The sequence below is a fragment of the Poromitra crassiceps genome (assembly GCF_964638095.1).
Source record: "Poromitra crassiceps genome assembly, chromosome: 6".
Lineage (NCBI taxonomy): Eukaryota > Metazoa > Chordata > Actinopteri > Beryciformes > Melamphaidae > Poromitra > Poromitra crassiceps.
The window spans coordinates 20,955,710-21,027,798 of record NC_139627.1 but is presented as its reverse complement, the minus strand read 5'-3'; the positions used below and the strand labels follow the sequence as shown (position 1 = coordinate 21,027,798).

The window sequence follows — 72,089 nt, the reverse complement described above, 5'->3', positions numbered from 1 at the left end:
TAAGTGTGAAGCATAAGATGCTATGGAAATATATGTCGGTAAGAAGTTAACTTGCTTTGTAGTACGGCTAAACCAGGTTTAAACCCAAACTTATCAGGATCAACCTAAATCTTGCTTTGTAGTACAGGCCCCCTATAGACGGTTTTCACCAGCTGCAACCCCACAGCATTTCCTTTTTCTCAGCTTCTTCTTCTGTGTTTTATGGCGGTTGGCATCCTTAAATGTTGCATTATTACCGCCACCTGAATTGTATCAGCTTCACAGTGCTAACTATTGACAGTGTCCACTTTCTCAGCTGTTCAGGGGAAACACTGACATAGCCTACTTCTATTTCTATTTTTTATTTTTTTTTAATGTAAAGATAGGCCTATGCGTGCAATAACGTACTGATAGTCAGCTTGCTCTGTAACATGTAGCTTTTATTAGCCTCTCAGGCTAGCTCCGTGGACCAGACAACAACACTTCCTACTACCCAGCATGTGCACGTCTTTCCGACAGGGGTGGTTGTTATGGCAACTATCAACAACAACAATAACAACTACTAACTACTACAATACATAAAGACCGAAATTGGCTACGTTGTTAATGTGTCTGTCAGAGACACGGCCTAACGTTAAGCGTCACATCATGGAGTCATACGCCATACTCAAACTGTCTATTCTGATTCAATAAAGATTGTTAAAATTGTATTACGAGTCTCTCATGATTGAAGTGTAGTCTTAGACTGAATTTCAATCATAGAAGACCAAATAAGGCATTGATAGAGCACCCCATGCTGTCATACCCCTCAGCCCAAATGACGTCACTAAATGACGTCACCATCTCCGAGCCGAATATCAGCCTGCGCTCAGCTATGTATGCAGGAAGTAAACCGGATATTCAGGTGGGTTGTGATGGTTGTTATATTGCTGTCAAGTTAAAACCGTCTATATTGTTTTGTTTTTTAAATATCACTATTCCTAATAATACATAGTGTGCCTATGAGACTCAGTAGTGCATTTACAGTGATCTTATTGTACAGTACATTGTGGTATTACTATCTCATTTGGTATTACTGGGCTATATGAGGAACGTAAAGTTTTGCTGTAACATTTTAGGCAGTGCCTTTTTAAAATATATTATAGGGTTGCTGTAGTTATTTAACATCAGAAATGACTTGTAAAGGACAGGGAGAAAGAGGAGAGGGATTACATGTTGTCACTCACTTTTACATGGCAGCATCCATCCCGTCCTGAGTGGAGTCCTCCATGATACACAATCTGTCTGACCAGGAGCCGCTCACAAAACCACTTTCACTCAGTGTAGGCTTTCCTCCAGACAACACTGCAGAGAGAAGACATACACAGCTCATTGGATGTGACTGAGCGTGTGTGTGTGTGTGTGTGTGTGTGTGTGTGTGTGTGTGTGTGTGTGTGTGTGTGTGTGTGTGTGTGTGTGTGTGTGTGTGTGTGTGTGTGTGTGTGTGTGTGTGAGAGAGAGAGAGAGAGAGAGAGAGAGAGAGAGAGAGAGAGAGAGAGAGACAGAGAGAGAGAGAGATGCGCCGTTTCTCAATGTTAAGGATCCTTCCTTTGCAAGATGGGTCTTCCTACAGAGGGCAGGCAAGAGTCCTTCCTCGCTGGCTAAGAGAAACCATGGAAGGACCCATCCTGCCGAGGAAGGAGCCTTAACATTGAGAAACGCCCAGTAAGTATCAGGACTGCTTCACCGTGTACCTGTCTGTCTGTCTCCACCTAGAGGCTAAGATTGAGACTTCACATATCTGTCAACTATGTCCATTCAAATAGTCACTCTATTCACTATGTTCAGACATGGGCTGTTTCTCAATACCAAGAATGCATTCTTGTTCTTGTGTTCTTGGGGAGAACGTTCTTGCTAGTCGTTCTTGGAAGAATGAACTTGCTAGGTCACAAGCACACATGATGCTGTTGGCAGTTTGAGACGATGCGTTCTTGAGGGTATTGCGCAATACCAGCGCAGAGGCCGCCTGCAGTACTACACAAATAAAAAGCTCAGCTGATGTAGATGCAGCCAATTGTGCTCTGGAACTTTTTGCCATTTTTCGCCATAAATGTTCGTAAAGTGGCACTTATTGAAACCTACTACCCTGCTTGTAGGCATCAAAAGTCATCAGAAATTAATTTAGTGATGAAATAAAACTTTAAATTGTAAAAAACTTTCCGGAGCTTATGGCGTCTTCTCTGCTGCGTTCTGCCTCTGCTTATGCCGAAATGCATGCTGGGATATCTGCCTTGCCAAGTTGACACAAGTCACCAACCAGAGCATCCTCGGTAAAGTGGGCGTGTCGAGAACATCCGGGAATTTTAAGCGTTCTTGGCGAAATGTGAACTTTGTATTGGAACAGTACTTGGGCTGCGACTGATCGACTGATGACGTTTCACAAGGACACAAGAACGCAAGAACACACAAGAACGCTTATTGAGAAACGGCCATGGTTCAGACCTTACAGTGGGCCAAATTCTTCCGGGTCCGTCTAACACTTCCGGCGGTCACGGCGCCAAATATGAAAGAACGTCATGAAGAAGAGAGTCGTTTTTGTAGTGGACAGCGCAGGGTGTAAAATAAAGAACGTAGCCTACTACTTTGAGCTCGGTACACAGCAAGCAAGCGGAGTATCCACTGTTAGCCAGGTCAGATAACGTTATCGTCGACAATGACGAGCACTTTCTTGTAAAACATACCTGGACTCCAACAAAGAACGTTTCGGATGGTTTTCTCTCCTCCGAGGCAGCGCGAGCCATTAACGTTAATAAAGATCCGCAGACGTTAACGTAATTCCCTGGAATGCGAGACTTAACTCATTCACCGCCAAAGACGTCTTTGACGTGTTATCAGAAATAGCCCTCCCCGCCAATGACGTGTTTGACGTGTTTTTGTTTTTATGAGTGCAGCGCATAGTTGAAACACTTACCCAGCCTGTGACATAGTTTCAGGTCCCTAACCTCATAGTCAAGCCAACAGCACGTTATCAAACACATACCGCAGCTGTTGTTTGAAATTAGGAAGAAGGTGGAAAGGAGGAGAAACGCGCTTCCTTGTTGCAGAGGAGAAACGCCATTGAAATGCCCCCTCGCCGCGCTGCAGAGCTGATCGACTTGCTGCAGAGCAGCGGACATCGAAACCGCGGTAGTCAAACCCGTGACCAACATGATCGATCCTGGTCCCTGGACCCCGTTCCTATGTGCCAGCACGAAAGAGACGAGACAAAGTCACAACTGTGTGGAGGAGGAGAACAGCTGCAGCCTCGCCACAGAAATGGCTTTCACACAGAGTCAAGCAGCAGAGCAGCACAGCCACTTTCCTGGCGAGGAAGACTGGACTGCCTAGTCAAACCCGTGACGAACATGATCGATCCGGTTCCAGCAGCGCCTGGTCCCAAAGCCAAGCCGGACCCGTTCCTGTGTCGTGTCCATGGACTGTATATAGTCGTGTCGCAGCATTCGTCCCAGCCCGAACGAGAGGAGGAAAACGAGCAGAGGAGGCAAAACGCTGATGGGGAAGGAGGGGGAAGGAGGTGGGGGGAAGGAGGTGCGATCTAGCAGCAGCTGTGGACAGAACTCTCTCTCTCTCTGTGTGTGTGTGTGTGTGTGTGTGTGTGTGTGTGTGTGTGTGTGTGTCTGTGTCTGTGTCTGTGTCTGTGTCTGTGTCTGTGTCTGTGTCTGTCTGTCTGTCTGTCTGTCTGTCTGTCTGTCTGCACACTCACTCACACTGAGCAAACTGTATTGTTGAATGTAAAAAAAGCACTTCATATATATATATATATATATATATATATATATATATATATATATATATATATATATATATATATATATATATATATTGTCATTTGTGTCATAATGAATAATATTTACATGTCTGATGTCAATACAGTTCAAAATAAAAGAATTGAGAGCGAGTTCTGCCTGAGATTGTGTGCTGTACATAAATGCCATTTTCTGCAATTTCTTTTCTCAGAGAGACCTTTTGGGTGAAAACAGGGTGTATATAAATGGCTATAAGTAGAGTACAGAACATGCTAAAAGCTCACTTTTTTTTTCCTGGTGAACCCAGAGACGTACATCTTCATTTTGAGGTATTGCAAATCACTCTGGTGCTAATAGATAATTTACTGTGGGTCTTGAAAGATGACCAACAATTATGAAAATCTTTGGCCTGTGCTAAATATTGGCAGTCCTAAACTGGCGGTGAATGAGTTTAACGAGCCAGTTACATGGCGTTGCATTCTTAGACATTGCCGTTTGCTTTTATTTGGTATGTTACATACAATTGGCTAAATTATTAGTTAATTCAGAGTTAGATGATATTGGAGCAGCGCAGCCATTTTTTATTTTATTTTATTATTATTTTTAGCCGGAAGTCGTAGGACGGCCACAGAACCGGGTCAAATGGGCGTGGCTACATAAGGTGAATACACACACATCAATAATAAATAATAGCAGAATAACCACTATACCAGCAACATAATATAACAACGTGATGTAGCAAGGGAATACATCATGCTGCAAAACTTTGTGTTTGGAGTAAAAACAACAACCAAATTAGTGTTTGCATTTATTCATGAACTATAGCAATATATTCAAGGGGGAAATGGAGACAAACGTAATGATCATGGACACACACTTCAGCAAAACCACAAAATGTCAAAAATGATGAACAGCAAAAAAAAAAAAAAAATCCTGATTTTTTTATCCGATTTTTATCCCCCATTAGTGCTAATTTAATTTATTTATCCTGGTTGCTACTCCACCCTCTGCCGATCTGGGGAGAGCCGAAACTGGCTCCATGCTTCCTCCGAGACATGGGCAGTTAGCCAGCCGCTTCTTTTCACCTGACAGAGGAAGCTTCACCGGTAGGACATAGCACGTGGGAGGTTCACGCTATTCCAACCAGTTCCCCTCCCTCTGAACAGGCGCCCTTAACCACCAGAGGAGGAACCACATTAGCAACCAGGATATTGCATGTTTTGGTGAAGGGGGTTCCTATATGAAGGAAACCCCCGGGAGGCACGGGGAGAACATGCAAACTCCACACAGAAAGGCCCTTTTGACAACCCCACCTGGGCGGTGGGCACTCGAGGACATGCGGACGGGCACGCATTCCTTCAGCGCTCACAGCGTCCCAGGTGGGAATCGAACCCAGGACCTTCAAGCTGTGAGGCGACTGCTTACCACTGCACCACCATACCATAAACAACAACGTTTTAAACATATTTCAGTCATCATGCATGATATATGTTTAGCTTTGTAATAAAGGGCCACCAGCCTGGCCACAGTCAATACAGCCAGTGCCCACTCAACCACCTCCTCTTTTCTTTAAAAGACTGGACTCCATAATTCTGTCTTACATCTGGAACTATAAAAACCATTGAAATTAGAAAAATTCATTTGCAAAAACCTAAGCCTGTAGGAGGGCTGGCCTTACCAGTATTTAGGCACTATTACTGGGCTGCCAATGTTAGGGCTCTTATGTTTTGGCTTCAGGGGACCCCTGGTAATCTAACCCCCGGGGCTCTCCTGTGGCTGAAAATGGAGACCAGCTCTATTGGCAACTCTTCACTGCCAGCTATGTTATTTGCTAGTTTGGAGAACCCTGGGACCTTGGGAAATCTAAGTTTTGTTGTGAAAAACTGTCAGAATTCCAAACCAAATTAGGAGTGTTTTGAGTCTACCAGATGTTTCTGTCTATACGCCAATTTGTTTCAATCACTCTTCTCTGCCTCCATGGTCAGACAGAAACTACCATGCTTGCAGTGAGAAGGGGCTAGTTTCCATCAAAGACCTATACATACTGTAGATGGTCATTTTGCATCCTTTGATCTACTAAAGAGGACGTTTGAGTTGCCCAGCATGAACTGGCTCAGATTCCTGCAACTATAGCCGTTTTCACACACAGATCGCGCAAAATTTCAGTTGAAAAGGCCCGCAAAACCGGCAGCCTCGCCACAGAAATTGCTTTCACACACAGCCAAGCAGCACCGCCACATTCCCGTCCTGGGGTGTGCTTTCAAGTGACATCCACCCCTCCTGGATTGAAAGGCGAGCGGAGGCATTTCCACCCAGCTCCTCCTAGCCCAAATTAATATTTTCATAGGTCAGTGTAGCCTAGGCTACTGTATGATGAACGAATTCATTCAACAACCAAACATCGCTGATGTATGCCAGCCAACGAGGTGTAGCTGCGGTTGTTAAGGATCAAGCTGATAAAGCTGCACTTGTTAAGGATCAAAACACGAAAGTGTTGTCCACATGCAGCATGGTAACAAGGCTTTCAATATTCTGATCGACTTTATGCATCACAGACGCACCATCATGTAGCCTATTAGGTAGGCTACAAGGCTAATTCTTATCTTTTGGTTCCAGTTTTTTGTAAAGCAAATGATTCCCATCAAGTAGCCTAGTTAGGGGCCGTTCTGAAAGACAACGCCCGCATATCAAACAGCTGCAGTCTGCATAACGTTCGTCGGGGGAATAGTATAGGCCAGGGGTAGGCAACTATTTTTCATCGGGGGCCACATGAGAAACCCAGATTGTTGCCGGGGGCCGGACAAATATTGTCATGCCGTAACCCATGGATGGGCAACTTTGATGATAGAGAGGGCCACAAAAAATGTCCTCGCTACCAGGTTTTGCTGAGGGGCCGAACGGCGCCAGCGCGGAAAATTTGGGGCATTTGAATAAGCCAGGTTTAGAGGAATATTAATTTTAAATTAACAGTTGTGATGTCATTATTCAGTCTCTTAACCACCAATATTTGATAATTTTCTCACTCACTCCCATGTCACCACCTGCTCTCAGGGCTTGAAATTAACTTTTTTGACCACCTGCCAATATGGCTGCTAGATTTTAAAGTTACCAGCCAATTAGAATATCCACTGGCCGAAATGTTTTTCTTGAAATAAACCAGAATATGAGTGGGTTAATTTAAACATAAGTATCAGTAAGTGGCCCGGGATTCTCAAAGCCTGTGTTGAGGGTCACACAAACTAAAATGCACTCTTGAAGCTAAATAAATCCAAAACCAATGAGTTTATTATTTAAATTTCTACTTCAATGTAGCCTTTTAGTCATAAAGATTATTGAAAGATATTCCATATTCCAGACTGAAATGCTATAACAGAAGTGGAGTATTGGCCAGAATGACGTGAACTTATTCACTTATTCAGTGGGTATCTTGCATGTTGCGTTCAGGTGCACTGTAAAAAAAAATTATTATTTTTTGCAAAATCATCTGGCGGGCCAGATATTATCGGAGGCGGGCCAATTTTGGCCCGCGGGCCGCCTGTTGCCGACCCCTGGTATAGGCTATAAATGCACATGACTACTATAATGTTAGTAGTTTTTGTAAGGGAATGCACAAGTGGCTAGCTAGACAGATTGCAGTTCTGGAGCTGGTTTCCAGAGGGAATATCCTCAGACCAACTCGCCACAGACAGCTATAGTCCTCTGAAGCGTATTATTATATCCGTTAATTTGACCTAGGCTACTAATGTCAACATGGTTTGAGCATAAAGCCTAACCTACTTACAGGCACGGAGCATTCCTCCTGGCGCATGATTGTATAGGCTACTTTTTTACTTTCACTGTCTTTCTTGCTGCATGAGGTGATTTCCCCTGTAATTTTTTTATGAATGAGCTGAGCATTCGCACTGTTCCGGCTTGCTGCTCCTACGCTTTCAAGTGGAGGCGGGTTACCTGCTAACCCGGCGCTGTGACTAGGTCGGCTGGCGGGACAAAGCATCTCATTTCTAGATTTGTATGTCTGGTTGACAACTGTACCACAGCCTCTATTGAGAAGATTAGAGAAGCATGGCAGGCGGAACTTGGCATTATATGGAATAGGAGTCTGTCTGTGATACAACTTTGCTCAGTCACTCAGTTAGACACCAACTGATTCAATTTAAAGTCAGTCACCGTCTTCACTATTCTAACCATAAGTTTACACAGGATTTACCCGTCTGTCTCACCACTGTGTGACATGTGTTGTGTATCGGAGGGCACTATGTCTCATGCTTTTTGGTTCTGCCCTTCGCTGACTGAGTTCTGGGCCAAAGTATTTGACTGGTACTCTAAGGCCTACAAAATAACCCTTCAGCCAGAGGCAGAACTCGCCATCTTCGGCTGCTCGGACTCCTCTTTGAACTTGCCTACAGCTGTGCAGCAATCTTTGACACAGGGGACAATCGTTGCTAAGAAACTCATTCTACAGGAATGAAAGCCCCCCTCTCCACCCTCTTTTGAGCTGTGGTTGGCGGACATGATCTCTGTCATACGGAGACTCAGTTTCCTGAGAACCAAATCACTTAGGAGATTTTCAGTTGTTTGGGACCCGTTTCTGGCCTACCTTGATGAGGTTAGGGGTGACGGGTGATTCGTGTGGGACCCCATGCATAACTTTTACAAGCACTTTCATTGTTGTAATATTGGAGTGTGTGTGTGTGTGTGTGTGTGTGTGTGTGTGTGTGTGTGTGTGTGTGTGTGTGTGTGTGTGTGTGTGTGTGTGTGTGTGTGTGTGTGTGTGTGTGTGTGTGTGTGTGTGTGTGTGTGTGTGTGTGTGTGGGTGTGTGTGTGTGTGTGTTGTGTGTGTGTAGAGATGGGCAGTATTTTAAATACATGTATTTGAAATACATTTGTGTATTTTGTAATTTGTATTTGGCTGGACAGAGAAAAATAAGATGTAATTTGTATCAAAATACTTTCAGACCTTGTATTTTGTGTATTTTAAATACATAAAATACATTTTATTCTCAAATTGACACATTTTAAACATTGATGCAGGTTTAAACCAAACCGTGGAATAAAAAAAACGCAATGTGAGATGTCACTTCTACTCCGCCTCTGATTGGCTGATTGGCTCAGAACAAACTCAACCACAAATCAGAGGCAGAGTAGGGTGAGTCTTGAGTCGGTCTTCACATCACTTCTTCGTCTAAACTAGTACTAGCCACAGGATTAGCAAGTTCCGCTCACCATGAAAGCCATACTGCGGCAACTTCAAGTACCATGGTTACATGCTACTGAAAAGTAACCTTTTGTGGTGGAATAAATAATGTTGCTGTATTTCTATATTGTTAAATAAAGACTATATACTGTATGTGACAATTTACTGACACTATAGCGCACTTGATTGGCTGGCTCGCTACGTGGGCTCGGTAGCTCGGCCGCTGTGCGGCCTCACCCGCCCTGCAGCTCGCATACGCAGCTCGGCTGCTGCATGGCCTCGCCTGCTGTATTGGCATACGCAGTAGGGCTGTGAATCTTCACTGGCCTCACGATTCGATTAAATTACGATTCATCTGTCAACGATTTGATTCAATTCGATTCCACGATGCATCTCGATACAGCTCAAAGTATTGCAGCTCCAACATTTTACATTTGAGATGCTGGAATAAGAGCATTAGGACATTTTTCCTTAAAGAAATGGCTCAAAATGATTAATAGATTATCAAAATAGGCAATTAATGTAATATTTGGCAATGAATCGATGAATTGACTAATCGTTGCAGCTCTTTATCAGTTTTTATAAAATGTATTTTTATGTATTTTCAAAATACAAAATATGTATTTGTATTTCAAATACATTTTTCAGACCAGTATTTTGTATTTGTATTGTTTTTTTGAGCAAGTATTTGTAATTTGTATCAAAATACTTTTTGATGTATTTTCGCCCATCTCTGTGTGTGTGTGTGTGCGCGTGTGCGTGTGTTTTTCTTTTCTTGTCTGATTTTTTGTTTTCTTTTGTTATATAAGAAAATAGAGGGAGAGTGTACATTCTAAGTTACATATTGTTTTATTGAAAAATATGATTGTCTGATTACTACCAATGTGGACTGTACCCTACCTTGCACTTCCTCTGTAGCTAACATTGTTGTTAGTCTCTCTCTCTCTCTCTCTCTCTCTCTCTCTCTCTCTCTCTCTCTCACACACACACACACACACACACACACACACACACACACACACACACACACACACACACACACACACACACACACACAATAATCCACTGACTTTGACATTCTGCAATGCTTATGTTTAAAACATAACATTTAATGACTTAGCATTTAATAGTTGCGGGTCTATCGACTCGCAAAGGGGGGATTTATAGAAGAAAATATCGTACCCCCCATAAAAAATATCCAAATATCCAAAAGTCTATTCGCTATTTGTGCAGAGTGGCTTAGCTATTTGAGGGTCATTGTCTGAGAGGAAGCAGGAAGCAAGATGCTTCCTCTCCTAGCTTCCCACGATGGGTGTGTGCCTTGTGTTTGTTCCAGAGTGTTGTCATGACGTATGCATGTACTGTAATGTAAGCACTGGCTTCTAAGTAAATGTCTAGTCTTTTCCCCAATAACCTGTGTCTGTGTTGTCATTGATTAAGTGTATTTTCATTGATTAACCACAACACCTGCAGCCACAGCCAACACAGCCAGTGCCCACTCAACCACCTCCTCTGTATTTAAAATTTAAAATGTCTGAACACGTCTAACGTATGCACAATGCCTAATGTTTAATTGTATGTTTAATAAGGTACATGCTATTTGCACTGTATGTCAAATACGTCGAATTTAAAATGTCTGAACACGTCTAACGTATGCACATGACATGTGCACCTATGTGCAATGAATATGCCACTGACTTGTCTTATCGCTATTCTGCCTTATTGCCTATTGCTGCTTAGTATTGCTTATTGATGCCTATTTCTTATTGCCTATTGCTCATTGCTTGTTGGCTATTTGTACTATGTCGTAAACGGAGTCCACAGCACAAGAATTTCACACGTGATACTTGTACCATGGAGTGACAATAAAAATCTTGAATCTTGAATCTTGAATCTGCCTGCTGGACAGAAACTGTTTTGGCCTGACCTGAGCTGAAAACATGCACCTTATCTAAACAGTTTGAAAGAAAAGTGTGATGCTCATGTTTACTTTGCCCACAACCTGTGAAGCACCTTGTGCTTTGTGTTCTGTCTGGAGATTCTTTTTTTCCCTTTTTTTCTATCAATACAAAATAATTTGAGAGAAGAAAAAAATGTAATGTTCATTTTTTCATTTGCACACATCCCATGAAGCTTGATATGCAGCATGATGTCATTATTCAGTCCCATTTGTCTCAGTCCAACATTTGGTGAACATAGAGTGACAGAACACAACAATGAAGATGTTTATTATACACCCCCCCCTCCCAAAAGAAAAACAACAACAACAACACAAAACATTGCTATATATACACCCTCTTATTATATTAATTCATATTAATACGATGGGGTCTCCAACCTGCACCATGCTCTTTAAGACCGTGGCATGTTTTTTCTTAAACTATTTGGGCTTAAATGTATGCTATTGTGTTGTAAGTGCAGGTATCTAGGAGTAGCCTGTAGGCTACTGTAGGAGTGTAGCCCATCTAAATTCTGTCATTATAAAAACCTTTCCCTATTGCAGGAGAGGAGGGAGTGAGAAATGGAGCAAGAGAGGAGTTTAATAAGACATGCTTAACTAATGTCCCAACAGTCCAAACAGTTCAACCTGTCATCTCCACTCCTGTGTTTTTTTTACGACACCTCAGCAAGGAAACTTTAGGAAAGTACAAAGTCTAGTTCAACAGGGAGTGGCCTGCGTCTGAGCTACACCAACTGCTGAGGGCCCGTTTTGCCACATTTCTGTGCTGCTTTGAATGATGACAGAGGCAGAGTTATACACCGTGTACAAGGGCGTCTATCTCCCTCTACATCTACACCCTGCACAGTGCCTGAAATACTACGAGGAGTTTTCTTTTCGTCCAGATGACATTCTCATCGTGACTTATCCCAAGTCAGGTAAGCAGTGTGCCATTCTCAGTATACAGCTATGTAGTTGTTAGGCCGGTGCCTGCACTGGCCTATATGTATGGGGCAGCGTAAGGGACTACTGAGAAGCCGTCGGAGGCTATATCTTTGCCGAAGCCAGCTATGGATCTGGCCAATGATGTGTCAGCACCGGCAACTGAGAGACCGTCAGTGAGAAATGAGAAGCCGACTATTGATTTGTCTTACCTAGCAGTCCACTGGATCATCTATTGACTAGGCTGGTCATTAGCTTGTCTAAGCTGGCTACTATAGCTTGGAGAGGCTAGCAACCTACTGGATCATCTATTGGCTAGGCTGGTCATTAGCTTGTCTAAGCTGGCTACTAGTTGGAGAGGCTAGCAACCCACTGGATCATCTATTGGCTAGGCTGGTCATTAGCTTGTCTAAGCTGGCTACTAGCTTGGAGAGGCTTCGAAATTTGTTTACTGTGTAGGCTACTGTATAAAGTAAACGGTTCGGTAGCCTATTGGAAGTTCCCAAAGTTCGGTAGCATCACTAACTGGTCATTGTTTTATTTAACGAATGTCCGGTTTCGGACTTTCTGTCTGCCCTGATCTGATGTTCAGCTTGACAGAGTCGCTCAGAGGGTCCGCGCAGAAAAATAGAAATCGAGGCTATCCTGGTTTTCCGGCCAATTGGGCTCGAAATATCGATTGTGTAAATTTTTCTAAATTTGTTTACTGTGTACTGTATAAACGGTTCGGTATTGGAAGTTCCCAAAGTTCGGTAGCATCACTCGTCTAATTAACATTACACGCAACGCAACAAATAAACAAACACACATTTCCCAGTGTCTCTGCATCACACTGGACATCAACACTAGCGGGAGACTTCTCCCCATCCAGCAAATATACGTAAGGAACATGAACATCTTACCGAGAGGCAGAGAGCTAAGCTAAGTAGCTAACAGCTGAGCTAAGTAGGCTATAACTAGCGTGTTAGCCGATCTGAAAAGCATGTAAACAGCGGTGAGATTAGTGAGAGAGTCGGTGAAAGGAGGAGAGACCCGTGAATGCTTGTGCAGAACTAGTGGATGTTGTGTACAGCGGGTAATGAGCCGCTGTTATGAAGATTAAAGCGATATTCACTGAGTTGAGAGCAGACAGACAAACTCGCAGCTGCAGCCTCTCTCCAGCCTCCTGCACATGGCGCGTTCAGGAGCCATATCGGGAAAGCGTGACATCTGTAATGTGTCACAACAAAATAAATAACCTGGGTTACCCTTAGGCGGCGTTCACACCCAAAGCGCTTTTTTCAGTCAGAACGCTATGAAAATCATGTTGAGAGCGCTTCCATTGTGCACAAAACACAGCGCAAGGAGCGTTTTTTTGTGCTCCGTTTGTTTTCCCCTGTAGTCGCGTGCAGTACAGATCAGAACACAACGACCACACGGATGGTACAGTAGCCAGCTAGTTTTGTCTGTTTGATGTTGTTCACTGTCAACATGAAACTTGGACAAGCTACCAACGGAGGCGGTCGCGCTGGTAATCCTGTACATTTACAACAAATGTATCTGTATTGTATAATATTGAAGTGTGCCTTTATTACTTTTCTAATTAGTAATAATGTGATTTCTGAGTTATTTCATTTATATGCTTTGTCCAATCCAAATTGCTGGCGCTGTTCAATGGCGACCCGGTTTTGCTCTCCGACTCTGAGACCGAAAACCAAGCAGAATTTCGCACGTGATACTTGTACCATGAAGTGACAATAAAGTACTGTTATGTTATGTTATGTTATGTTATGTTATGTTATGTTATGTTATGTTATGTTATGTTATGTTATGTTATGTTATGTTATGAAAGCCAGATTATTGCTAATTCTGGCAGCAGCAGAGATTAAAAATCCCTCCGGAGGAGAAAAGGTAGGAAGAGTGAAAAAGACGATCATGGCGCTTTTCCTCAATGTTCAACCTTTTTCAGCTTTAAAACGCCCACAGCGCTCCTCCAAAAACAACAGACGCCACCAGTGCTAACGCCAGGTGCGTTCATTAAAAGAGGACGTCTAGCGCGTCCTTACATAGAGAATGAATTGCAGAAAGACGCTGGAAGCTCCAAAAATGCGTTTCGACTGAATGTAGCCTTACTATGTTATCGTGTGTTACTGGACAGCAGCGTTGCCAGATGTACGATAATTATCGTATTTGTACGATAATTATCGTATTTGTACGATAATTTCGACATCTGTACTATGTACGATCAATAATCCCAAAATCCCCCAAATGTACGATAATTTCATCATTTTGTGACACTCAGTCGAATCCTACGTCTATCACTCTATCTGTTTATACATCTCTTCACACAACGTCTTTGCAGCCAATACGTGCTTGAACGTGAGGCACGTGATGTGAACGTGAGTCATGATTGGTTGGGAGGGAGAAGGAAATAGAACCCGGCACGGCCGCGCACAACCTGAAAACCATAAACACAGACAGTCACAGTCGGTGCGCGTCACAGAGCAGAATAGACCCCTTATACGACTACGTCACACTGACATCACGCAGCATCGATGACGGAGGCAGAAAGACAGACTCCGCGCAGCCCTGTCAAGTAGTTTTCCAATGGCTGGAAAACTAATTCGAGCAAGACATGTCTTCGTGTTGTGCAGTGCGATGCCAGAATCGGAAAGCTATTTTAGCAGAGTATTCGGGTCCGCCTATTCACACTTGGTTAATAAAATAATAAACGATAGAGCCAGGCTGTAACGTTATAACAAGCTTCTCCCCACATATCCTGTTCTACGCAACTCGAGGGAACATACACAGCCTCGCACACACGCAATAGAACACACCACAATAAAGTTTTACCGAATCCCGTCAACTCATACTGCTTGTAATGCTAACCGTAGGTGTCTTTGGTTGCAAGCCGAAAGAGGAAATCGTTAAAAATGCCCGACTTTGCAGTGCTCGCTCATTTCATATCAGGTAAGCTGTAGTAGGCTGCTAGTAACAGCCACATCGCTCGGTTAGTTAACAACCAAGTAACGTTAAATAATGTCATTATTGAGTTGAACTGATTGGAACGAGGACATCATTAAAAATGCCCGACTTTGTAGTGCTCTTCATAATCAGGTAAGCTGCCTGAAGCTGTAGGCTGCTCAGCCACATCGCTCGGTTAGTTAACGACCAAGTAACGTTACATAATGTCATTATTGAGTTGTGTGCATTATCAACATAACAATATATCTTTGCAAGTTACAGAATAATTATCTACGCTATCCCCAGTTATAAAGGAATGCACGATATGTATTGCTGGCCACTAGGCTTGGCCAATTGACAGCGCCAGTGCGTATGGGTCTGTAAGACATATCCCATTAACCAACGTTAATTTTGATGCATAACATTGCTTATCACTAGGCGATAAGCTGTGGTAGTAAGCCGAGAACTGCATTTTAAAACTAAAATCTAACTGTGTGTCGCAGATGGGCACAGAGCAGTCCTGACAGCGGGGCTTTTACACAGTTCTCTGTGTCTGTCAATGCTGGGCTCACGGCTTTTTGCCTACACGATGCGCGCGCAGCTCCAATGTTGACAGCTGTATAAGGGGTCTATGCGGGAAGATACGGGGCGAGTCTTGGAAAATATCAAATAAAACATAAAGAAAACGAGTGGTGCCGACCAGGAGGAACGTGACGACAGGGGAGAGCCGGGAGGGGAGCCGCCTGGACAGCCAAAAAGTAAGCACAGAAAACAAATGTACCCTGAATGAATGGGAAAGCAACACTTTATTCACTGGCTGGCTCAAAGCTGTTGCAGGGTGTGACTCTAAAGCTTTGTGTCGTTGTTGCAACGCAGGCTGAGATCACAGTGTTGAAAAATCATGCCAAGTCCAAAAAGTAGCCTGTGTCAGCCGCAGTCCCTCCCGACAGAGGCGTGCGTACGATAATTTCACTCCAAAAACGATAATTTTTACCCTCTGGTACGATAATTCAACATTTGCCATCTGGCAACACTGCTGGACAGACACACAAAAAGTGGTTAAAGCCACTTGCTTTGCAATCTGAAGTTCAGTGGTTCGAATCCACCGCTGGGTTTTAGCAATCTCTGTCCCAGCCCGGAGCTTCTTTACAGGTCCGGTACCATGTACGGTAACTACATATGAACTACAGTTAAATACTCACTCCACTTTACAGGTCCGTTACCATGTAACTACATATGAACTACAGTTGAATAGACTCACTCCACTTTACAGGTCCGGTACCATGTAACTCAGGGGTGCCCAAATTCTTTCCCATGAAGGGCCAAAACTCAATCTGGGTGGAGGGCCGAGGGCCAAAAATAAACGTTGTGGAATTACATTAAAATGTATTGTGTTTTAATAGAAAATTAACATTCTAAATCTAAAATAACATTTCAATATAATAATCTACTTTTTATCTGTTTGGTAATTGTAATAATTTGCAATTGGTTATATATATTAAAAAAAAAATGCATTTGTGGGGAGCTTAAACATTTAATCAGTTAGTTTGACTTAATTCACAACTTGAAAAATCCTCAAGGTACTTTGAAAATCAGCTTTATTGTCCATCTTTTGTAAACAATTTGCCATGACAATTTGCAGGGATGCAATCTCAGGAGTGAACACAGTATATCCGCAGCCACATTCAGACACTGTTTCACAAAGTCACCACATGAAAAAGTGTGTCCACCCTTTGCAATCAGTGCAGATATCTGATAACTTGCCCGAGTTGCATTCTGGATAAAAAAAATCGGGGGAGGGAATACTTTTTTTTTTTTTTTCCAAAATCCGTGGCGGGCCAAAACAAACAGAAATTTGGCCCGCGGGCCCCAAATTGGGCACCACTGATAACTACATATGAACTACAGTTAAATAGACTCACTCCACTTTACACGTCCGTTACCATGTAACTACATATGAACTACAGTTGAATAGACTCACTCCACTTTACAGGTCCATTACCATGTAACTACATATGAACTACAGTTGAACAGACTCACTCCATTTTACAAGGTCTGTTACAATGTAAGTACATATGAACTACAGTTGAATAGACTCACTCCATTTTACAGGTCTGTTACAATGTAACTACATATGAACTTCATTTATAACTATTGGTAATTACTGTGTAATTACATTTGGTGTTCATGTGTAATTACAAATAGTTCATATGTAACTAGGGTACCTGTAAAATAAAGGGTTACCAATAGATTACTCTAGGAATTAATTTGAAACTTTGCAAAATTACTACATCAAAGCAGCAACACACCCACTTTTTGTTTTAGGCTATTTGCAATTGCACTAATGCAAAATCCCAAGGCACACCATTTGGGAACCACTGGCCTACATTATGCCGTTGTTCTATCACAGAGAGACATTCAGTTAATATGGCGTTATTCTTCTAACACAGAAACATTCAGTTAGTTATTCTTCTAATACAGAAACATTCAGTTAATATGGTGGTCTTCTAACACCAGAGAGATACATTTCAAAAGGTGTCCTTCAATCCCACAGTGACTGTTAAGGGTGTTACTAAACCTTGAATTTGTGAATGTGATCAACCTTGTGGACATTCTGTTTCTTATCCATTAGGTATCGCGTATCGTATCTGTATCGAGTATCGAAGCAGATATTTATGGGTTATCGTATTGTTTAAAACAATCCATAATATCCTGCCCTCTAAACACAAACAGGGAAAAAAGGTGGAAAATCAGACGACGGCTTATATGTGTTCTGTTGATTGTTGGCCCCGGTGCGGTAATGCACCAGGGGCCTTACGTTCCCGCATGTCGCCAAGACATATTATGCACGGCTTTAGGAGAGACAATGGGCCGGCCACTAGAGGGCGCCGCCGCCCCACTAAGATTTGCCGTCATACCTTCCTCACGGTATCAGCTGTTTCCCCAAAACAACGTGCCCAGGTCGCTTTGCAGAGTGCAGCTTACGCGGCCCCTCCCCCTTGCTGCATGCCTACCTAGACGCAGAGTAGAGAGGAGCTGTGAGGAGCTGTCCCTGTGTGTTTACAACCGTGTGTGTGATAAAGCAGGAGAACGCAAGGACCCCCCTGAACTTTCCCCCATCTAAAAACGTCGGCTGTATGGGAATATTTCGGCTATTGTAAAAATACAGATGGCCATAGCCTCAACGCGAGACTCATCCGAATGACTGATGAGTCTCGCGTTGAGCCTAGGATGGCCAGGGCTTAGATCTGCGTGAGCACGACCCGTCGTAATTTGTCAAATTCAAGGTACATTAAAACGTTGTCTTGCTTCAACATACATCGCATCGCATAAACCATTTCCACCCGCAGGTTTGAGGAGTAGCTAACATAAACGTCAGATAAATACTCTCTATAGGCTAACGTTACCTACTGAGGCAGCTAACATGGCTAATTAGCTAGCTAACACCAGCTATCTTTCTCCTCTAACTAACGTTAACGACACGTTAGTTGACTGAGCGAACGTCACTGTACAGCAGGTCGTTATCAAAACGTATTGCACTGAAGAGAAGTAGCTAACATTAGAAAATGACGAAAGACTCCTCCAATCTGGCAGTGGAAATTTATGGACAAACTTTGTGTGTAACTTTGCGAGACTCATCCAAATAATGAATTTCGTTGTCGGAGATTGCTCCTAGCAGCCAGACTCCGAGGTGCTCTCGGTAACAAACCGTCATACAGGGGGACATTATTATCCTATGAACTGATCTTTGCAGCTCTGTTGGTTAGCTAATGTTTCCGTAGCATTTGGTTAACGTTATGATTTAATTCATTTTGTAATAAATGTTGGTTTAACAGGTGAAATCGAACTGAACCTTTGGCTACGTTGTAACGTTTACTGACTGGGCAGCCCAGTGCTGCTGTCTCTCAGTCGGGTCGTTTGTCTAACTAACGTTAATGTTATCCAGCTGCCTGTCTCTTCTGTATCCTAACAGCTACGAGGAGAGGAGCTTGCTAACATCCCGTAAAAGCACTTCCCAGAGATATATAGGCTAAATACTCTCCTCGTGGTTCACCCCAATAAAACCTCTAGTGTCTGTTTGCGACAGGCTGGCTAACCCGTTAGCTATTAGCTAATGGCTGGTATTGTGTAGGCTCATTTTAGACCCGGGAGTTGTAACGTTAGAAAACACATTTCCTGGCATACGCAGGCAGTTGGACAACCTGGTAAGTTCTGAAAATATGTGTCTGTTATTCCAGCTATCGTTATCGGTTGTTAGATTGTTGGTAATGTTATGCCGACATTAAAGAATGAAGCTAAGCCGGCTAATGCTAGCTCGACGACACCGTTAAAACCATTGATGTATTAAAATAACCAATAACGTAGCTGGAGTAACTACTAAAACACATATTTTCTGAACTTACTACTTCAGTCCCCAACCAACGTTACTTCCTCGTGCACCTTTCTCAAAACAATGTCCTTTTTATTGCGGTCCATCGATATACAGTCTGGTAGACAGATAAAGCAGTGTCTTCCTTCTGTTTTACACAATGTTAGCCAGTCTGCCTGGTCTCTTCTCTGTATATCCTTACAACAGCTAAGATAGGAGCTTGTGAAGATTGAACGAACATCCCCACAGTCAAAGCACTTCCCTGAGATATCTATATAAAAACTTTTATTGCTTTAATACCAAAAATAAAACCTCCAGTGTCTGTAAGCTAACGCTAACGCGTTAGCGATTAGCTAATGGCTGGTTGTTGTGTACACTTGTGTAGGCCCCATGTTATGGTTAGACCCGGGAGTTAACATTATAAAACACATTTCCTGGCATATGCAGGTAGTTGGAAAACCTGGTAAGTTCTGAAAATATGTGTCTATTATTGTGTTATTCCAGCTATCGTTATCGGTTGTTAGGTTATAGTAATATGAAGCCGACAAAAACCGGCAAAACAGACAAGCGATTAATGCTAGTCTGCTCCCATTAAAACCATTGTGTATTAAAATAAACGATAACGTAGCTGGAGTAACTAATAAAACACATTATTTTCTGAACTTACTTCACTCCCCAACCAACTTTGCGCACCTTTCTCAAAACAATGTCCTTTTTATATCCCATCGATATACAGTCTGGTAGACAGATCAAGCAGTGTCTTCCTTTTGTTTTACCCATGGTTTTACCAAGCAGTGTCTTCTCTATGTAAAATAGATCTATAAGGTGAAGAGCCTGTCCAGCCAATGACGGCTTGAGACTGGCTGCCACAGCTGTCAATCATCCCTTTTTATATGTCAAATAACTACTTAAAAACAAACTGATCAGAAAAATGACCACTTGCACAGGCATTAGCATGACAATAACTATCTAAAATGATACAACCCACCTTTGGAAAAAATGGGTGACGATACCATGCATCGGGGCTATGCCAGGTTTCGACCTGGCCTTGTTAAAATGTGTTTCTACTTTTTTCCCAAATCAAGACAACCATTACACAAATGTTAGTTATACACAAAAGTGGGATTACCAAATATGCCTGCCTGGGAAACAAATGTGTATGGCTGGTACAATTTCAAATCGGCCAGCCTCTTTGGCTGGCGTACGCAAAAGTTAATTTCCAACACGGACAGGAATGCCACACCACAGCTAAAGCTGGCGATTGGCAAGGACCTCATGGGTATACATGGGTGACGATCCCATGCACAGGCCGTATGCCAGGTTTCGACCTGGCCTTGTTTAAAGATAGAAACTAAGACATAGCATATAATTCTTGGACATCAATCCTTTTTAAAATAGCTGAGACATTTATTGTGGAATGTTAGTTACATTGCTTTCACTCCTTCTCAACTTTTCCCTTTTTTCTTTTATTTTTTTTCAAATTTTCAGAACAATGAACAGACAAGTCAAACGAACACGCTCAGACACCGAAAAGAAAAGAAAAGAAAAAAACATACATATTATTGATATTCAAAATTACGTGATTACCAGCCGCATAAGGTGCTTATGTGCTTGTGAGAGATATCGTGCCTGGGATCCCGCGCAAAGGGTCCATGAGAAACCAGCCATGCTAGTCACCCGTCACCCCTAACCTCATCAAGGTATGCTAGAAATGGGTCCCAAATAAATGGTTGAAAACTTTTTAAGTGAATTGGTCCTCAGGAACTTCCTGACTTCCTCAGGAAGTCTCTCCATCCCGCATAACAGAGGTCATGTCCGTCAACCATAGTTGGAAAGAAGGTGAATTAGGAGGACTTCCGTTCCTTGAGGATGAGTTTTTTGGTAACAGTTGTCTCCTGTGTCAGAGACTGTTGCACGGCTGTGGGGAAGTTCAGAGAAGACTCCGAGCAGCCGAAGATGGCGAGTTATGCCTCCGGCTGAAGGGTTATTTTGAACTTTTCCCCAATTATTAAAATACAAAGGTTGCAGCTTGAGACAAACTGAACATGTTCAGATCATGACAGAGCATGTCTTGATGTGTAACCAGTATGTCAATATTCTTCCAGGATTGAGCAGGTTATCTCAGAAATATGTGTTATGTAATGCAGAGGTTAGTTTTTAGTCTACCTGCATTATAATTTAATTTGACAATATAGGCATTATGATTTTATAATATACTGGATTGTACAGATTAACAGATTCCAAGGCAAGAGTCAAATCGGATGTCTTGTTTTCCTGCTTTCAGGTACGACATGGATGCAGGAGATTGTTCCTCTGATCCAGAGTGGAGGTGATCCAGCCTCAGTTGAGACTCTTCCTAACTGGGACCGGGTTCCCTGGCTGGAGGAGCACCGGGCCAACATTCTTAGCCTGGAGCAGAGGCCATCTCCACGCATCTTCGCCACACACTTCCACTATAGCATGATGCCACCATCCTTCTTCAGAACCAAGCCAAAGGTATAATACCTTAAAAGAACACTCCACCGATTTTCAACCAGCTTTGTATCATTTCAAAATCAGTAGTATATCTGAAAACTGTAAACCATTTTGCAGGCATTCATTTAGTTTGACAGTTGTTGAGAGTTGATTTGAGTGAAGTTGGGGACCAGTGATGTCATGCACAAATGACATCAATTTGCCACAACATAACTCAAATAAACTCTCAATAATTGTCAATGGCTGCAAAAGAGTTTTCAGATATACTACAGATTTTGTAATGATACAAAGCTGGTTGAAAATCGGTGGAGTGTTCCTTTAAGTCAATGTACTTTGAGTCACTGAGATGTTACAGATGCTATTCAATCTCCATATTTCAGTGTTAGACAGGAAGAATGGAACAATTTGCAGTGCAACAAACTTTTATTAAAGGCATACTATGCAACATTTAGCAAGAAAGAGAAGAGAAAAGAGTATACACTCATTTAAAAAGAATCCTCTCAATCATCACGTATACGTACTGCTCTCATTGTGTGTAAAGAGGAAACACAACTGTCAGACTGTCCGATATTTACGTAGGGTGGGGTGGGGTAAAATATGATATATAATTTTTTTTAATCAACTGCCCTCCCTGACATTTATATTATTTTCTCTCTGCCCTCCCCCTGCACCTGTAAAAAAAGAGATCTGCCCCCACCCACAAGTTCACCCTTTTATAATTTCATACACAACTTAGTTTGTTTGAAATAAAGCACCAATATAAACCTCAGTACAGTATGTGACCCATATGTATGCACCTCAAGAAGCAATCATCTTAGCCCTTCTTCAGGTCAGACCATACAGCAGCGCTATGGCAGTTTCATTTTTGGCATTAAATGTTAACAGGGGAGAACGTTCACAACAGCAGCACGCTGAAGCCCCGCTGAAGCTACGCTGCAATGATAGTTTCAGCTGCTTCTGTTCTATTTTTCAATCGTGCAGCGCACTGCACCCGAGCTGCAGGCATGAAGTCAATGCAAGTTGTGAGCAGGGGGAGGGCAGCTCCGAGCGAGGCGCTGAGGAAAAGCGTGCTTCTGGTGTGACCGGTTTAGCACTCAGCTTCTGATTAGCGCCTGGTGTGAACCGAGGCTGACACTGAAGTCTGAACCCAAGCAGAGTCCTCTTTTCCTCAGCGTGGCTTAATGTTTAATGGATGTGATTTCTCCATTTCAGGTCATTTACGTCATGAGGAACCCTAGAGATGTGTTTACGTCTTCCTTTCACTACTATGGGATGGCCTCCTACCTGGTCAAACCAGGCACACAGAACGAGTTCCTACACAAGTTCCTTGACGGAAAAAGTACAGTTCTTATTTAATAACTCTATATATCTACAATAATCTTCGATTGTATTGTATTTTACAGACAGAGCGGGGTCACAGAGCTGCAATCAAGATCTAGCTTGGACAATGTTCAAAGGCCACACTGTTTACTGCTATGAAAGTGCCATTGACAGTTGATGAATTAATTAATCATTTACTCATTATAATGGAATGCTTGTCCCCTCCAGTTATGTTTGGCTCATGGTTTGATCATGTGAAAGGCTGGCTGGACGCTCCAGACAAAGAGCACACAATGTACATCTCCTATGAAGAAATGATCATGGTGAGGTACATTCCAATGCAGTGCCATGAGAAGAAGCTGAGATGTGCTGTGTTAGTAAGAAGATGAGATGTGCTGTGTTGCTCTGTTACAGGACTTGAAGGACTCTGTGGCTAGAATGACCCAGTTCCTGCAGATCGCTCTGAACTCTGAGACAGTGGAGAAGATAGCAGACCGATGTGTGTTCAAGAACATGAAGCAGAACAAGATGTCCAACTACTCTCTGGTCCCTTCTGAATTCATGGACCAGAGCAAGTCGGAGTTTCTCAGGAAAGGTGTGCCTCAGTATAATCTATAATCTATCATCTTTGTGGTTGCTTTTGGCTGTGGTCTACAGCCATGATGAGCTGTGTTCTAATATACCGTACATACTGTACATTAACTAGGACTTAAAATTAACCTGGGAATCATTGCCTATTCCATATTGTTATACATGTGAGATACTACAGTACTGTAGCAAATGACCTACATTCTAATGAGCCATATTCAAAACCATATTCAAACCAAGAAAACAATTTACATATAGGACGAATCAGCGTGATGTCACTTGCCACCCAGAAATGCGGAAGCCCCTGGCAGTTATTAGTATGAGTTGTGCCAAACAAACGTTAATATCTCAAAAACTGTACATCACATCGCTTATATTTTGACATTTTGAGTGAGAGCAGAATTAGCTCAAGAGTTTGATGTATAATATATGCATGTCGTGTTAAAGTTGTGTGAACTGTCACAGTTTTTAAAATGTAAACAGAGTTAGCCGGCTAGAGTCAGACACTCGCGCCACTTGGGCTCCATAGGGTTCCATTGCCGTTGCCACCCAGTGACATGGTTTGTTTACCAAAATGCTGCTCGGCTGATGCCTCCTATTGCCGCCCCCCCCCGTCACACACACCCACACACACACACACACACACACACACACACTGGCCCATCCCTAACTGCATTATGGTTACACTTATGCTGTTATCTTTCAGGTATTGCTGGAGACTGGAAAAACCAATTAACAGTGGAAGAAGCGGAATACTTTGATGCTGTTTACAAAGACAAAATGAAAGATGTCAAATACAAGTTTGTATGGGATTAAAGTCTCTAGCTAAAGCCATTCAACCATATGCTGCAGTAGCCTGGGTAAACCCAGCCTCCACGTGACCTCTATCTATGTGCTATCAGTCAGCACATACTGTAGATAGAGGTCACGTGGAGGCTGGGTTTACCCAGGTTAATGCTGCACAGGTTCCCACGGAGAAAACATGTAACTGCTGCAATTTGTACAAGAATAAGAGGTTTTAATTATCCGAGCAAAGGTCCAGCGAGATGCTGTCCCACACCAAGCCACTGTGTTTCTAGACTCTGATTTGAATTTTGAATCTCACATCGATAATCTCTGTAAAACCGCTTTTCATCATCTTAGAAATAATGCTAAAGTGCTACCGTTTCTTTGCCAGGTAGATACTAAGAGACATATGCATGCTTTTATCACTACAGCAGTCTTGATTACTGTAATGGTCTCTTTTCGGGGGTTCTGATCCGACTCACAAAATGTGCATATCATAACAGACTGGAGTATTGGCCTTGGCAGAGGTTAGAACAATTTTCAATTACCGTAAACCTTTATTACTTTATCATTATTGCTCTCTGTGTGATTTGAATACATTTCGGTGAGATTCAAATTCCACCTTGTTTTTTATTTTGTCTTTATGATCATATAAACATGTATACATTCATGTGACATCATTGCAGCATACATATTCTGATAGTCCAGGTTGTCCTAATGTATATGCATTACAGGGTTGAGGTTATACAAGCATTTTTACACAAGGAGACCAGATGTACCAAAATAGGAAAGAATTGCTTAGAATCTACGCAATTCTCCCTGCCACTAGTGTGTAGCCTACTAGAGAAACAGAGGCCTGTTTGGGCTTCTTAGTTAGTAAAGAGAGTCTGTCGGTGCATAGTGCTCTTTGGTAGGCTGAGTCGATGTCTGCTTTGGCATAACCTCTTTGTACAGCTTTGGATGGCTTTTGAAATCTGAAGTGTAACTACAGTTCCTTCCTAAACATAAAGATTTACCGACCGGGATGTTGCGCAGAAGGTAGGGGTAGATAGTAGTTTCTAACACCATCGCTACCCTTATAAGATCCAAGAAGTTAGTTTTGTCAGTTTCAAACTCTATTGTAAAAGATAGTGGTGGATTTTGCATATTGAAGGAACGCATTAAGCTAGTCTATAGTGCCCTTCCAGATATCATCTATACTGTATATCTACATTGATTGAAACCTTTATTTATTCCCGTGGGGAGATTCAGGTGTCTAAAACAGCGACAGGGACAGAGGTTAAAAGTACAGAAGTCAAGATATAGATAAAAAGCATAAAACAATAAAACCAATAAGAGCAATAAAATTCAATTGACAACCAAATAAATACGACCCTGTGTGCCTTTATCCTGTAAAGTGCATAGCCATGTGCCACGGTGCATGTGCCATGGTGCATGTGCCACGGTGCATGTGCCACGGTGCATGTGCCACGGTGCATGTGCGAGAGCAGTGCAAAAATGTGTAAAGTGCCAGTTCATGTTCATTCAGTTTATCGCCTGTTGTGGAACCTTATGGCCACTGGCACGAAGGACTGGCCGAAGCGCTTAGTGGAATGTCGGGGGGCTGTGGCTGAACGTGCTCCTCATCTCCATTACATCTACAGCAGGGGGTTATTATTCAGCTTCTGAATCAACTTCTCGTCCAAATAACTCTAAAACAAATGACTTATTTATAATGATGGGCCGGCAAGAAAAGGAATCCCTCTTGATTGGGAATCGAAGGAAGAGGCACCGGGGGAAGAAGTAAAGCAACAAAGCCAGTACTTTACTTTACTTTATTGGCATTTAGCAGACGCTTTTATCCAAAGCGACGTACAGAGATTATGTACAGCATAGCAATAAAAAACTGATAGAAAAACAGTACAAACCAGCAACAAACAGACAGCATAAACAGCAGTAATAGACAGCAATAATAATATGAATAGACAGCAATAATAAATTAATTAAATGATTCATGCTATAATCAGGTGAAACAAATTGTCAAGTCTAATAATCCATTGTTTAAAAACAAAGAAAAAGGTGGTGCCTGAGGAAAGTCAGTCAGGGGGGATATAAAAAGATGTGTTTTTAGTTTTTTACGAAAAGAGGGTAGAGTTTCTGTGGTTCTGATTGCAGGGGGGAGTTCGTTCCACCATTTTGGTGCGAGGTGTGTCAACAGTCGTGAAGTGCAGCAATATGGTCCATGGAGCGGCGGAGGGGCGAGACGGCCTGCACTGGTGGAGGGGCGGAGGTAACGGTGGGGGGTTTGGAATTTGATCATGGATTGTAGATATGGAGGAGCTGTAGAGTGAACTGCCTTGAAGGTCAGTACTAAAGTCTTGAATTTGATGCATGCTGAGATGGGTAGTGTTAGGATGACGTCATCTTTCCTACTGTGACGTCGTCATTCCTACTATGATGTCATCGATCACTGATGATGTCATGATTCATAAGTGTCTTTCATGCCCTTCGCTGGTGATGTCATAACGGTAGTGATGTCATAGCACAGGTGGTGTCATGTTCGGATCTATAAAGGCCCGTTCCGGCAGGCTCTCGCGAGTGATTCATAATCTAAGCTAGGATCACATCAACCTCTGCAACCTCTGCAACCTGCAACCCCTGCAACCTGCAACCTCTGCAACCTCTGCAACCCCTGCAACCTGCAACCTCTGCAATCTCTGCAACCGTTCCCAACCTCGAACAGTGCAGACTCAGCTATCAAGTTCCACAACACCCCAGCTTCTCAAGACTTACCAAGTTTCCCGTGGCCCTCAACTATCCGCGAATAGATCCACATGCCTTCCGACGCCGATCCTGACAGTATGAATCACTCAGAAACGGATTTAGCGGATAAGATTCCATCGATCGAGGAGGAGGACCATGAGGCGCCAGTTTCCCTGTCGGCCGCCTCAGCTGACCCACCAGGCGAGTCAACGAAGGGTCTTGTCACCGAGGAGACCGTACAAGCGGTGCTGGCCCTGATGTCACGCCTGCTTGACACCCAGAAGGAGCAGACGAACCGGCTAGATATGTATGAGTTTCAGAGCATGAATCACTCTGAAATGGATTTAGCGGGTACCCCAATCAAGGAGGAAGCCCCCGAGAGGCCAGTGACCCGGCCGGTCGCTTCAGCTGACCCACCTGGCGGTCAGCTGGATTTCTACACTCATCCTGATGTCTCCACTCGTTCCATCACGTTCGGAGACTTGCCGACAATACTTGAGCTGATTGCCCAGCAGGAAAAAGCAATCCAGGCTCTGGCTTCCGAAGCCGCTGATCGGCACGCCCTCTTGATTGGCCGGCTAGATCGTCTCGACGGGCTAGGCCCCCAGGGTGCCATTCCGCAGCCTTCTGCCCCTCGTGCCCCAGCTTCCGAGCGCACCGTCGTTCCGGAGGTTTCCAGACCTGCTACCCCCCCGGCCACAGCGGCCGTTGCTTCTAGCTCTGCCTCTCGGCCGCCTCCAGCTGCTAAGCGCATATTCTGGGGGGGAGTTCGCGTCATCCCAGAGCAGGGGCAGCCACATTTGAGTCCCAGCAGCCATCTGTACCGTGATCTGACCGGCAGGGTTCGCATCACACCAGAGGAGAGGCAGCGCCGTTTGGACACCCGGAGCTGCCTGTACTGTGGTCGAGCCGGGCATTACCTCTCCTCCTGCTCCCGGCGTCCAGTAAGTGGTCCCACCGCTCGCCGGCCCGTGGTGCTCTCAGTGGCCCAAGACTCTACGTGTCCAGCCACGAAATCTGTACGGTTGGGCAACGTTCCCTGCAGGACCCAGGAGTGGCAGTGTGTCTCCAAGAGGGTTAAGGAGTTGGAGAGGACTGTCGATCGTCTCATTTGGAAGTTCAATCGCTGCCTGCAGATCGGCTCCGTCCCCCCGCAGGGGGCCTCCGAGTCTGCTGGCCCTGAGGCACAACCTGTGGACCTTCCCCTCGCCGAGTCTGAACCCGTACCTGAGGCACAACCTGTGGACCTTCCCCTCGCCGAGTCTGAACCCGTACCTGAGGCACAACCTGTGGACCTTCCCCTCGCCGAGTCTGAACCCGTACCTCAGCAGCAGCCAATTCCTGTCCTTGACCCACACGTAGGTTCCAGCTTCATGCTGGGAGGTCCCCGTAGTGTCGTCAGCCCTCGGTCAAGAGCAAGAAGAAATAAGAGGCGTTTAAAGGAGGAGACGGTGGGTGACCTCCCCAAACTACAGGTCGGGAGGGCAGGCCTCGCTGAGTCAGATCCCCCTGTGGCTCTGCCTTTGGAGACAGCGGCATTTGACCCTTTTGATGGTCCCCAGCCTCCCGTGTTTGGATCGTGCCCCGGGGGATGGCCGGCCCCAGAGGATCCACCGGACCCGGTAGAAGTTCTGTCTACGTATCGGTCTATCTATGGCTTCGATATCCAGTATTAGGGAGGAGCACCTCCACTCTCCTACACCCCCTTTTGGGTCTGACCACCTGCATCTAACCACCTGCTGAAGAGCACCTCACTCTCCTACACCCCCTTTGGGGTCTAACCACCTGCGTCTAACCACCTGCGGAAGAGCACCTCCACCAGAACCTGCGGATTTTTTGTCTCCCAGATGCCATCCTTGATGGCCTCATTGGACGCCAGGTGGCGTCCGTTGAGGGGAGGGTACTGTTAGGATGACGTCATCTTTCCTACTGTGACGTCGTCATTCCTACTATGATGTCATCGATCACTGATGATGTCATGATTCATAAGTGTCTTTCATGCCTTTCGCTGGTGATGTCATAACGGTAGTGATGTCATAGCACAGGTGGTGTCATGTTCGGATCTATAAAGGCCCGTTCCGGCAGGCTCTCGCGAGTGATTCATAATCTAAGCTAGGATCACATCAACCTCTGCAACCTCTGCAAACTGCAACCCCTGCAACCTGCAACCTCTGCAACCTCTGCAACCTGCAACCCCTGCAACCTGCAACCTCTGCAATCTCTGCAACCATTCCCAACCTCGAACAGTGCAGACTCAGCTATCAAGTTCCACAACACCCCAGCTTCTCAAGACTTACCAAGTTTCCCGTGGCCCTCAACTATCCGCGAATAGATCCACATGCCTTCCGACGCCGATCCTGACAGGTAGCCAATGAAGGTCACGGAAAAGCGGAGTGACATGGGAGAATTTTGGTTGATTAAAGATCAGGCGGGCTGCAGCGTTCTGGATTAGCTGAAGGGGATGAGTAGCGGAGGCAGGGAGACCGGCGAGGAGGACATTACAGTAATCAAGGCGAGATATGACAAGTGCTTGGACAAGAAGTTGTGTTGCGGCTAATGTTAAAAATAGGCGAATTTTACGAATATTATAGAGGGAGAACCTACAGGAACGTGCCGTTGCTGCAATAAAATTGGAGAAGGAAAGATGGTTATCGATTATTACTCCAAGGTTCTTGGCAGATGGGGAAGGGGCTACAGTGGTGTTATTGATGGAGATGAAAAGATCGGTCAGAGGGCAGTCTTTACTGGGGATGAGGAGGAGTTCAGTTTTAGAGAGGTTGAGTTTAAGATGGTGAGCAGACATCCACTCACAGATGTCTCTGAGGCAGGAGGAGATGCGTGATTTGATATGTGTGTCAGAGGGGGGAAATGAAATGTAAAGCTGGGTGTCATCGGCGTAGGAGTGATAGGTGAAACCGTGGGATGAAATTATATGGCCAAGGGAGTGCATGTAAAGAAGGAAGAGAAATGGACCTAAGACTGAACCTTGGGGGACACCGGTGGTGAGAGTGCAGGGCTGTGAAAGAGTTTTTCGCCAGAGGACTTGGAATGTGCGGTCAGACAGGTAGGAGGAAAACCAGGATAGTGCAGTGCCAGTGATTCCCAGGTCGGAGAGGGTGGATAGGAGGATTTGATGGTTGACAGTATCAAATGCTGCGGAGAGATCGAGAAGGATGAGTACTGAAGAAAGTGATGAAGATTTGGCAGAGTGAAGGGCTTCGGTGACAGAGAGGAGGGCGGTTTCTGTGGAATGTGCCGGTTTGAAGCCAGATTGATGGGGGTCGGAGAGATTATTTCGGGTGAGGTGGGAAGAGAGTTGACTAGATACTAGGGGTGTCACGATACACTCAGTTCACGATACGATACGTATCACGATACTGGGTTCACGATAACGATACGATACGATACGATTTTAACAATATTTTTTTAAACTTGAATAATGACAATATATGACTGGAAAAGTAGTATTTTATTTGAAATGCACAAATACAAAACATGCTGTTGTGGGAAATTGTTATTACAATAACAACTAGAAAAAACATGAGATTGGAGATAAGGCTTATCTTGAAATAGAATGAGTTACACCATCACTTAGATTTACTTTGAACTAAAAGGTTTCTCAACAGTATAAATTCTCATTATGCATCTTCAGTTTTTCTTCAAACTCAAACAACAAGACTTTTCTTAGTCTATTTTTTATGCATCTTCAGTTTTTCCTGTCAAGTAAACAGTTTTGCCAGAAACTCAATTGAATGGTTTGTCTCCTGTATAACTTCTCATGTGTCTCTTCAGAGACTTGTTCAACTGAACTACTTTCCCCACATTGAACTTCAACAAACAAAGACGTTTCTTTGTCTATTTTTGAAAGAAAAAAAAAAAAAAAAAAAAGATTGCGATATGAGATTTCATCTCAACGATACATATCGTGACGTTTTACTATCGCGAAATTTCGTGGGACGATATATTGTGACACCCCTACTAGATACTGTTCTTTCAAGAGTTTTTGAAATAAAAGACAGGAGGGAGACGGGACGGTAGTTATTGATGACAGTGGGATCGAGGGATGGTTTCTTAAGGAGTGGTTTTATTATAGCTGATTTTAGGGCAGGGGGAAAGACACCAGAGGACAGGGAGGAGTTGATAAGGGAAGTGAGAAAAAGAGAAATGTCAGGGGAGATGGACTGGAGGAGAGGGGAAGGGATGGGATCTAGGGGGCAGGAGGTGGCACGATTTGATGTTATGATTTTAAGGACTTCTACCCGTGAGAGAGGAGAGAAGGAAGAGATAACGGGAGTAGGAGGCAGTGGGTTTGGGTCAGAGCAAGGAGTGGTATGAATGACTGGAGGGGGGAAGGAAGAACTGATGTCGGCTACTTTTTTTATGAAAAATGATGAGAAGTCGTCGGCAGAGAGGGAGGAAGGGGGGGGGGGGGGTGGGGGAGGAGGATTTAGTAGGGTAGAGAAGGTGGAAAAGAGTTTGCGGGGATTGGAAGCAGAAGATTGGATAATGGGACCCAGCAAGCAAAATTACGTCATGATAACGTTGTGATGACGTGTTCCAGTGACGTTCAGGACTAGGCCAGATGACATGGTGATTTGGGGATGATTTAGACCTCTACGCGGGAACGTCAAGCTGACGTCGAAATATGACCGTTACCATGAATGGGCATGTTCAGTTATTCTGCTATGTACACAGTGTATATTCAGCAACTTTATACATAAAGCTATAATTATGTCCAGATTAACAATTTTATGCTACATTTTCAAAAAATACAACTTACAGGCCGGCTATTCTACCGCTACGCTAACTGTTCGCTGAAATATTCTGCTGTAGGTTGGAGTAATATAGCCTACTGTTTCAAAACATGGAACCCTTGTTATTTTTATACCGGTATAACATCCATGGAGTCGGGACAGTTTTATTAAAAATGATAGCTAATTTAATTCAAAACTGAATCTGGAAGAATCATTGAGGGTCCCCTCAGTCAAAATTTACAAGTGTCACCAGCCTATAACGTTTGTTTGCCAGTGATCCTGCACACACAAACAGGCTATGAGACACGGATAATACATAGCCTACCGTATACAATAGGATTATGGCAGAAAGTTTTTTATTTAAAACATTGGCGTCAAGTCTGACGGTCCCTAAGCACTCGCCTCACCGCCCGCAGCACATAGAGACCAATGTTATATGTCCAGCTCGGAGGATCGCTCATTTAGGTGAAAATGAGGTTGTAGCTCGTTGTCTACCTTACTAAGATGGGGAGGCGTCGTGTGTGCAGTACACGCTTCGTTTATGAGCTATTGATCCGGGAAGTGCAAATCTGTCAATATATTTCCAACTTTACCGAACTTTTGTGGATCGCACATCACAGTGTAACAGTTTACAATCTGTAGCAAGCAGAACCCCGAAACACATGCTACAGCATGCAACTCCCAACTCAAATATTTACGCCTCGCAGTGTATTTTCTCTCTTTCAAAACAATCTGGCAACACGATATGCAAGTGAGACAATTGCAGGATTCCCCCGCAATTCATCTCCTCGTAGTCCCACCTCCACGAATAAACAGTTTGTTAATCAGCAGATGTCCACACGTGCTGATCACTCGGATTTTGGATAAAAAATAGCCCAGGCTGAGAAATACGTGATTGATTGCAACCATTTAGTTATCCTCATGGATATTTCAGTGGTGAGTGAAATTAGTTGGATAGTGATACTTGGGCCAGATCTGACCCGTCATGATATGACTTGAGCTGGCCCCGATTGGGCTCTCTCGATTCGTCCGGGTCCGTCCGTGCTTGCTGGGAAGTGAAGAAGGAGGTTTTGGCTGAGGAGACTGCAGAGGTGAAATTGGAGAGGGTGAGTTGATATATTGAGAGATTGATGGGGTCAAGAGATTTTTTCCAGTTTCTTTCTGCTGTTCTGAGTTTGGTGCGGTGGGTGCGGAGGGGTTCGGTGAGCCAAGGTGCAGGGGGAGAGGAACGGGTGAGTTTAGAAATGGGGGGGCAGAGGGAATCTAGGGCGGAAGAAAGAGAGGAAAAGAGCGAATTGGCGGCTACGTCTGGGGAGAGGAGAGAGACTTCGTCAACGGAGGGAAGGAGCGAGAGGGCAGCAGAGGAGAGAGAGGAGAGAGGGAGGGTTTTGAGGTTACGTCGGATGGTGATTGAGTGGGTGGAAGCTGGGCAGGAAGTGAGAACGGAAATCGGAAGGGTGAAGGATATGAAGAAATGATCGGATACAGGAAGGGGAGTGACTGTGAGGTTGGATGTGTTGCAGGAGCGGGTGAAGACGAGGTCGAGGAGGTTGCCAGCCTTATGGGTAGGGGGGGACGCAGAGAGGGAGAGGTCAAAAGTTGAGAAGAAGTTAAGAAACGTGTGGGAGTGAAGTGTTGAAGCCGGAATGTTAAAGTCACCTAAAAGGATGAGTGGAGTGTTATCTAGGGGAAAGAGGGAGAGAAGGGTGTCCATTTTGTCAAAGAATAAACCAAGGTGTCCGTTTGAAAGTTTCTAATAATCAGGGCTTTTTCAATGATCTAACAGAAATCATGGGACATCTGACGCAGAAGCTGAGGTGATACGTGAGGAGAGGTCTAATGGTTTGGTCTCTCAAACCATATATGAGGCAGCTGAGGCACCTGGGTAAGTTGATGAGGAGGATGAACAGAACATAGCGGACGCGTATGAGGGTGTCTCGGTCAACTCTTCCATATATGGCCATCATGATGGTGATGAACAGCATGGATGCAAGACTCAGGCCCAGCTGTATTAGATGCAGCAGGACCGTGTTACGGGCCTTGCTGGCTGAGGCTTTGTTTGTGGAGGCCGACCTGGCAGAGATGATCACACCGATGTACGAGCAGATGATGACCATGCCTACGGACACAAACATCACACACATGAAGCCCTTCTCAAAGTCATGAAAAATCTTCAGGTGGAAGAGGGCACTAATGGCGCAGGAGTCCTGCATGAAACGGTTGAGAGGTGTGGCGTCCAGGGAGACCAGCATGAGCAGGCGGATAAGCGTGGCCACCAAGCAAACAGCCCAGATGGTGGCGATCGCAACGAAGGTGCTCTTGATGGTGACAATGCTGGCATGCCTCAGCGGGAAGCAGACCGCCACATAGCGCTCCAGGGACATGATGGCAAGGTTGAAGGGAGAGATTTTAGTGGCGACTGATGCCACCATGGTGATGAGGAGACAAACGTAGCCTGTCATGTAGACCCTGGCTTCTCCTAGGGTGAAAAGTAACTGGCCCACTGCCAGCTGGACGGTGTCTGCAAACAGGAGGTTGTATAGCAGGATGTAGCGCGGTGTTTCAGTGAAGACCAGCTTGCTCCTCAAGGTGAACAGCAGGACGCTGTTGATGTAGAGGAAGATTAAGCAGGGCAAGGCCGATAGGAAGCGGTGCAGCGCTCTCTCCAGCTCCGCCTCATACTGCTGACTGGTCGAAGAGTTTCCCCATGACTTGATGGTGTTGGACATGCTTGTCTGTCAGCACAGTTATACTGCATCTAAAAGAGACAGAGAAAGAGATTTAACCAGGGTCATCATCACATTGAGATGTCCATCTCTTCTTCAGGAGCACCCTGCTCACATTCACACACACACACACACACACACACACACACACACACACACACACACACACACACACACACACACACACACACACACACACACACATACACACACGCACACACACACACACACACACACACACACACACACACACACACACACACACACACATTCATACCTGGAAGCTGACCAGTACAACCCCAGTCTGATCTCCTGGCCACTGAGCAGCTCCACTGGAGAGGTTGGGGTCAATGGCCTTGCTCAAGGGCACCTCAGTGGTGGTAATGAGGGAGGGGCAAGGGGTGCTTTTTCACTTGCCCCCACCCAGATTTATTCATTTCAAATATATTCTTTCTCCTCAGACATCAACGTTGCAGGCAAGGTAAACGGTAGCCACGTGACTTGCACGTAAGGACAGTTGGTCTGAAACCGACATTGCACACGAGCCAAGGTGCCTCTATTGGTCTTTAACATGTCTTTAACATAAGGACTGTGTCATGTGACATACTATAGGTCGCTGGCACCTGGTGGTGAAGGAGTAGGATTGGCGGCAAGTGAGAGAGCATGAGTTAGACTCCCAAGCGAGTTGCGTAGTGTTTTTACGTTCGGTTTTAATATACCCCAAACCATAACGCTAACCTTAACCAAGTTGCTTTGTTGCTATGTAGCTAACTGTCAATGATGTCAGTTGAAATGTTGACAGGAAGGCAGGAAAGAAGGCAGCTATAGTGCACAAATGACGGTGTTTCAGTACTAAGCCATCATCGGCGTTCTGTTGCTCAAAGCAGAAGTGACACTTAATACATATGCATACAGGTCAATTAATAATTCAATCAATATGAAAACTACATGATTACAACACATTGGAAAGATAAGTATCAAGAAGAATATAATATAAGAATGGAAGACAGTACACGGTACCGGCTTCGTGGGTCATAAATTACAATATTTTTTGACAAAGTTTAATGGGAACAAATTATGACGAGTAGATTATTTTCTTATTACTTTGACATACAACAATTGACACCTGCTATCAACCGCACTATTGGTCTACAATTGGTCAATAGAACACATTTCTTCTTTCTCATTTATTAATCTTTGGCCATGTTCCTAGGTGGATTTTTGGATGCATGTCAAAGCAATACGATTTACATACAAAACAATTTGGTCCCGTTTAAACTTTGTTAAAAATATTGTCCGTATCAACCGTGACGCCTGTACTGTGAATCATACTGAACCATGAGCTGAGGCGTTTGTTTTTCCCAAAATGAAAAATGATATGGTTTTGGAGTGAAATCTTTCATGTGCAGACTGGTCACTCTCACTCTCACACACACACACACACACACACACACACACACACACACACACACACACACACACACACACACACACACACATAGTGTTTGCTGGTCAATGAAAACAAAATAACCATCCTATTTTTGTGGACATGTGAATCAACAATTCAACAAAGCATTTTTTGTATCTATAGGGGCCTACTTGATAAAGCCAGTAACTTACCAAGTTCCTGCACAGACGCTCTCAGACCTAAAACAAAATAAGAGAAGATGTCATAAGATAATACTTTGTTCTCATGGCAATTTGTCTTGCCATACATCCTCAATAATCATTAAGAGTAACATACAGTACATGGTGGTGTGGTGGTGGGGGGGCGCTATGGGGTGCAGTTGTTGGGGGACGGTACGGGGGAAGCTGAGGTCTCACTGGGAAATATTCCCACGTCAAAGGAAATAAAAAAAAGCAACAATATCGAAAATAAGGAGAATAACAACAAATGATGAATAAATATAAAACAGATACATCCTATAGCTGCTGCACCATGCCTCCTCAGGTCGGGGGGGCTGGGGGGAGTGGCGTGGTCGTTCCACGCGCTGCATCTCTCCCGTGAAACTCCTCATTCTCGGATTCCGATTGCACATGCATCGGAGGAAGCATGTGCAAATCGACTGCTCTCCCAGGTTAGGCGGGGGGTGTAGAGCAGTGCCCGGGACAGCCTACATATGTGTGTGTGTGTATATATATGTATAGGCTACAGTATGTGTATGCATGGGCATGCATGTGTACCTATAAGACTATTAGACATAGGCCTACATAATTATCAAGTAACATAATCTGACCATGAAGATTTTGAACACGAGACCTCTGTTCCCCTCTGCTTTGCTCTCTCCTCTGCTTATCCCCCGGGCGTGGCCCCTCCTCCGGTGGTCGGGACTCGGGGCTGAGGAGCCCGGCGTCCACTGTATCCCCCCTCTTTCCCACCCAACCTCCCTCCCACTGGTTGACCCCCCCCCCCCCCCCACACACACACACACACACACACACACATACTAAACTATATATCCCGACACACGCCCACAACACAAAAATAAACAAAAATCCCCCCCCCCCCCAAATGCCTGTACAGTAGCCTATATCTGCCCAATCACCAGACCCGGTCTCTGTCCCTGTATGTCTTAGCTCATTTATAAGTCTGTCTTGTTTATGTCTTTGACTTATTTGTACCATTATGTTGTCCTTGGCTTATTTGTATTGTTTGTTTGCACATTAATTTAAGAAAAAGAAAAAGAAAAAAGTAACCTACAGTAGGCTACATGATAGAACAATGGGGGGGAAACATCAAACAAACAAACAAATAAACACTCCACCAAAATCTGAAACGTCAGTCTTGCACCTGTAACCATGCCAGATATTCCAAAACAGCAGAACCGACAATCACATCCTTTTGATAAAACTCACTCCCATCATTCAAATGCAAAAACTTGATTCAGCGATTGCATAAAAAGACCAACACTTTACAAAACAGACAAATAACTATAATACTATTAGGTTACTAATACTAGTATGTAACTTTCCACAAGACAATAGTATTTATAATGTTGTAATAAATTAGTAGTGGTGGTTGTACAATTGGCTAAACTTAATGCTATCCCTATGCCCCCCGAACTAACTTTAACGTAATAATAATAATAATAATAATAATAAAAAATAAAAAAATAAAAAAAATAATAATAATAACAATTCAGTGTTTTTGAACAAAGGAAACATCAGCTATTGAGTGAAGACTTCTACTTCTGTCTCTGTTCAGGCCTACTCAAGTTTATTACTATGTTACAGTAATATTATCAATAATGAAATAACTTTACCTTCATGGCTGAAAGTTGATACGCAGCTGATGTGCTGAGCAAACTGAGCTGACTCTTATATAAAAGTTGACCATTCATGTCACACCTCCCCACGACACTCCAGCCACCAATGACAGTGAGGAGCAGGGAAAGATGTTGGGGTGGGGGACACCTCCCCACGACACTCCAGCCACCAATGACAGTGAGGAGCAGAGAAACGTGTTGGGGAGGGGGGGAGGGGGGGGGGGCGTCCCCAGGGGGGGCGTCCCCTCTTTCTGCCCTCACGTTCCTGTCAATCTCTGTTGAACTATCAAATAAAGGCAAATCTATAATTATGTATGTTGATACACCATGATAATGTGGTTATTTATATGGATGATGTTTATCACTAGAAAAGGGAAAGCTGACAAACTCAAAACAACTTAATAGGCTGGCTATAAACACTTTGAGGTTCTGTAGCACTAGTCCCCCAGCAATAATTTATTTTGTTCCCATTTGATTTTGATTTGATAATACTACAACAGCCTCACTTCTCGTGGTACCAGTTAGTAATTTATAGGGTTAGGGTTCGTACGCTCATCTCTTGCATGCCTCAATGTTTTGCGTGCAGGCAGCTCGCTGTTCCTTAGTTGTGCAATTGACCAATTGTGCACCGCACCGAGTGGAACGCCCGGCCTCGAGATGTAAACTGTCTTTGTGAGCTGTATTTCAAAGTAATAGTAGGAGTAGAGCAAACACAGTGTTGATTTCGTTCGTTTCATAGGTTTTCTTGACGGTAAGCAATGCATTTAAAAACATCAGCCACCCTTATCCTTTAAATCAGTGGTTGCCAACCAGGGGTACGTGTACCCCTAGGGGTACTTGAGCAGCTTGAAGGGGGTACGTGGAAAGATTGGGGATCACAATTTATTTCCAAAATGAAAGAAAAAAAAAACAGTATTCCAAGTCATTTCATAGGCCCATTTCTAAAATGCTATGTACGCATGCCCGGTCAGTGTTGGTAAAAAATTAAGACTTTTTCAACCCCCCAGATTTATATTATAAAGGGGATTCATTCAAATTATTTTCATGTAATAATCATGTTGTGTTAGATACTAAAAGTTTTAATATGAGTTTAATAGAACAAATTTAGAGAATCATCAACACGCCTCAGTGAGGGGGTACTATTGGCATGGCGAAACAGCTCAAGGGGTACATAAGCCAGAAAATGAAAGTTGAGACCTGTTGTTTGAGGAGAACTTTCACTCCCGAGGAGCCAATTAGAAGGGACATGTCAGTCTGAAGGCTCCCCTGCTCCCTGATTAAAACATATCAATAATTCATTTAATCACTGGAGACATAAGCCTCCAGGTAGGCTAATTATGAATGCTCTGGGTAAATATTGACATCATTATCAGCTGTTATTTCTCAAGAGAGGCCAACTTCTTCTGGCTTCTTCTGTGTGGAAGCATGGAATCTTTGTTTGTTTGTTTATTTATTTGGATCCCCATTAGTTGCTAGTGAGGTAACATCTCCTCTTCCTGGGGTCCATTACAATCCTGTCAATGACACCTGGCCAGGCCTGAAACTGCCTTGTTGGAGTACTGGCTGGCTGGCTGGCTGGCTGATGTGAGCAGTGGAAGATTCAAGTTTATTTCTCATTTTTATTGTACTTGCATACAGCAAAGATGAAAGCTGTACCTCACTAGTAGTGCCAAGCTAGACAATAGTCTAGACTAAAGTGATTGAGTGTGTGTGTGTGTGTGTGTGTGTGTGTGTGTGTGTGTGTGTGTGTGTGTGTGTGTGTGTGTGTGTGTGTGTGTGTGTGCGTGTGCGTGTGCGTGCGTCCGTGCGTGCGTGCGTGCGTGCGTCCGTGTGTGCGTGCGTGCGTGCGTGCGTGTGTGTGTGTGTGTGTGTGTGTGTGGGTGGGTGGGTGATTGTGTGGGTGTATGTATGTTTGTACTGTAAACATTATATACCATATATACTGTATACTTTTCCCCCCTTCTCTGTTATGGAAGTTGAGAGATGTTCATACTAGGGATGAAATTGATATGTGAAAAGATGTGGAACCTATGTGGGTTAATGTTGTCTCATGTACTTTTTATTTATTTTTTTATTTTGTTAATTTATGTTAATCTTATTATTTTTGTCTCACTTTTATGTTGTGAAAGGAAAAAATATACATATATTGTTTAAAAAAAACTATGGTTAATCTAGTCAATATTTACTGAAAACATTCATGACAGCCGGATGATTAGGTCAATAAGGGTTTGAATATTAAATGTGTGTAAATGAGTTACCAGGGGACCAGATCAGACATAAGGGATTTCTCTTACCTCACCTCGCCTCACCTCAGAATATCTCAGCAGTGGAAAAACGTCTTTGTTGTTAGAGTCAGCAAAGTTAACTTTTTCTGGCTTATGTCCATATTACTGTAGGGTTGGGCCTGAATGCCGATGACCAGCAAAGTAACGCCACAGAACCCGGCACGCCGGGCGACAAACAAACGCACATACATACAAGAAGTAGACAGTTTATTCTGAGCCTCGCGTAGCCTGAGAGGCTGTGAAAAATAAATCTTGATAAAGAATAAACTACACATTCTTTTCCCATTTTCAACCCAATGTTTGTTTGTAGGAAGTACGTAGCTCTGTTATGAGCTAAGCTTGCACTTCAACATACAGGTGTCATCAATTATAAAAGCCAGCAAGTGGGCAATGTTTGTTTGTTCTCTGTTTGTTGACACAGATTATTACTTTATTGTGGAAAGCAGGAAGAATAGGCGTCTGCTCTCTCCTTGGTGCCAGCTAATGGGGATTTGGATAGCTTCAACCTGTCAATCCAGGGAGCCTCCATCTTTATTTGCTTCCATTTGTTTTGTTTGTGATGGGAACTGTTTCATAGAACCAACTTGGTAAACTGGTCAAGCTGCATAAGCACCAGAGTTGGAAACGTTTTTTTTTTTTTTTTTTTTACCGTTATTTATACAGGGGGAGTCTCACTGAGAGAAACGCTCTCTTTTTCAGGAGCGCCCTGTTCACATTCACATACACACATTCATACCCGGAAGCTGACCAGTACAACCACACTCTGATCTGTTGGCCACTGATCAGCTCCACTGGAGCGGTTGGGGTTAAGGGCCTTGCTCAAGGGCACCTCAGTGGTGGTAATGAGGGAGGGGCAAGCGCTGCCTTTTCACTTTCCCCACCCAGATTCATCCTGCCGGTCCCGGGATTGAACCGACGACCTTCCGGTCACAAGTTCGCTTCTCTAACCTTTAGGCCACCACTGAATTAAACTTAATCCTTTTGTAGAAATGCTTCATAGTTGGAAGGAATCACCCATGTGAAGATGTAATCCTTGTTAGTATGAATGAATCCTGCCGTGCCTAAACTTGTCAAGGCCTGAAAGTTGAGACATGTTGTTTGAGGAGAACTTTCACTCCCGAGGAGCCAATTAGAAGGGACATGTCAGTCTGAAGGCTCCCCTGCTCCCTGATTAAAACATATCAATAATTCATTTAATCACTGGAGACATAAGCCTCCAGGTAGGCTAATTATGAATGCTCTGGGTAAATATTGACATCATTATCAGCTGTTATTTCTCAAGAGAGGCCAACTTCTTCTGGCTTCTTCTGTGTGGAAGCATGGAATCTTTGTTTGTTTGTTTATTTATTTGGATCCCCATTAGTTGCTAGTGAGGAAACATCTCCTCTTCCTGGGGTCCATTACAATCGTGTCAATGACACCTGGCCAGGCCTGAAACTGCCTTGTTGGAGTACTGGCTGGCTGGCTGGCTGGCTGGCTGGCTGATGTGAGCAGTGGAAGATTCAAGTTTATTTCTCATTTTTATTGTACTTGCATACAGCAAAGATGAAAGCTGTACCTCACTAGTAGTGCCAAGCTAGACAATAGTCTAGACTAAAGTGATTGAGTGTGTGTGTGTGTGTGTGTGTGTGTGTGTGTGTGTGTGTGTGTGTGTGTGTGTGTGTGTGTGTGTGTGTGTGTGTGTGTGTGTGTGCGTGTGCGTGCGTGCGTCCGTCCGTGCGTGCGTGCGTCCGTGTGTGCGTGCGTGCGTGCGTGCGTGTGTGTGTGTGTGGGTGGGTGGGTGATTGTGTGGGTGTATGTATGTTTGTACTGTAAACATTATATACCATATATACTGTATACTTTTTTCCCCTTCTCTCTTATGGAAGTTATAGCATAGCTGTTATTAAACAGTTGAGAGATGTTCATACTAGGGATGAAATTGATATGTGAAAAGATGTGGAATCTATCTGGGTTAATGTTGTCTCATGTACTTTTTTATTTTTTTATTTAGTTAATTCATTTTATGTTATGAGAGGGAAAAAAATATACATATATTGTTTAAAAAAAACATGGTTAATCTAGTCAATATTTACTGAAAACATTCATGACAGCCGGATGATTAGAAAGGTCAATAAGGGTTTGAATATTAAATGTGTGTAAATGAGTTACCAGGGGACCAGATCAGATATACGGGTTTTCTCTTACCTCACCTCACCTCGCCTCAGAGTATCTCAGCAGTGGAAAAACGTCTTTGTTGTTAGAGTCAGCAAAGTTAACTTTTTCTGACTTATGTCCATATTATCATCATCATCATCATCACTTTATTGTCAGACACAAGGTCCAATAAAAAAACACACAATACATGTAAAACAAGGTAAACAACACAATAAGAACACTAGCAAATCAACAATACTACAATAAGGCACTGTACCAATGTTTCCAGATGGAAGACAGGTATCTAGTGTCACTGAGATTGGGTTGAGACAGCAACATAATGAGCATATTCTGAGACATATTCAGACGACAGATAAACCTATACATCAGGTTTCTCAACAGGGCATGAAAGGTGTTCACTCCTGCTCCACAAAACATTTCACTGGCGCTACTACACCTTGGCTTCCTAAGAAGGATCCTCAGGCAGTCATTATAAGCAACCTGGAGCTTTTTAATGCTAGCCTGCTTATACTTGACCCACAGGGGGGCAGTATACAGAGGAGTACAGTAGGCTCTAAACAGGTTAACCTTTACATCATCTGAGCAAAAATAAAACTTCTTCCTCAGCATGTTAGCTTGAGCATACAGTGCTCTGTCTGTACATGTCATCATCATCACTCATTTGATCAGTTATAATATGACCCAAATATTTAGTTTGACAGCAAACTGCCAGCACCTGCCCAGACATATTACTGTAGGGTTGGGCCTGAATGCCGATGACCAGCAAAGTAACGCCACAGAACCCGACACGCCGGGCGACAAACAAACGCACATACATACAAGAAGTAGACAGTTTATTCTGAGCCTCGCGTAGCCTGAGAGGTTGTGAAAAATAAATCTTGATAAAGAATAAACTACACATTCTTTTCCCATTTTCAACCCAATGTTTGTTTGTAGGAAGTACGTAGCTCTGTTATGAGCTAAGCTTGCACTTCAACATACAGGTGTCATCAATTATAAAAGCCAGCAAGTGGGCAATGTTTGTTTGTTCTCTGTTTGTTGACACAGATTATTACTTTATTGTGGAAAGCAGGAAGAATAGGCGTCTGCTCTCTCCTTGGTGCCAGCTAATGGGGATTTGGATAGCTTCAACCTGTCAATCCAGGGAGCCTCCATCTTTATTTGCTTCCATTTGTTTTGTTTGTGATGGGAACTGTTTCATAGAACCAACTTGGTAAACTGGTCAAGCTGCATAAGCACCAGAGTTGGAAACGTTTTTTTTGTTTGTTTGTTACCGTTATTTATACAGGGGGAGTCTCACTGAGAGCAATGCTCTGTTTTTCAGGAGCGCCCTGTTCACATTCACATACACACATTCATACCTGGAAGCTGACCAGTACAACCACACTCTGATCTGCTGGCCACTGATCAGCTCCACTGGAGCGGTTGGGGTTAAGGGCCTTGCTCAAGGGCACCTCAGTGGTGGTAATGAGGGAGGGGCAAGCGCTGCCTTTTCACTTTCCCCACCCAGATTCATCCTGCCGGTCCCCGGGATTGAACCGACGACCTTCCGGTCACAAGTTCGCTTCTCTAACCTTTAGGCCACCACTGAATTAAACTTAATCCTTTTGTAGAAATGCTTCATAGTTGGAAGGAATCACCCATGTGAAGATGTAGTCCTTGTTAGTATGAATTAATCCTGCCGTGCCGAAACTTGTCAAGGCCTGAAAGTTGAGACCTGGGCCCCGTTCCAATACCCATACTTCCATACTATTTAGTAGGCAAAAAAAGAATTAGTATGTCCCAATACATAGTATGTCAGATGCAGTATGCCAAGAGTACCAGGATGTTGTACTACATCAGCTCCTATTTCGGAGTATGCATCGATGCATGCTGTTTCAGCCAATCTTCCCCACAATCCTTTGCGCAGCAGGAAGTTACATCTTCTTTTTCTTCTTCTAATGTTTTATGGCGGTTGGCAAACAACTTTTTGTGCATTACCCCCACCTACTGGAGTTACGTCGCACTGACTGAGCTGCGTGTTCATGAATGAGATAATTAACTTTAAGAAAGCCTTGAAATATGTTAAAACCAAACAAGCATGGAGTGTGTACCAAAACATGCATATCTTGATTCCTGTTTAGAACTCTGACTTAATGTTTTTGCTTTATTTATTTGATTTTGTTTATTTGATTGTCTGTTCCAATTTTGTAAATGTTTAGTCTGAATTTTTTGTATAATGTACTGTTTGTTACTGCCAGACTTTGTTTATTGAGAGGAAAAAAAAACTCAAATGTGGCGCTGCGGACGTCGGCGGAAGTGAGCAAGAGGTCGGAGTTCAGGAAGCTCACGTGATGACAGATGTAGTGTGTCCCAATAGTATGCATTTTGCATGCATGCTGCACACTACAATCCATACTTTGTGAGGGCAGCGGCAGTACATACTACAAGAAAGAAGTACAAGTATGGGTATTGGAACGCAGCCCTGTTGTTTGAGGAGAACTTTCGCTCCCGAGGAGCCAATTAGAAGGGACATGTCAGTCTGAAGGCTCCCCTGCTCCCTGATTAAAACATATCAATAATTCATTTAATCAGTGGAGACATAAGCCTCCAGGTAGGCTAATTATGAATGCTCTGAGTAAATATTGACATCATTATCAGCTGTTATTTCTCAAGAGAGGCCAACTTCTTCTGGTTTCTTCTGTATGGAAGCATGGAATTTTTGTTTGTTTGTTTATTTATTTGGATCCCCATTAGTTGCTAGTGAGGTAACATCTCCTCTTCCTGGGGTCCATTACAATCCTGTCAATGACACCTGGCCAGGCCTGAAACTGCCTTGTTGGAGTACTGGCTGGCTGGCTGGCTGGCTGGCTGATGTGAGCAGTGGAACATTCAAGTTTATTTCTCATTTTTATTGTACTTGCATACAGCAAAGATGAAAGCTGTACCTCACTAGTAGTGCCAAGCTAGACAATAGTCTAGACTAAAGTGATTGAGTGTGTGTGTGTGTGTGTGTGTGTGTGTGTGTGTGTGTGTGTGTGTGTGTGTGTGTGTGTGTGTGTGTGTGTGTGTGTGTGTGTGTGTGTGTGTGTGTGTGTGTGTGTGTGTGTGTGTGTGTGTGTGTGTGTGTGTATACAGTGTATATATATACCGGTATATATATTACCCAATCCAAGAAGGGGAAATATCATCAACCAGTTGCTTAGGAGGGAAGCATATTGGATACACACCTTAAACACAATTGAGCCCAATGGTCTGAATGAAATACTTGATCTGAGCCCATTTTTATAATGTATTAACTTTATTTTCTCTACCTGCAGGTGATGCCTTGTATAGGGAGAGTGAGATGAGGCACTATATATCTCCCTGGCATTAAATAGGCAGTGGATTTACATGAATTTACAGTCGGAGTTAAATAAGAGTTTACATTTAATGTACATGAAATTTACAGGCTAAGTTAAATAGGCATTAAATGTGCAGGGAATTTACATTAATTTACAGTCCCATGTACATACATACATACATACATACATGCATGCATGCATGCATACACACACACACACACACACACACACACACACACACACACACACACACACACACACACACACACACACATACTCTACATACATCAGTTATGGAAGAGCCAGTAGCTATTCATTGTGTTTATTATGGTGAAAAATAAATACAATACTTACATGTTGTGCTGATTTACAGCAAATAGCTCTTCTTTGCCCTGCGAACACAGCAATAGCAATTAGCAAATAGCAAGTGTGACGTCACACATTGACTTCTGAAGGGCCATATTGATGGCAGGAGTTTGTGTTTACAGTTATCTCCAAGTTGATGACAAATTCCAAATTAATCAACTATTTGACATGGCAATACATTTATTGAATCTTGAAGGTAACAGAGGGAATCAGTCTTTGTGAGTCCCGAGTGGTAGCGAGTTGTTGGTTAAACTCACTCCCCAGTAGGATAAAGAAGGCCTGTTAACCAGCTTCAGGAGATCGTGGCTCGTATCCCATCTCCACCCCCTGGCAAGCCCTTAACATGGGTTGCTGTGTGGACTGTCAAACAAACAATGCAGGCTATGTTACATTGGTGCCGTGGCCCGGATGCCCAATGGGTGTGGAGTGAGTTTAAGGGGGTGAGTGTAACTGAGTGAGTCCTGGTGAGTCCCGAGTGGTAGCGAGTTGATGGTTAACCTCATTCCCCAGTAGAAGGCCCATTACTCAGCTCTGCCATGGAGCTAGCTTGCAGTTTACATTGACATTTTTTGGAACTAAAGCAAGGTGACATGGATGGTGGCCATAATAATTGATGCATGGCGACCTACCATCACATCACTGATGACATCACAACTGCCCGAGTGACATCACAGTAGGGCAATTCACAGTTGGGCAAATGTGTCCCCATGTAACTGTGCACTAACGGCTCTCCAATTATAGTATGAACCCATAACTAGATAACAGATAACGGCTTTTAAAATAAAATCAGACTAAAATCAAGTCCGATTGTATGGAAGTCAAAGGGAAAATGACCCGACTTCTCACTTGATTTATGACCTCAGCAAAACACTGTCCTAATGAGTTTATGGTCTCAATTGGGGCAGTGGTGGCCCAATGCTTAGAGATGTGAGCTTGTGACCGGCAGGGTAAATTTGGGTGGGGAAAGTGAAAAGGCAGCCCTCATTACCACCACTGAGATGGTAAGGCCCTTAATCCCAACCGCTCCAGTGGAGCTGCTCAGTGGCCAGCAGATCAGACTGTGGTTGTAATGGTCAGCTTCCAGGTATGAATATGAACAGGGCACTCCTAAAAAAGAGAGCATTGCTCTCAGTGAGATCCCCCGAATAAATAAAGATAAAAAAGAAAATGCCTCCTTCAATACAGTTCATTTTGTACATTTCCATACATACCCATTTCGAGTAAAATAGACGATAGGCAGACTATGCTTCCGGGGTGTGATTGACAGGTCACCTGCCCATTGATTGCGCAGTGGGGGACCACTCACCCCCCTCCCCTGCCTCCATCCTGGGGGACCAAAAGTCCATCTAAAGGCCGGCTTTTCAGTCTCCACCCCAGCCACCCTCCAGCCTACCTCTATAATGTTACCCTTCAGTCTCCACCCCAGCCACCCTCCAGCCTACCTCTATAATGTTACCCTTCAGTCTCCACCCCAGCCACCCTCCAGCCTACCTCTATAATGTTACCCCAATTCCAAGCCAGGGCATCTGCCTCCATCCTGGGGGAACCGAAGTCCAGATACAGTAGTAGAGACATTACATCACCCATTCCTAATATGGTGATCATGATGGTGTCACGTGTATACTCGTGAAGACAAAGCTCATATACATGGCAGGAGGGCAGGCAAACCCTGCAGACCAGCTTTGCCCTTTGAGCGTGGCCTCAAACCTTCTAACTGTCTGCACTGGGACAATGGATGGATGCGCTTGTATTCTGCAGGCAAACTCAATAGCTGTCACCCTTTGAAGGAAGATGGATCTGGACTGTTTTGGAAATACACACAGGAGAGTATTCTCTGTGCTAGAACTACATCAATAGTTTCATACGTTTTGTGTTTTTTCTGCTTCTCCGACATGCCGAATGCAACTGAATCTCAGACCAACATCACAGTTGGAGCGCAGCATCAAGGGTCACTGGAGAAAGCCTTGTTTGCGTTGTTGACTTCGTCGCCATGCTGCACTTTCCTCTACATTAACGGGGTCCTGCTGTACACCCTGAGGAGCAAGCCGGTGTTTCGTGAAACCGCGCGGTACATTCTGCTGTATAATCTCCTTTTCGCAGACACCCTTCAGCTGGCACTGAGCCAGTTACTTTACATCCTGGCTGTGTGTAGAATAACCCTGACATATACTGCGTGTGGAATTCTCGCTCTGCTCTCCAGTCTCACAAATCAAATCTCCCCTCTCACCCTGGTGGTTATGTCACTGGAGAGATATGTAGCTGTGTGCTACCCACTGAGGCACGCTGCCATCGTCACCATCAGACGCACAGGTGTGTCCATTGCTGTGGTGTGGGCCTTCAGTTCTCTCAACATCCTCATTCGAGTTCTTGTGATGCTGACTTTCCCCTTTGAAGACCTGGAGAGTTTGCAGATGAATAGGTCCTGCTCCACAGTAGCCCTGTTTCTTGTGCCAATGGCTGAAGATTATGCCAGAGCCTATTCTGGTTTGGTCTTCACATCAGCTGGTGTGGCAATCTTTTTCTCCTATATCGGAGTGATGGTAGCAGCGAGGTCTGCCTCCACAGACAAAGCCTCGGCCAGCAAGGCTCGTAACACAGTGCTGCTGCATCTGATACAGCTGGGCCTGAGTCTCTTGACAAACATGTACTCCTTACTCATCTTAGCTCTCACCAGGATATTAACAAGAATAGTAATTGTGCGCATCCATATTTTACTTTTTGTGCTTGTTGTCATCTTCCCCAGGTGTCTAAGTGCTCTCATCTACGGCCTCAGAGACAAAACCATCAGACCCATCCTCATGTATCACCTATGCTGCCGGCTGAAACGTTCAGTCGTGTCCGGCCAATGCTGAGGTCTGTCTGGCCATGTTTCAAGCATGTGCTTGTGACATTTCAAATCAAGCCACTCTCACCATCACACTCGGCTAGGCAGATAGCTACACAAGAACTTCCCAAGTAGATTAAGGAATAAGCCAAAATGTCTTGCTCCTGTGGTGGAAACACAGTAGGTAGAGAGATAAAGTAACAGGGAAACTTCTCTAACTTTTTGTACATTAAATAATGCTGACGTTTAACCATTCATCGATTTGCTGGGGATCCTGGAACCCCTAGTCCTCTTTCCACTGCTGGAAGTGACCACATACTGTGTTGACATGCTCAGAACAAGAGGCTACACATTTGATGTGAAAATGGTGTCACAGCACCCCCTAGAGGGGTAAAAAGCTCTGTATCCTATTGTAATGGCCTTCAAAATCCTGCAGTTTATCTTGTGACAATCTTAAATTATTTACATGTCATGTTGGTTTGAAACTCTCGATTTGTTGTCTGTGGCAGTTTATATCTTTTCCCATCACTGTTTTCTCTGTACACCCGATGACTCACCAAGTTAGGGACTAATTACAGTTTTTAATTTGATTTCTTTCCTCAAAGCTTTGTGCATTTTTTCACCAAACTTGCTAAAACTCATGGGCTGAGTTACACATGTATTATTATTATTTTTAGTAGTAGTAGTAGTAGTAGTAGTAGTAGTAGTAGTAGTAGTAGTAGTAGTAGTAGTAGGCTACCTATGTTGGTCCACATAGTAGCCATTTCATTGTAGTGAGACCTTTTTTTTTTTAAATTGACCTCACTGTATAAAATGAGCTATTGACCCTTTAGGATAATCATAACCTCATGAAACTTTACAAGTACAAACTAGAAGCCTAGGGCATTCAAGGGATGTATTTCATGGGAATTGCCATCATATTTCCATCATTATGATCTAATCACTTATATACTCAACAGTGGCGTGCACAGACATTTTGGGGGGCAGGTGCTCATGTGGGGGGAAAAGGGCTGCCCTCTCATGATTATTTATTTAAAAAACATAGTGCGGCTAGCCGGCTACATACAGTCAGGCCCGGATTAACTCAGTGTGGTGCCCGAGGGTGACCACACTTGAAGTGCTCCCCTCCTTCCACTTTACACGTTAAAAACATGACATTTACTAAAGACCACAGCTTTGCATGAACTTATTGCTAAAGTGAAAGGGGAGAAAATTCTCCAAAGCCCCCCTCATAATGGTAACACTGATTAAGCATGAGTCCATGATGCCCGTAACTACCATTGAGGTCATGACCTCGGTATTAAAAAAAAAAAGAAAAGAAGAAGAATACAAATAAATAAATAGCCCCGGCCCCCAGATCTATTCATCTGTCATTGATGTTTTAAAGCCCTCATAAATAACATGATATACTGTATGATATAGTTGATCAGAAATGCAACAATTTGCTTCCTCTCTGTGTGCTAGATAGAAGGAAGAGACATAACTCACCACAACGTTTGGGGCTAGCTAGACTTTGGGGACAGTTCTATTGAAGTGAATGGGTAAGTAACTCCCCTGTAAGTGATGTTTGTGTAGATGGGCCATTGTATTTAATTGAGCAGTATTCTGCCATATGTGACCTGTAGGCTATGCAGAATATATATTATGTGGGGAGACATTTATTTTTTGTATCATTGTAAAGCAACAGCACAGTAAAGAGGATATTAATCTAATATGATGTCTGTAGCCTCTTAATTTTGCTCTCAAAGTGCACCAGATTGAAGCATTTTACTTTAAAATCGACAAAAAAAATGACCTCTGTATTTCTCAAACCCTGGTTACGGCCATGCATGAGTCGTATAGAGTAAAGTACAATATGTTCTGAAGAGACACGTCTTCACTCCATCTGTACACATTATTTAACTTACAGGATATTTGCTTGGGCATATATCCTGCGGCATTGCCTGTATATGTCATCATCTTGTGTCATTTCTGTGAGACAAATGCCCTACAGTGTAGATATTTTAGCTTATTACAAACCCAAGACAAAAATAATGTTAAATATCTTTGTGCAAGTGCTGCATAACTAATGCTTTGAGCTTTGAAGCTGTCCACCCTTTCTACCACTGCCGTTGATGGTGACTGGGGGGTTAGTCTCACTCCCCTTCCTGTAATGTACAATGACCTCCTTGGTCTTGGAGACTTTCAGGGAGAGGTGGTTGTCCTGGGCACCACTGTTCCAGGGCATCTACCTCTTTCCTGTAGGCCGTCTCATCGCTATTGGAGATCAGCCACACAACTGTGTCATCTGCAAACTTCACAATGGTGTTTGAAGTCTGTTTACACCACGCAGTCGTGGGTGTAAAGGTCGTACCAGAAGGGGCTGGAGACACAGCCCTGAGGTGCTCCTATGCTGATGGTCAGTGGAGAGGAGGTGTGGTTGTCCACTCTCACTCACCACATGGCACGGTCTGTCAGAAAGTCCGGGATCCAGTCACACAGTGCTGTGTTCAGGCCCAGATCCCTGAGCTTGCTGACCAACCTGGAGGGCACTATGGTGTTGAACGCTGAGCTGTAGTCCACGAACAGCATTCTCACATAGGTGTCCCTCCCCTCCAGGTGGGAGAGGGCGGTGTGTAGCATGTGTGCGATGGCATCCGCTGTGCTCCTGTTGGGGCGGTATGCAAATTGTAGAGGGTCGTGGTTGGGGGGGGGGGGGGAGTGTAGGGCGGATGTGTGATATACAGTATGAGCAGCTTGTCCAGGCACTTGCTGGCTCCTCAACTGTCTCCTCAACTCCTCAACAAACAGAGTCTAGCCTGTATAAGTGTACAGCTATTTTTAATGCTGCTTGTAAATTCAATTGTGGATGCTAACCCTACCATTATTAGCAGGGATTTCTGAACATGAGAAACAAGGGAATGAACTGCATGAATGGAGTCACACTATATATGACAACCATGTGGTGTCTCTCTTCTGCAAGGCAGCTGGTAAATGATTCAATCAGTTGTATCACCAAAGCACTACACAGCATCAATCATTCACTAATGCTTTAGGTCAGCTCTCCAACAACCTGCTGATTGAATGACCCTTTTTTCTTGTGAATTGTACCTTTATTTTGATTAGGTAAGCAGTACACGCCTTTAAAGGTAATATTGACACAAGGTGTAGAGCTCAGTTCTGTGCCTTAGACCAAATACAAGCAAAACAGAAGCCAGTTGGATTCAGAGTCCGCTGCATGTTAGAAAACAGGCATATTTGGGGACGTTTAAGGTCAAATGGCGTGAACGGCCTGCTGATACAACTAACGGAGATCTGGTGATACGTTCTTCTTGAGACGTCGGGAGCCATGGCTTCCCTGGGGCAGATCATCTTCTGGAGGTTTGCTGTGAGCCTTTGAATGTGTTCACTGGTGGTGGTGGTGGTGGGGATCGAATGTATAGTGCTGAAAAGAATCAGGTGACCAACAGCCTTCCACAGGAGGAGGGACTTGGTCGGAGTGAGGTTGATTAAAAAGAATTCAACTTTGGCGCGGGAGTTTCGGCCAATTGCACCTTCTTTACACATGCTGATGTGATGTTTTTCTCTCTGTTTGTAGCATGATTGTCCTCATTTTCCTATTCGCAAGTATCATCATCCTCATCCTAGCCCTGACGTTCTCATCAGGTGAGAGCTGTGGATCCTTCTTTACTCCTGTATCTGTCAGTATCTGTCAGGCTTCAGCTTGTGTACTCAGGAGGGAACAGGTTGTCTTCACCAATCTGTTGGTGTAAGATAATTAGGACTTAATGATCTGTTGTGTGTGTGTGTGTGTGTGTGTGTGTGTGTGTGTGTGTGTGTGTGTGTGTGTGTGTGTGTGTGTGCGTGCGCGCGTGTGTGTGCGCGCGCGCACGCGCGCGTGTGTGTGTGTTTAGATCCATACATGTGTGTCAAATTAGTTGCTGCTGCAACAATTTAGTTTCTCTCTGAGATAGTTGGAAGTCTATCTATTCATTGAACAATATAGCCAATCTACAGTGCAGCTAGTAGACATGGTTTATTTTATTTTATTATTATTTGTAGTTATTTATTTGTTTTATTTTATTTTATTATTCCCCCTGCCCACCGTTTAAAATCATTTTAATATCATTGTATTAAAATGATTTTAATATCATCGTTACTTTTGTGTGTGAATTGGATGTAAAGCACATTGCATTACATTTCAAATGCCCTATAGAAATGAAGTTTGATTGATTGATTATTGATTTGCAGATTGAGCCTGCTAATATTTAAAGCTATTATATACAACCTTTTTTCACATCAAAGCAACAGTAAACAAAAAATGATATATTATTTATACTTTATCAGTCTGGGACCAGTTGTGGCTAAATCTCCCCGTTTGAATGAAATTGGATTTTCAGTTTTGGTGGTGTATTTATCAATCTGTCTGTGTCAATTTATCTGTCTCCTGTTTTGTTTTGTTATTGTTTTTTTGTTTTTACATTTAAAGAGTAAAGGCCTCTGCAATCTGCATTTCTTGTCTGCCTTGTCTCCAGGCATCTCGTCCGATGTGGAGAGCAGCAACAGATCGACCTTCGCCAACCTGGGACAGGATGTGCGTCTCAGCTGCTTCCTTCTCTTACCCAACGAGAGCGGAGCTCTGTTCAGCGATATGTCCATCACCTGGACAAAGGAGGGGCTAAGCGGGCTGGTGTTCCAGTACCGGGACGGCGTTGCGAACCTTCAGGACCAGAACTCAGATTTCAGAGGGAGGACCCGGCTTTTCACTGATGTCATAAACAAAGGAAATGCCTCTCTGCTGCTGATGAGAGTGAGGAGCAGCGACGCCGGGGTCTACAGCTGCAGCGTCAGCTCCTCCGCTGGCGGAGGCTCCGTCAGCATCCGCCTCAGAACGGCAGGTAGGAGGCCTCGTCTTTCAGGTTTCACTGTGTATCTGCTTTAATCAACAACCTGTCTGTGCACTGGGTCAAGGGACGAGTAAAGCTGCACTAAGCCACATTTTTAACTTCACCCCACCAAAATGTGTGGTGAAGCCTGACACCTAATGGTGAAAAGTAGGGTACTGAACTGACCTGCTATTGGCTGGTATCTGTGCCCTGTGATGTCAACCTCTATTGAGTACAACAGGTGGTGACATCACCTGGCACAATGACCAGCCAATCACCGGAGGACTGAGTCTGGATGTAGCCCTTCCGGCTTGTGTGTCAAAGGCAGTGGGACTTTTGTATGGGGATTTCAGTTAAATGCATGAAATAAGGCCTGTGGTTAACAAAAGTTTATGAAACAGCGAAGTTTGTGTTCAGCAAGATAATCTTCACAAACCACAAACCACTTTTATGACTTTTGAAGCATAAAGGTGGGTGGGGGGGGGTTTACGCGATTTTCAGAAAACGGTTCAAAAGTAATAATTTGTACCCACATTGTGTTTTCAGGTGCTGGGTCAAAAAGGGTAGGCTATACTAAAGAGAAATCATAGGACCTGCTAGACACTGCATTTATTCAAACATACTGAAAGTAGACAATGTTTAAGCCACAATAGGCCATCATAAGGGTCATACCAGTGTACTGACACATGGCCTACAAGCCTAGCCAGGCATGAAGCAAGCCCCCAGGAATAGCGCTGGGCTGTGAAACCATTTGAACATGGTGGCGAAGCTCTGTATTGCAAGTCACGTGACGCCATGCAGCCCAGAAAGGAAAATTCCCATCCACTTGCATGGCAGCTGTTAAACCCAGGGGAATTTTTTCCGGGTGTCACTCAAAGTATAAAATGACTCTTTTAATAATAAAAATAATTATGGGGCATTTTTTTTCTTCAGAAGCCACTAAGAGCCGTATAAGGGTGTATTTTCTTCATCTACATCTACATCCATGGGTGGGAGGGGTGGGAGACGTCATGGAATACGTCATGGCACACATGCGCACTTCGCCTTGGGCCGCATGGTCAGGAAGTAAAACCAGGAAGAAAAACCCCCCATGATGGCTTCATGCGCCAGTCAGCAGCCTCCGTCCGAATGCATGGGTGGGCGTGGCTCGTCCCCTATCCAGTTCTTTTAATACATCCATGGCATGAAGTCAATGCAAGTTGTGAGCGGGGCCAGGGCAGCACAGGGCAAAACAGAGCGAGGGGTGTGAATGCCAAGGCTCCTGCTCAAAGCTTCTGTGAAGCGTTGCTTCTGAGATGCCTATGGTGTGAACCAAGCGTTAGTGAGACTCCAGACCCCGACCTGCTCAGCCAGTGTAAGCCACCTCACCCATCAGAAATTGTAAGTTGTAAATAAATAGCCTACTTAGACCAGATTCTTAAGCCCATCAATATCTATTACAGTTGATACCTAAAAAAGAATCAAACTGCTACTTTAACATTACTATTGTAGATGCTAAACACAACTGCTTTGGAAATTGTAGCCTACATTGCAGCAACTTCTCATGATTCTTTATTGTCACTTTTGTCACTTCAGCCTTTTCAACTCCCAAATTTACAATCACAAAGGATATCTTGACCGCCGAGGCAGAGAGGTGGCTCCCAAAACCAAGCGTGACATGGTTGGACTATGAAGGGAAAGTGCTGAAGGCAAACACAAATTTCACCCAGAATTCGGCAGGGATTTTCTATATAGTCAGCAAGCTGCAGCCAGTCACCAAACTCGACACCTATACCTGCCACATCCAAAACACCATGGTGATGGCCATCTCTGATGCAACTATAACAGGTACATCTTTATTTTTATTAATGCCAAGAGGACTATGTTTGCAAGCATATTTGTGCTTTTCAAAATTGACTCTTGGAAAAACATCATAGCAGACTTTTTTTTTAATGTATTCACTGACAGCTTAAAACAAAAGGAGATTGTATTACTTCTGACAAAAATGTGCACTCTACTTTTCCAGACTCAGGAGTTTCTGAGAGGACGACCTTCACCTTCAGTGCAGCAGCATCTGTGCAGGCCTCTAATCTTCTGAGCATCATGACCAGTGTCCTCCGCATCTATTATCTGACATGATCTCACACACACACACACACACACACACACAACACACACACGCACGCACGCACACGCACACACACACACACACACACACACACACACACACACACACACACATCTCTCTCTCTCTCTCACACACACACACACACACACACGCACACACACACACACACACACACACACACACACACATCTCTCTCTCTCTCTCTCTCTCTCTCTCTCACATACACACACGCACACACACACACACACAGTGACATATAATTTTCCCTCAAATCCCCACCTGTGTGTAGGATGTGTGTGCACACATACAGTAATGGCTGTAATACATTCACTAACCAAATGATACAGGACATTTTAGGGGCAGAAAATATATTAAGGTAATTGTCCTTTATTGTCCCCGTGGGCAAATTCATCCTCCTTCCTAGAACTAGGAGTAGCCGTAGTGCAGCGCCCGGGGACCAACTCCAGTTATTTTGCCAGTGTCTTGGTCAGGGGCAGTGACAGGAGTAACCCTAACATACATGTCTTTGATGGTGGGAGGAAACCCACACAAACACGGGGAGAACATGCAAACTCCACAGAGTAAGGACCTGGGACGGACCGAGGTTGTGCTAACCACTGAGCCACTGTGCCTAACATAAATGCTTCTATGTAACAGCATCCACGTTACGGTACAACTCCATTTGAGGTGCAATTTCTTCTGAATTTTTCTATCAACCAATGTTATTTTTTTCCATGGAAATGTGTGTTAAATCTGTGAGTAAATTATTACAGTGCATTATTTATCAGAAAAGTCTTCTGAATTGGTGGTGTCAGCTTGTGTTTTTGTTACTTCTATTTGATCTACAATCTGTCTTTCTAAGATAAGGACATTGCACCATTGCAGCACCAAAATATTGGTAGCCTATTCACCTTATGTAGCCCCGCCCACTTTTGTGTTATGACTTCCTGTTCAAAACGCTGGCTGTTTTGCCAGAGATGCGGGGATAAGCACTGCCACAGGAGGTGTAAACACAATCGGTTCCGATTGTCTTTACACCTCCTGTTACTCCCTCAAGCCAGACTTTCTCTTCTCCAGAAGGTGAATAATTACTGCAAGGAAAAAATAGAATAAGAGTAAAAGAAGGAACATAAGCAACCAACAATTTAAACATTGGAACATATTGAGTAAAAAAGGTGTGAATGAAAGAATGAGGGGTGAACTATCAGAAGTATAACTTCCTGAACTACAATATTGAGCCCCGGGGGACCAGACAGCTACAGTCAGGGCCGTAGCTAGCTATGAGGACGGGGAGGTCCGGACCTCCCCTAATATTTCAGAGAAAAAAAAAAAAAAAGAAAAAAAAATTATAAAACAATCTGCATGGAAAAGCATGAAAAACACGGGATCGCTTTTATTTTGAAACGAAAGGCAGGTCAGGCAGGAAGTCATCTGACGCCACGTCCGCGGTAACTTGATTCTGAGAGAGCAGCAGCATGGTGGTGAGTGATGACTCTCTGTCTGCCTGGCGAGATAATTGAAGGTGAGCGAGCTGCGAGACAGTGAGCGAGTGAACGACAGACAGTGAGTGACACTGACAGATTTTTTAGCAACAACCAAGAAAGTAAGTGTCTAGTCTGTCTCTTAAGTAATGTTACCTGTGTGACACGTTGGGATGCTACTGGCTAATCATGCATGATGCCAATTGCCAAGCTCCCGAAGTCAGGTATGCAGGTGGCTATATGCATGGTTTCAGTTTCATGACCCAATAAGTAACAAAAAGAGGTGGTGTAAAGTTAAAAACAACATAATATATTTTATTTTTCAATCGTTCCTATCAGGAATAAATAAATGTCCCTCTGTATGTTTTTTTTATTATCGATGATGACTTTGTGTGTTGTGTACGGCTTGGGTTGTGTACCTGTGTTTGTAGGTGTCATTTTGATATGAATTTGGCTAAAACAGTTTGTGTTTGTTAGTTACAATTATGTTGACAGGAGAGCTGAGCAGGTGGTGACATGAAAGAGAATATACTGAATAATGACATCACAACAGTATAATCCTAATGTTGATTTAAAATGATATATTACTCTAAATATGGCTTAAAAAGGGGGGAAAAAAACCTCCCCTATTTCGGAACTCTGGCTACGGCCCTGGCTACAGTAACAGGACTCACCGTTCATTGCCAGCAGAGGATCAAGCCAACACAACAACCAGCCATGAGACGCAAACGCATTCAAATAGTAGGCTACTCACTGAATATCTTGAAAAGCAGCTCTACAATGACTAAACACAAACTGAACCATACCACAGTCAATCATGCAAATGTTACCTACATGATGGGACACTAACATTAAGCCCAAAGGGATTTTTGGAATAATTTTAGAATAGATTACTCCCAAAACATGATGAAATTAAACATTTACTGATGGACTCAAATTTGCACTTTCTAAGCCTCAGTGAAAGTTGACTTCATAGTAAAAGTAAAATTCTTATTGATACTGTGCCTGGGTTCAGATGTTTTAGGAAACTATAATCATCTTGCTCATATTTTTAATTTGTCATTTATTTCTGGGGAAATCCCTACTGTCTGGAAAACAGCTCATGTTATGCCTCTGTTTAAAGGGGGCGATCCTTCAGAGTTGAATAACTACCGGCCCATCTCTAAATTGTGCTGTCTAGCCAAGGTCCTTGAATCCTTGGCTAATGAGCAAGTACGAGCCTTCCTAGAGGCTTACAACATCCTCCAGTCACAACAGTCTGGCTTCAGACCAGGACATAGTACAGTTACAGCGACATCTTTTGTTTTAAATGATATTTTGAATGGCATCGATAATCGTCAACATTGTGCGGTTCTCTTTGTTGACCTTTCTAAAGCATTTGATACGGTGGACCATGACATTCTTTTAAAAAAGCTGTCTTATATTGGTTTCGACGACCTTTCCGTCAACTGGTTTTCTAACTATCTGTCCGATAGGAAGCAAGCTGTCGTGACCAACGACCATAAATCCAACTTTCTCATGACAAACAAGGGGGTCCCTCAAGGGTCTATTTCAGGTCCAGTATTGTTTACTCTTTATATCAATTATATTGTACTCCCCTCTGTAGATTGTAACGTCCATTTTTATGCCGACGATACAATTCTATATTGTTTTGGTCACACCCCAGCACAAGCCAATGCAAAATTGCAGACTGCTTTTATTAACTTTGAAAGGTCTCTTCTGATCCATAAACTTGTCTTAAACTCAGACAAGACCAAATCAATGATGTTCTCTCGGTCCACTGATGGCATCAACAGTTTCTGTATTCGCACACTCCATGGTGTGCAAATTGAAACTGTTGACTCATATAAATATCTTGGTATTTGGCTGGATTCCAAATTGTCCTTTCAGAACCACGTTGAACACCTCGCTAAGAAGTTAAGAGGAAAAATTGGTTTTCTATACAGGAATAAATCCTGCTTCTCACTCTGTACTAGGAAGTCCATTGTTCAATCATTAATTATGTCTGTTTTTGATTATGGTGATGTCGTGTATATGCATGCTGCAGCTTCTGTTTTGAGGCCGCTTGATGCGGTGTATCACAGTGCCCTGCGTTTTATAACAGGTGATACATTTCTTACACATCGTTGTATTTTATATGAGAAGGTAGGCTGGTCCTCCCTGTCGGCTCGAAGGGAACAACACTGCCTTCTATTTATTTATAAAGCCTTGCTCGGGAAGCTTCCCTCTTATTTGTCTTCACTCATTAGTCTGAACAACACATGCTATCATACACGCTCTCAATCACTCATCAGTCTATCTGTACCCCGCGTAAGGACTGAGCTAGGAAAGACTGCATTCTCCTTTTATGCCCCTAACAAATGGAACTTACTCCAGAGCTTTTTAAAACTAGACCACTTAGTCCCCTTGGAGTCTTTTAGAGTGCTCATTGAGGGTACCCTATGCAACAGATGCTCTTGTTTTCTATGATGTTTTATATAATTGTATATTTCTTCTTTTTTTATTTTGTTCTTTTATCTATTCTTGTTTGTATTCATGTAACTGCTGTACTGTATGTGTGCATATTGTAATCAGGGCTCCCTTGAAAATGAGAGCATGCTCTCAAGGGCACACCCTGTATAAATAAAGGTTAAATAAAAAAAAATAAAAAATCTCGAAAGGCAGAATCGTGCGTTCCTTTATCGCAAAAGAACGGAAAACATCCGTTTTGTTAGCATTCCATTTGCAGAAAAGTTGAGCTGGGAAGTTCACTGTTTGTTCACTGGTCAGATCCACTCGCTAGCCAGGCTAGCCATTGTTAGCAATAACAGATAACAAGGCATTTCGTGGCATTTTGCGCTTTTGCATTTTGCACACACAGATAGAAGTAGGCCGTGCTGTGTGTAGGCTACAGCTGATTTAATGAGACACAAACAAGACAGAAGTGCTAAATAGCATTTATATGATTATAACTACTGTTGTTGCGCGGATCAGCCATCTTGGATTTTTTACCTCGGGGCTGCTGAGGCTCCTACCAGTTTGGAATGGGAAATACCAGCTCTAGTGACGTCACGTACCAGCTCATGAACTTTGAACCGGTACGATTACCAGTTCCCAGTTATAAAGGAATGCACGATTACTATCCACATTATCCACAGTCACATCAACTCTCTACTGCCTGCGCCTGCTCTTCCCTGCCAGTAGATGGGGACAGACTTCCAGGTCCAAAGTCATGGGGAAAGTCTTTGGACCACGCCTGGAAAGCAATGGAAGGCTTCCTATTGGTCTGGTAGTGGGGTGTCATATGTCCCACGGACGGAGCAGGCTAGTTTTCCTGAAGAAAAGTAGTGCTTTCCAGTGGGATTATAATGAATGCATTGAGATTTTAAGGAGGTTTTGTGCATAATGGTGTAAAAACAAAAAGCTTCAATTAGTTTTATTCTGAGTTGTTACTATGCAGCAAAAATGAATCGGCTTATTTTGTCGTGCAGGACTTAAAAGTTTGTATGCAGTAGGGCGCTTTCATTGTGTTGTTTTTGGCACCAGGGTCGCTTTAACTGTTACAAACATGTCGCTGTCAGAAAAGAGTGAAAACGCGGATCCCACCGCACCGCAGCCGCAGGTCAACTCGGAGGAGGATAACCAAAACGGAGTCTCGGTGAACCCAAGGGCGGTTTGTAAAGTGTGTAAACGCTTGTACCGGGACCCCAAAATCCTGCCCTGTCTGCACACTTTCTGCGCCGACTGCATCGGCCAGCTGGAGCCGTTTTCGGTGTCCAGCCAGGCGGCAGAGGAGAACCGGGCCGCGGTCACCGTGCTCTGTCCAGATTGTGACTCCGAGGTGGACGTGCCTGGGTCGGGCGCGGCCGGGCTGAGCACCGACCACCTGGCCCTGGACGCCGTCTTCCAGGAGACGCTGCTGGGCGACGGGCCGCTGGCCTGCGACCTGTGCGGCGAGGGGGCGGCGGAGCGGCGCTGCGACCTCTGCTGCGTCAACCTGTGCGCGTTCTGCTGCCAGGCGCACAGGTCAGCTCTACTCTATTCTATTCTATTCTATTCTATTCTATTCTATTCTATTCTATTCTATTCCAGTAGGCTGACTTCTACTCTATTTTATTCCGAGTTATATGACCAGTTGTACAGGTCACTTCTATTGTACTGTATTGTATTGTATTCTATTCTATTCTGAGATCTACTGCCAATAAAAGTAGCCTGCCTGCATAAGTAGGCTGACTTATATTCTATTCCGAGTTCTATGGCCAGTTCTACAGGTAACTTATATTCTATTCAGAGTTTTGCATTCAGGCACGCATGTAGGAAAACATAAAAATGATTCTATTCCATGCTGTGTTTAGCTGACAATACAAATAGGCTGCACAAGTAGGCTAACTTCTATTCTATTCCATTCCCAACTCGATGGGAAGCTGTGGGTTGTTTTACACATTAAAGTAAACTTAAAAACTACGCTACATACAGCATAACTGAGCTAATCCTCATCCTCAGTATCAACTGTCTGTTCACCTAAATTCAGCCTGAACAGGATCCTGCCACTGACAGCCTCATATTTGAACTGACATTCATCCCCTCTCTCTATCTCTCCCCCCCCCCCCCCCCCCCCTCTCTCTTTCTGCAGGCGGCAGAAGCGGACGGCGTCTCACTCTGTCCAGAGTGTGCAGGAGCTGAAGAGGCAGGGCCACCTGTCGCGTCCCATCCTGTGTGCGCTCCATCCCGGCCAGCAGCTGTGCCTGTTCTGTGAGCCCTGCGACCTGCCCGTGTGCCTGGAGTGCTCCTCCACCCTGCACCGCGACCACCGCTGCTGCCCCGCGCGCGACGCCATCCATCAGCACGGCGACCGCCTCCGAGAGCTGGTCACGGCCCGCCTGCGGCCCCGCCTGGACCGCCTAGAGGGGTCACTGCAGAAGGTGCATTCTGGAGTCAGGGCTTCTGGGGAAAACTCTGGAAAATTTGTCTGATCGGAAGTATCAGAGACTATGGGAGAAGTTAGCCTACTACACATTTCATGTAGACCCGTTGTCATTTCATATATTGTAATAATAGTTGTTGTGAAGACAGTGGTTGAGGGTGAACCACAATCTTCAAATTCAGGGAAGAAATTAAAGGAGGACTTACCCCCTAGATATGTATTAGAACAGTGATTTGAAAATACCTATGGAAAAAACCAAGAAATGACATATGCTCTTGTCTATACTGGACTCTTTGGCTGTGTTCAAGTCAAGATTTTTTTTCGGAAATCGACGCCATTACAGTTTGCCTATTGCCTCAAAAATAATTTATTTGAGAGGGGCCATATCTGTATAAATATCAACAATTAGCCAACGCTGGTGGCCTGTATGGAAAGAGCTTTGCTCAAAATGGTTGAAAGTTATATCAATTTGGTAATTCAGTGGCGAACTAGAAATTTAATTATTTTTCTGCATGTAACTCTATGGCAGTGTGTTGAACTACGTTACGAGAGCAAAGTGGCATGGGCTCGTTACAGCAGCACACCGCACAATACGACAAACCCCCCGTTCTGGGGTAACACAATGCGAGATTTCTCTACGTCATTCCCTCGTCCAAGTTGCCATATAGTCCCTTTTTCATTTTAGTTTGGGGGCTTTTCGTAATTCTTGTTAAAAGTTGTGCAAAAGTTTTTTCCTCTCAGCGCAGTGCAGGCTGCCTGCGCCTCCTCCCTCCTGCATGCATGGAACAGGGGCGCTTGTAACCTCACGGAGCAACAAACAAACAGACAGAAATAGCTGGTGTGCGATTTAGAGAATACAGTCTGAGATTGGGTACAGGATTGAGGGAATCCCGCATCTGTTTGCGAAGGTGCGACTGGACAGGACGCTTTTCACAGACAGGCACAGTAGTCGGAGCGAGGCGAGTGTCTCTACTCAGGGCAGAGCTGCAGATCTCTCCTTCTCCTCCGCGCATTCAGTCTGTCCAAAATCATTACCGATATAATCTCAGTAGGAGGGATGCAGGGAAATGATAGTAGCCGATGTGTTTAGAGAAGCTTTGTCACGTTGTCACGTCGTAGTATAGCGTTATATTTTACATGTGCGCTAAACTGCGACCATATTTGTTTGCGGAAATATCAGACTGCTCTCTCTACTCTAGCACAGAGAGCTCTGCTCTGCTGCGCGCGCCCGCGGAGCTTGGGGCTCGTCCATGTAACAGTACGACTCTCGCCTGCCTGGACTGGAGACAGTAGCTTGCAACTCGGACTGATAATATAAACATCATCATTCGAGCTTATCCAGGTAAGATATCAATAAAGTAATGACACATTCAGCGGGAAACTAACTATAATTAAGACATGTGCCAACTTTGACGACGTTTGGTTCAGTATTTTAAGAGCAAACTTCAATAAGAATAGGCTTGGAGTTCTGAGGAGCCGAAAGGGTACAGGGGGGGTAGGGGAGTAATTATCTTGAAATCCCATAGTCTTTGGGGACAACCTGACGTCAGGTTGTACCAAATATCCCATTCATTTGAGAAAAAAAAAAAAGCACTGTTTGACCCTTAGGGGCGCTTATGCCAGGTATGCTGCTGAAAAATGATACAAATGGTCAAATGGCAACAGTTTGGTGTCAAATGTGGAAATTCTGACCAGAATTCTTCACACATCACCCCCAAAGTCATATATATTGGTTAAAAGCTGAAAAAAAGTGTTTTGGAGGTAAGTACTCCTTTAAGGTGTGGTAAAGGAAAGGCTATGCATTTTTTAATTGGGCCCTGAAGCCATGATGGACAGCTCTACTACTAATCGACTTATAATTTTGGTGATCTAGGAATGAAAATGATAAAAGCTTACTAGTGCAGTGCCCGTTCAAAATGAGACAATTTCTCGAGAACCACTCATCCAAACAACTTGACTGCCTACGCCTGTTTTTTTCTTCTCCAGTGTGTGCTGCTCGTTCTTCTCTCGGGCAGTTTAACCAAAGAGCATGGAAGGAAAGAGAGGACACTCCGGCCATTTTTGGAAACAGAATGCGCCTCGCAGTGGTCAGCTGCGGTAGCGCGGGCCCCTATAATCAGCCTCTCTAAACAGTAACTCAACGGGAGAACACTCTAAATTTCGTGGATTCACATCTTTTCTGGGCGTACTGTAAATCTTGATTGAAGTGGTGTAGTGCAGGGATGTAAAACAACAACCATATTGTGGAAACTAAGCAAAATTTTTCTTTTTTTTCTTTTAGTTTTTTCAAGATAAATAGTAAATGCAAAGGACCCGAGGTTAAAACCACGGCAACGCACTTCTGACGGAGTGGACGACAGCCGCATTAGCTATTTATCTTGAAAAAACTAAACAAAGAAAACGAAAAATTTTGCTTAGTTTCCACAATATGGTTGTTGTTTTACATCCCTGCACTACACCACTTCAATCAAGATTTGCAGTACGCCCAGAAAAGATGTGAATCCACGAAATTTAGAGTGTTCTCCCGTTGAGTTACTGTTTAGAGAGGCTGATTATAGGGGCCCGCGCTACCGCAGCTGACCACTGCGAGCCTGTGCGAGGTTCTTTTGGCGCTGTCACGCTTCCAAAAATAAAAAATGGCGGAGGCTGCTGGGCGCTGATGTTGCAATGGGGCAATATGGAGCTGTCAGTTCTTTCCATAAAAGTTCTTTGGTTTAACTGAGTGGCCAGTCAGAACTCTGAAGTCCAGCCCCGCTACACTCAGACACACAACTGAGCAGGTCGCTTTTAGAATGTTTTTTTTCTTTCAATATTTTATTTTCAACTTTTTTTTTTAACAATACCAAACAGGCTCAGATACCGGGGGGGGGGGGGACAAACAAACAACAAACAAAAACAAAACAATGGATACATATATATTAGACACTCGATAATACAACGTGGTGCTACTAACCACACAGTGTTTATGTGCTTGTAAGGAACATGCATGGAATCCCACGCAATGGGTCCACGAGATACCAGCCAGGCAAGTCAACTGTCGCTCCTAACCTCATCGAGGTAGGCCAGAAATGGATCCCAGACAGCCGAAAACCTCTTAAGTGAGTTGGTCGCTTTTAGAATGTTTAGTCAAAGTTTAATAAAGTCTTATTATTGAACATTATTATTATTGAATTGCACCGAATCCGAGACTGCACATAGTGAAGTTGATTGGACGAACGGTTCTCGAGCTAATACATACATACATACATACAGAACATGCATAGATAGATACATACATACATACATACATACATGCATGCATGCATGCATACATACATACATACACACACACACACACACACACACACAGATTCCTTGCTTTACTGCTTCACTCTTAAGTCACTCTTCCGTTTACCCTGTCACAGGTGGAGAATTCCCAGGAGACCCTGAAGGAGCGAGTGGAGGCCACAGCAGAGGAGGTGCGGGCGTTTGCGCGAGGTTACGCCAGCGCTGTGGAGGCCCACTGCCTGGCTCTGCTGCGCCGCCTGGAGGAGATGCGGCTCCAACGCAGGTCAGCGTTAGACACCCAGCCAGACAAAACAACGCCATGCCTATAAATCTCAATCAGTCGCGTATTACGTTATCAAAAAGCAGCTAGCATTCAGCTGTACAGCGACCTGGGTTCTTCTCACGCAGGTCTGGATATGCATTTAAAGCCCCACAGTCTCGTGATACCAGACAATTGGAGATCAGCCCGCCTACCAGTCATGTGGGGATTTCTAAATACGAGGTAGTTGATCGAATCGCGGCGAGTACCAGAGATGGGCACTTGAGACTTGGACCAAAGTGACTTGGTCTGGCGAGTACAGCCGCTAACAAACATAGTACCTATGTCCCTTACATTTAGTCAAGGACAATATAAATGATGCTCTCCCCCTATTATCCTCTGTACAAACTAGAGATATAGTGAATCACTTTGGAACATGGAGAGAGCTTTTTAAAACATTGAAAATGATGTCCTGAGCAACACTCCTGGGCATGACTTGATTCCATGATAAACATCAACAAACTTTGAAGGGATTTTAATATTCGGTGACTGCAGCGGAGCCATCCTACAATGCACATGTTGCTGGTACAACAGTATTTACAAGCACACCTTCTGCATGTCACCAGCCCAATATGTAGGGCCACCCTAAAGACTTTGAATAGCTTCTGCAATGCAGGGTTTTTTTACTCTCTAATTGTTTCCACCCAATTTTAACAATGACAGCTGAGAGATTGTCCTCAGTCTCTAGTTGAGCGAAGTGTTTAGAGACTGACTTGAGAGTCTAAAACCCCCCACAACGCTGCCTCTGTACTGCAGGAACCAGCTCCACCTGCAGAGGGCACAGCTGCAGCAGGCTCTGTTGGACGTCCGGGGTGGGGTGGAGTTCGCCGAGAGGCTGCTGACCTGCGGCTCGGACACCGAGATCCTCAGCGCCAAGGGGGTGACCCTGAGACGGCTGACCAGCCTGGCAGAGAACGGCTACGACCCCCGGCCGGAGACGGTCGCCCCCGACGACGGCAGTAGCATCTCCTTCTTGCCCCGTGAGCGGGCGGGGGAGGTGGAGGGATACCCGGTGGTGGGCGTGATCCACGCCAAGATGCTGGACCTCAGCAAGTGCACCATCGAAGGCGAAGGTGAGAGAGCATTACCATATGTTATTACCCGGTTATTACCAAAGATGGAACCAGTCATTGTAGAGGTATTACCAGTGGTAAAACTTGGTTATTACAAGGAAAGAAACCCTGTTGTCGTGGGGTTATTACCAGGGATGGATTCAGCTTAACAGAGTTAACTTATGGTTATTAACAAGGATGGAACATGGAATTGACTTAACATTGTTAACTCAATTCCATGTTCATCCTTGGGATTCCATCCCTGGTAATAACATAGTAATAGCCATATTATGGTTATTACCATTATTACCAGATATGTCATCTCTATATATAATATAATGGTTATTACTGGGGATGGAATCAGGTTAATATCTGGTTAATCCTGGGAATGGAATCTGGTTAACATAGGTTATTACCGGGGCTAAACCCAGGTGACTGACAGCCTAGTGATAGTAGCAGCAGCCAGCAGCAGGAGTACGCTAGCCACCGTTACTAGCCTATTTAATAGCGTTTTTACTGCGTCAGGAGCTATTTCACACCAGCGATGGTGTGCTGTGTAATAACACATGGCTGTAGTAATAGCAGCAATAAAAGCCTGGGTGTTAGTTTTTAAGCAATCCCTACTGTCCGCAAACGTGAAGGAAAAGAGACAGAGGCTAACGTTAGTAGCAAACATTGGGCTAACATGCAAGCAAGCGTCAGATCATAACAAACAAACATTTAACATTAAGGTTATATACGTTCAGTTAAACTACGGCTGCGGTTTGTCAACAATATGGCACCGTCCGGGGTTAGCGAATAAGGTCTATAATAGATGCTGTGGCTCTCTGCACTTGTGAATATTAGCTGCTTGTCAATCAAGGGATTCAAGGTTATTCTAATGTTGCCCTCATTGTGAACTTGGATAAGAGCTAATATGTCTAAAATGGAAATTATGTATTAGAGCGATTTTCATTTCAAGTGCGTGCACCACATCATTATGTACTCGCAGTAATCTTCAATAGGTTAACGCAGGTTAATATGCTGGAATAAATCCCTTGCAAAGTAAAGTGTCTCCAGGATAATGGTGTGCCTGTTTTGGGTCTGTCTGTCTACCCATGTAAGTAGCAGCTCCCTGCTCCCTTTTTATTCATTAGGCTGTTATTACAAAGCATTCATATTTGTAATAGGTGCATAGTTAACTTAACATAAGTCTATGGAAGGTAGGATTTTAAGTTATCAGAATCAGAATCACTTTGATTGCCACAGTATGCAAGATTACATACAAGGAATTAGTCTTGGTGTCATTATGCAGCATAGCGGTCACGTCAATATTCAGAGATAAAGAAATAGGGAAAACAACAAAAAGCCAATCACAACATTGCAGGTGCAGTCCAATATATACAATATATACACAAGTGGAGGAGTCATAAAATGTGAATCTACATTGAATTTACATGAATTTACAGTCCGAGTTAAATAGGCGTTAAATAGGCAGTGAATTTACATGAATTTACAGTCTGAGTTCAATAGGCATTCAATTAAATAGGAGTTACAGTCTAAGCGGTGCACGGTGTAGTTAGCAAGAGTAATCTAATGATGTAAAGTTCTGGTAGTAAGTTCTGGTTACCTGTGTGTGTGTGTGTGTGTGTGTGTGTGTGTGTGTGTGTGTGTGTGTGTGTGTGTGTGTGTGTGTGTGTGTGTGTGTGTGTGTGTGCGCGCGCGTGTGCGTGCGTATGATGTTGTTATCTTCCTGGGTGTTTCGGCTTGAAGACAGAGATTGAAATTCCTTTTGTACTGTAGGAACGTTGAGGTGAGGTGACACACACACACACACACACACACACACTGAAAAAGTGCCCTGAGGCAGTGGAGTGCAGGGATAACTTCAAAGGGACATTCCAACCAGCTGTGGGACGTTTTCGAGTGGCAGGAATTTCCTCTGTGAGACGAAAGGTGTGTGTCGTGAGACGGCCTCCAGGCTTACCATGGTGGAAGGAGACTCAGAACACACACACACACACACACACACACACACACACACACACACACACACACACACACACACAAATACCTCATTCACAAAAGAACCCCCCACTGGGCGCTTACCCAAGCTTCTTTCTCCCTAAATAGCTCTGTGCACTCAATTTTGCACACGCATTTTCTGTAGAACGACCACTGCTATTCCTGGCCAAGCTGCCAGAGCTGTAGACAAGGTGCTGGAGGTACCGTTAAGTAAATAGAGAAAGGCCATAGGCTTTCCCCTCTGCCTCTCTCATTCACACAAAGACAACAAACACTAGCAGGGACGTGTAGCAGCGTGTGTCTGGGACAGACAGGCCCAGCTGGAAGTGCTGTTTACCTGTGTGGGAAAGGGAAAACTACAGCAAATAATGACTTCCTTGGCGAGTCCTCCCTCCCGTCAAAGTGCAAACAGATTGCGGAAGGTCGGCCGGCCGTGTTTGTTTTGCGGTGTGTTAGGCTTGTGTGTGTTAGGCTTGTGTGTGTGTGTGTGTGCGTGCGCTTGTGTGTGTGTGTGTGTGTGTGTGTGTGTGCATGCGTGCATGTGCGTGTGTGCGCGTGCGTGCGTGCGCTGGGGTGCAATGTGTATTTTGCTTGATTCTGGCCCATATCATGCCTTTTCCCCATCCATGTGAATTGTACCACACTTCCTTATAGTGACTTTTTAAGGTGTCATTAAGGATTAGGGACTTTGATATGGAAGATTAGGCCGGGTTAATCCTCACACCATTCAAGCGTTTTTTATTCATTTACAACCTATACATTGTTTGTCCGCTCCCCAAGTTGTTCCTAAGTTTATGTGTGACACTAGCTAGTCGCTAGCTGCTCTTTATGTAGTTTGGCCCGTTCATTGAAGGCGGCAGATCAAGTCCAAATGTATGTGATGACTGGAAGAGAGCAGAAATCAGAGGTTTACTGAGGCTTATCCTTCCCCGTGTGATAAGTCGGGGATTTGGAGACGGGACAGGTGTGTGAGACCAGCAGCTGCCTCTGTAATGGTGACAGCTGCTGGGCTGCTTGGCTCTGCAAACACACACACACACACACACACACACACACACACACACACACACACACACACACACACACACACACACACACACACACACACACACGTAAAAATGAGCAGCAGTAATAGAAATAGTAGTAGTATCTTATGTGTTAGTTAAAATTGTCATGATTTGGGAGCATCATCATTGATGTCACTTGAGCAGTTGTGATGTCATCAGTGATGCCACTCGAGCTATGAGCCCATGGCGCACAGTTGCACAATGGCGCCTAGGTGGGTGGTGTCTGTCTGTCAATTTCCATAACTGCAGCCATGGCGCATGATCTCCAGAGTCCCCACTAGGAATCGAGCGCACGTAGCAGTAATGACACGAGGGTCGCCGGTTCGCACCCCCATGTTACCTCCAGCTTGTTCGGGTGTCCATACAGGCACGATTGGCTGTGTCTGCGGGTGGGAAGCCTGGTCGGGGGGGAAGGGAACTGGTAGGAGTAGCGTGATCCTCCCACGTGCTACATCCTGCCGGTGAAGCTCCCCGTGTAAAGGTGTGTATCCACCAACGCGGGGGTTTTCACACCTGCCACGCTTCCACAAAATCATACGCTTGTGGGGGGCTGTCCTCTATGGTTTGGAGCGGAGAAAAAACATGGCGGCCAATTCTAAACGTTCTTTTCCTACATGAAAAGTTTGAAAACCACTCGGCGAAATGTGTTTCTGATCACATTTGATGCCTACAATAGGCCACGCTGTGACTCCCCGTGCCTTTGTTTTTGGTTTACAACCGTTCGTTTAAAAGATCAGATAGGAGTTCAGGAGGCAGGGAGGCGCGACCGACCTCATTTGCACAAAGTATAGCGCTGCCCGCTCCCCCACAATGCATTGCGTGAATGGGATGCGTGAAAACCCACGCATTGGTGGACACGTACTGTAAGGTGAAAAGAAGCGGCTGGCATGTGTGTCGGAGGAAGCATGGGCAGGGCAGCGACCAGGGCAGCAGGGAGGAAAATTGGCCAAGTACAATTGGGGAGAAAATGGGGTAAAAATAATAATAATAGAAATGACAGACATAAACACCTGGCCAACTACTCAAAACGGCTTCTGTGGTAGTTCCCTCTACAATGACGACACACAGGCAGAGACTCTCATGGCTGGTAACAAAGCTGCTTTACTGATAAACGAGCACAAATTCGCAATAGCTGCAATCAGGTACGCTCATGCATCCTCTGCCCTGCCATCCTGCATTTGGAAATTCCCACTGCCCCACACACACACACATGTTCACAACAGCATGAACACAAACACACATGTTCACAACAGCATGAACACACACACACACATGTTCACAACAGCATGAACACACACGCACATGTTCACAACAGCATGAACACACACGCACATGTTCACAACAGCATGAACACACACGCACATGTTCACAACAGCATGAACACACACGCACATGTTCACAACAGCATGAACACAAACACACATGTTCACAACAGCATGAACACAAACACACATGTTCACAACAGCATGAACACAAACACACATGTTCACAGCAGCATTCATGAACACAAACGCACATGTTCACAGCAGCATGAACACAAACACACATGTTCACAACAGCATGAACACAAACACACATGTTCACAACAGCATGAACACAAACACACATGTTCACAGCAGCATTCATGAACACAAACACACATGTTCACAGCAGCATGAACACAAACACACATGTTCACAACAGCATGAACACAAACACACATGTTCACAACAGCATGAACACAAACACACATGTTCACAGCAGCATTCATGAACACAAACACACATGTTCACAACAGCATGAACACAAACACACATGTTCACAGCAGCATGAACACAAACACACATGTTCACAACAGCATGAACACAAACACACATGTTCACAGCAGCATGAACACAAACACACATGTTCACAACAGCATGAACACAAACACACATGTTCACAACAGCATGAACACAAACACACATGTTCACAGCAGCATGAACACAAACACACATGTTCACAACAGCATGAACACAAACACACATGTTCACAGCAGCATGAACACAAACACACATGTTCACAGCAGCATTCCAACAGCATGTAAAGAAGTCAATATAGTGCAGTTGTGTAGTGAGTGAGTGGAGAAGGTCAACAGTGATGGATGAAGACAGAGTGTGAGAACATTAGCTGTCGAGTGAGCCGTGTGGCTAACCCACGCTGACAACAATATGCAAAGCCACATTAATCACTCGTGTGAGTGCAAACGATGTTGACTTAAACAGGACAGGTGACTGCTGAAT

At 44.1% G+C, this 72,089-nt stretch overlaps 4 protein-coding genes across 4 annotated transcripts in view; 3 read left to right on the top strand and 1 right to left on the bottom strand.

The window, feature by feature from the left end:
- Positions 1–11,696: 11,696 nt before the first annotated feature.
- LOC310778581 (sulfotransferase 2B1-like) lies at positions 11,697–24,373 on the top strand (the record flags this gene model as incomplete). Its single annotated transcript, XM_083639056.1, has 6 exons — positions 11,697–11,835; positions 21,436–21,647; positions 22,839–22,965; positions 23,175–23,269; positions 23,361–23,541; positions 24,241–24,373. The coding sequence occupies 6 exons, from the start codon at positions 11,697–11,699 to the stop codon at positions 24,348–24,350; spliced, it is 864 nt and encodes a 287-aa protein (XP_083495182.1). The 3' UTR covers positions 24,351–24,373.
- Positions 24,374–33,576: 9,203 nt separating this feature from the next.
- LOC310777795 (odorant receptor 131-2-like) lies at positions 33,577–34,545 on the bottom strand (the record flags this gene model as incomplete). The annotated part of the gene is made up of 1 exon (XM_083638154.1): positions 33,577–34,545. The coding sequence occupies one exon, from the start codon at positions 34,543–34,545 to the stop codon at positions 33,577–33,579; it is 969 nt and encodes a 322-aa protein (XP_083494280.1).
- Positions 34,546–47,831: 13,286 nt separating this feature from the next.
- LOC310777794 (odorant receptor 131-2-like) lies at positions 47,832–48,791 on the top strand (the record flags this gene model as incomplete). The annotated part of the gene is made up of 1 exon (XM_083638153.1): positions 47,832–48,791. One exon carries the CDS (start codon positions 47,832–47,834, stop codon positions 48,789–48,791), a length of 960 nt encoding a protein of 319 aa, XP_083494279.1.
- An 11,972-nt stretch (positions 48,792–60,763) lies between these two features.
- Positions 60,764–72,089, top strand: part of trim45 (tripartite motif containing 45) — a gene marked incomplete at both ends in the record, with an annotated part of 19,792 nt that continues 8,466 nt past the window's right edge. The window contains 4 exons of the mRNA XM_083638152.1: positions 60,764–61,221; positions 61,829–62,117; positions 65,524–65,669; positions 66,462–66,778. Coding sequence (XP_083494278.1) covers positions 60,764–61,221; positions 61,829–62,117; positions 65,524–65,669; positions 66,462–66,778 — 1,210 coding nt within the window. The remainder of the gene's footprint in view (positions 61,222–61,828; positions 62,118–65,523; positions 65,670–66,461; positions 66,779–72,089) is intronic.